General features: G+C 38.2%; 2 protein-coding genes and 1 pseudogene across 2 annotated transcripts; 1 reads left to right on the forward strand and 2 right to left on the reverse strand.

Moving 5' to 3' along the window:
- LOC145784699 (uncharacterized) overlaps window positions 1–1,159 on the reverse strand; it is a 2,942-nt pseudogene extending 1,783 nt beyond the window's left edge.
- Window positions 1,160–28,722: 27,563 nt separating this feature from the next.
- Window positions 28,723–33,333, forward strand: LOC145784178 (tubulin gamma-1 chain). Its single transcript, XM_082595943.1, has 3 exons — window positions 28,723–29,526; window positions 29,783–30,059; window positions 31,933–33,333. Exons 1-3 carry the CDS (start codon window positions 28,733–28,735, stop codon window positions 32,212–32,214), a joined length of 1,353 nt encoding a protein of 450 aa, XP_082452069.1. The 5' UTR covers window positions 28,723–28,732; the 3' UTR covers window positions 32,215–33,333.
- Window positions 33,334–36,296: 2,963 nt separating this feature from the next.
- LOC145784701 (uncharacterized) lies at window positions 36,297–57,690 on the reverse strand. Its single transcript, XM_082596563.1, has 11 exons — window positions 55,457–57,690; window positions 49,251–50,289; window positions 48,873–49,128; window positions 48,437–48,717; window positions 47,824–48,027; window positions 42,698–42,775; window positions 41,953–42,126; window positions 40,953–41,079; window positions 39,959–40,080; window positions 38,634–38,867; window positions 36,297–38,273 (listed from the first exon to the last, which is right to left on the reverse strand). The coding sequence occupies exons 1-11, from the start codon at window positions 57,688–57,690 to the stop codon at window positions 38,214–38,216; spliced, it is 4,809 nt and encodes a 1,602-aa protein (XP_082452689.1). The 3' UTR covers window positions 36,297–38,213.
- Window positions 57,691–72,089: the final 14,399 nt, after the last annotated feature.

A 72,089-nucleotide genomic window follows, 5' to 3' on the forward strand; every position in this document is an offset into this window, starting at 1 on the left:
TTGTTGCCATTGTGCAAAAGTACAGCCTTGATACTTTTTGACGGTACCCGATCAGTTGGTCGACAGGACAATTGGTCGACAGACAATTGGTCGACAGGACGTTAGGTCGACAGAACGATTCATTTTAGGGTTAGGGTTAGTTAACCTAACTCTAACCCTAACCTTAAAATGAATCGTTCTGTCGACCTAACGTCCTGTCGACCAACTGTCTTGTCGACCAATTGTCCTGTCGACCAAATGTCTGTCGACCAATCGACCATGCACCTTTTTGACGAACTGTCAATGAAGAAACGCCAGTCACTCGGGTTACAGGGAATTTCAATTGATTTAAATAGTCCACTAACATTATTGCAATAGCAAATTCCATCTTGCAATGTGAAAAAGCTGGAAAAGCTTTGGTGATGTTTGCGTTGTTCAGTAACTTGGGCAGTATCATCCAGCAAGTTCCATTGCTTAAGTCGAGATGTCAACAACTCCGCATTAGATTTGGTCAGACCAAGATCACTGATCAAATCATTCAGATCTTTCTGATTAGGGTAATATGGCTCTCCCTCTTCCAACTGAGGAGATCGAATAAATTTATCAATGGCAACATCTTCTTCCTCAGTGGTGGACTCATCACCTGAGAGTTGCTCGTTTCTTGGGGTGGGGGGATTAGGCACTGGCAGTTCATCTGAATGTGGCACCGAAGGTATTGAGGAAGGAATATTTGGGTAAGCAATAGGAGGAGCGTTTTTCCAGCTCTGCGTCGGGATGGATTAACCATACAAAAATAGCAGTCATCTGTGTGGTTCGTTGGCTCCCGCCATACCCTTGGAAGAGCAAACTTTATCGCCCTTTTCTCCCCTCGATACCAACCTAAAAACAAATAACCAATTCTTAATTTGCTGTAACCATAAACATACAAATAGATCAATTTCAATATAATTAAGATTAGCCTAAATAATATGATCGATGAAACCATACCTTCCAAAATCTGTTTGCAGTAATCGCAAGAAAAATGTGATGCCCAAGGTCTGTCTTGGTCTCCAACAGGCATTCCAAAATAAGCATTGTAGGCTTCACACATCTTAACGGAAGCCAAAACTGAGTGCTTCTTCGCTTTTGTCTTGATAAATTGTCTACAATTGAAACAAAACGCATCAGCAGAATGTTTGCAGCCTCTCTAGGCATTTTGAAAGCACTCTAATGGGGTCCAATTAAAGAAAACGTTACAAAATTATCAATTGCAAATCATAAAATATTCTACACAACACCTCAAAAATCAATCCTGCTAACAGAAGTATCTATAAAATGGCAAGTATTGCAGAGTATAGTAACATTTAAAAGTGGTTAACATCCATCTTGGATGCTCTTTAGCCATATCTTTGATATCTTATCTCAAAAATATTGCGATTTTAAAATTTCATTCTTTAAACCACAAAAGCAAAGTTTATATGAAGTGAAGTTGATTTTCGACACTTAGGAGAAGGTCGGGTTAGTTGACTCATTTTTTACTTAAATGCATCTAACTCCAAACAGTTTCTTTCTACCAAGCTGCAAACTACAGCAAATATAAAGAAAGCTTCACTATAACTTCAGGACTTGTTTCAGTGCAATAATGAGCTTTCAGGTATAATTTTCAAATGCTTCAAAACTGTTACCGAATTGAGTCAACTAACCTGATGATGTGGGTTAATTGACTTACCCTGTGGGATAGTTGACTCACGCTGAATAGGTATATAGTAAATGGACATTTATGCGAAATGCATGTATTAGCATTAAAGGAATTGTGTGTAGCACCTAGTTAATGTTTAACAAACGAAATCAGCTGTTGTGTTTGTACAATTGAGATAATTCCAGCTGGTGCATCCATATAGTATTACACTTGATGGGGATGTTTTCCTGCCGGACAGAAGTTGAAACTACCCCTTAGTAGCAAACAAAACACAGTAGTAATTAACAAACGAACACTACAATTGGTTGCAATTCAAAACAAATCTACTGATATGTAGACCTACTGTCCCGGTCTTGGGTTGCTCACCGAAAGCAAGTCAACCCTTGTATTCTGTCAGAAGCAACCTACTGTAGGTTTGGGGTATCGAAATAAAGCAAAATCCCGAAAGCGGACTTTGCTGTTTCGTGCCACACTGGCTACTGCACTGGTCAAACGAAGTCTATGTACAGTGTTGACAAAAAAAATAAGCTGATGTGTCTGTGCAATCAAGGTGTGCCCAGCTGGAACATTCGTTGGACGCGTGAGAGTTCATCCCAGCAGGGCAGCAGAAGTAGCAACCAGAGCAAACACATTGCACCCATTTTTCTTTGGATTTACTGTTTGCCCAAGTGTCTTCACAAATGCAGCATATATAATCTTGGTCATATACGCAATCACTGATGTCGCTGTCGGCATCTAGCAGCATCATGCTGTCACAACCAGACTCTTCTGAAGAACTCGGAAGCAGAGTTATCTTTACTTTGTTTCGTCTTTTCTTTGTCTTTACATTGTTTTTTCTTGTTTTTTGGGGTGGGCATTCTTTTGATTCTGATTTCCTTTTTCTTTTGCTTCTTTCTCAAGTCTACATTTTTCTGCAGTGTTTGTTAAGATTAGTGATCTGCCCTTTTTCCTTTTTCTCTTTTGTTTTCTTTCTGGAGCTTTTGGCAACGGTAAGATGTCACTAGGAGACTTGTAGGCCACAACACGAACAAGCGACTTCAGTGTCTCGACTTCTTTAGATCTTGGCGCTGAGGCAGAAGAGTTGCAATCGCCAACATGCTCATTTTCGGGACAAGAAGATGCTAACACTCCCCTTGTAGCAATTTCTAAAAAAACATCTGGTGCCACCTCCTCACATGCATCACTTAATTTTATGGCTCTTCCAGGCACTGGTTCTTCTGTCGGCTCTGTGGGACTTGAATTCAATTCCGTTGCCGAAGCTACTGGTGGTCGATCTGTAATCGCAGATGGAGCAAAATCGTCATCGGTGAAAACATCTGGGTTGAGTGGGCAGATTCCAGTGCTTCGAAAGCCAGATTTAATATTTCTTGTAGTGAATGCAAGCTCAAACGCTTGTTTCACCAGTTGTGCAATGCCATAAATAGAAAATGTTGTCCCAGGGTTTTCCCTCATCCAGTTGTCTAGAGCTGAATTATAATACCTTTTAAATGGCCCATAGACTGTGCGGTCTAGGGGTTGCAGCTTGTGCGACATGTGAGGATGGATGGTCACCATCACGATTCCGTGTTTTCTCCCCATCAACGAAGCCATAAGAGAAATATGTTTAGCATGGTTGTCCATGATCAGAAGGACAGGATTGTCAATACTACATTTGGTGAAATGGATGAAGTGTTCAAGATATTTTATAAAGGTTTCTTCGTTTATCCACCCACTTTTTGCAGCACATCCAGCAGAACCCAGTGGTGCCCCTGCTAGCATGGATTCCTTTACAAAGCGAGCCCTGGGAAACATTAAGTAAGGTGGGACTGTGTTCCCAATTGCATTTATTGTGCCAATCATTGTAACGAGAGTTCCACGTTCAGCGGAAGTCACGGCACCAACTTGCTTAGCTCCTTTCAAGGCAATCACTTTGAGTGGAGTTTGCATGGTAAAACACCCTGTCTCATCCATATTGTATATGTTTTCTGGAGAAAAGTGATACCTCTCCATGACGTCAGAGATGCTTTTGAAGAAAATACCAACGGTGGTGCGATTGAATGATGTTGCTCTTCCAAGTGTTGTTGCTTCCGGTGTTTTTAATGCTAAATTATGGCGTTTCATAAACAACCACAACCACTCTCTTCCTGCCTTCTTGTTGTCGGACCAGTTTTTGGGAACGTTGACTTGGTAAGTTGACTCAGCAAATTCGTAAGCTAGCATTTTCACTTTATCCATGGACAGTCCGTGATGTTGCTTTACCAAATTAATGCAATGTACCGCCAAATCTTTTTCCATTTTATATGTATCCCATTTTTACATTCCCTGGTGACCCTTTGGAAGCTTTTTTCAAATACCGTTGAAACGTTGTTTGGTCGATTCCAAACTGCTTTGCAGCACTGCGCCCAGATGCACCAGCACGCATGGCGTTTGAAGCTTGTTCAAACACGTGTATTGGAATTTCTCCTCTTAGCTTTACGTATCTTTTTCCCCATAACTGAGCAGCAATATATTAGATTTACAGTATTATAATGTAGATTTTGTTTACTATGAAAGAAGTTCTCTGTAAGCTAAACATTCCAATCGGGTATTACAAATGAATACAAGCTATTCAGCCTTACAAAAATATGCCATTTTGTTCTGTTGCCTGCAGTAGGGTTAATTGACTCACTGAGTCAACTAGGACGATCGCCAATGAGTCAACGAACCTGTCAGTGCCTTAATCAGAAAAAATGTCTGCCTTTGATTTTCTGCTTTGAGAAGACCAACCAAAGTTATAGACAATTTGCAATCATAATTAAGGTATAACATTCCAAAAAAATCATTTCATACATTCATCGACAATAAGAGATACAACCTTACGTACTACCCCTATCAAATTTTCCTTTCTGTAGTCAAAAACATACTTTCTTGCATAACTTTTCAACCCTTGCATTCAGACATGTGAACCTTTCATGGCCGTCATTGAATGATCTGACCAATGAAACCACGGAATAACTTTCGCACCTTTACGCATGGCTTGTTAGAAACTGGCGGTGAGTCAACTAACCTGCTGAGTCAACTAACTCGACTTTCCCCCTACTGGTCCTAAGCAATTGAAAAAAATCGATTAGAACTTGCGAAAAAAAAAATTTTTTCTTACATTGTGATATATTTGTTTTGATGTTTGGATTGCTTTGAACCTGTCAATTAACTTCCAGAGTGTCGGGTGCTCCATGCCCAATTCGCATTTGATACGTCGATGAGCTGCCTTTGCATTGGTTCTGTCCTAAAGGGAATGAAAGATTACATTAAACCAGGTTGCACTTTTTATGATCAGGCTACGGTATGCTTTGTGTTGCATAAAATCGAAAGCGAGCGATCAATAGTCAATTATGTAGGCTAAAAACACCTTAATCTTAATGTTAAGCAACAGGAAGCAAGATTGTTAAAACTAACTTTGAAATCATTCATTTCATCCATTTCTGTATTGTAAGCTAATTCCTTTCAATATACATATGCCGCTGTGATTTTACAATTCTCTGAAAAAGGCTGTCTCCGAATAGGGATTTCTCCGAATCAGATTCTTCGAAACGGATTCTCCCAATAGTAGCAGACCGGTGCACAGGAGTGATCACGAATCAGAATTTTCTTGATTCCAAATAGCATAGCTTCATGATGAAATTTCTTACATCGACATTATTGCAATAGGCTGCTGATAATCCCAAAGATTGCACTTGTTTGTAAATAGCTTGGGTGAAATGAAACAAACAACCTCTAATTTCAACAGCAGGGAAAACATTTGTGATTGCCTTCTACACAGCCACTTTCAAATCCAAGATCACGTGTGACTGTGTAACTGCAGGCGGTGTGATGAATCCGGTCGCAAAAGCTTCAAATACAGCCACATAGGAACTTGGAAAAACTGTTCATTTTTTTTAACAAATGTGTGAATTGTGTACAATTGTTGAAAAGGGGTATTGGTTATTTTAAAAGTACCATCCATAAACCACGTTTTAGTTTGCGCTAAAATTTTCAGTTGCAATTTGGAGGCAAAGACTATGCTCCTACCAGCTTCAGGGATGCTACAGGTATCTTCAAATATGAAGTCATGCGCACATTCAAGTAATCCAATTCGAAGTACTCAGTTTTTGGTTCTTAGAGGCAGTGCTGTTACCAAAACTTCTTCTCATATCGGGACATGTTGTCTATCGGAGGTGGTTCTTCTAAGTCCAAAGGATTTGAAATTTCTTTTTGAATTTTTTCTCATATAATTTTTGTCGCTAATTCAATTGGTTTATCGGTTGCTTTTCGTTTTGCAGCTAATGTTATTGCGCTGACCTTCTCAGCACCGTGTTTTGGTGGATGGTTGTGGCAGGCTGATGCACGTTCAAACTTGCTGCTTTTTTGTACCACTGTTGCAGATCATGTTATATTACTGCTTCTGACTGAACAGCACCACTGCTTTGTGGAAGCAGTTTCTCTCTTCAAAAGTTCAATGTATCACTGAATCCAAATGAATCAAACAATTTATCTTTACCTCATTTAGATCCTCCCTGAATCACATTGTACATCACTTGTTCACATTCAAGTACTCCCTCATAGTCAGGATTCGAGTAAGATAAAGATGACTCGTCCGAATAGGATGCGCCTACACGCATTTTAGTGTGAAGAGATGATCTTTTAGCATGTATGCAAATTTAGCATGCAAATTGTATTTCAAATGCAGTACCACCTTTTCGAATGAGGAGGTTACGGTTCCTTGTCTATAGCCTTCCTATGAGGTTATTAACACAGCAAAAGACCTCGAAAGTTAAAATACAAAGGTCAAGAATCAGAAGTTTCTGTCAAGTAGCCAATGAGAGAGGCTGAAGTTTTGTTCAGTATTGTATTAAAGTTAGAGAATTTTATACTGAGGCTAAAGACATGAACCGAAACATAAACCATGTTTAACATTGCGCTATGCAGACTACCACCACCTATTTTTCAGATTGACGCAAATCCTGAATTCCAAACACCAGCCTTAGGTGTGCATGAAATCAGTTTATCGTTTACCTCTGACTCGTTTCCTGTTGTGGCAACCAAACTGGAAGTTGCATCGAAACCTTGGAAAGTTTGTTCATCTGCAGTTTGTAATGAGGTGATAATCGTGTACAGCAAACTTGTATCCTCTGTCTGAGAAGACAAACATAAGAAAGTATACTTTTCTGCAAACAACATAATAGAGCTTATCCAAACTCCCGGGATCCATAAAACTATGGGATGGCCAACTACACTGCGTAGTGCGTACAACAGTGGTACTAGATTTTTTACAACTCTACCAAAACTCTACCTAAGGAAAAGCGGACAATCATTCATTGTGACGTCTGAATAACAAATTAAATATAATTTTTTGAAAAAGGAAAGGGAGTAAAAAAAGAAAACTAAAGGCAATGGTAAAGAAAAATATGCGATATTATGGTAAATAAATTAAAGCGAATGCAAAAAGCAATAGGCATGTTCGATAGGAAGCAGCAATTGAGCGTAGGCTAATTGTGAAGATGGAAAAAATGCAATAAACATGAAAAGTGCGTCACAAGCAATACTAACGATAATTTTTTAATTTAAATTTGTTGTGATGTCTACATTTTGATATGATTTCATCTCTCTTGTTGATACAAATTGATTGATCAGTAGTTGCAATTAAAACTTTTTCAGTAAGGCACAAACCACATCTTCTTGATCCGCAGCGGTATGGTTTCGAATGGGCAATAATTTTCCAGTTGATTTTGTATTCTTGATTATTACATTTCAATGACCAAATTAATTTGGAAAGTTCAGTTTCATTTTTGTATTTTATATTATTGAAAGACTTTGTGTGGTTACGGAATCTAGTTTTAAACTGTCCCTCTGTTAATCCGTAATATTTCTTTTGAACGTCAGGTTGATGGAGAACTGTAGCTTCGTAGACTATGCATTATGCAAGACAATTACCATTCAATGGGCAATCGTCTTTTTTTCGGCAATTGCATGTTTTTGCTGCTGGTGTATCCGGGTTGTTTAGAATTTTGCAGTTGTGGCTTTGGATCAGGTCTGATGTGTTCTTCATGCAAGAATAACTGAGTTTAATGGTATTACGGTTAAAAAGTTTGAAATATTTGTGATGAGATGTGAAGTGTTTATTAACAAGAGTTTATTAACAAGAGATTATTAACAATGTTTTCCAACATTGGTTTTTACATTGGTACTAAAGGGAGGACTAAACCAGATGACGTTTCTTTTTCTTTGTTTTTTCTCCAGAGAAATAGCTTCGTACTTCAATGAGAAGTCATATCCACTTTTCTTCAATGCATTGTCGTAAATGGTCTTACACTTGTCAAACTCTTTTTTATCAGAAGACAGACTGCTTATCTGCTTGTTAATCATCTGTGGAAATTGTTTTGTGATTAAAGAAGGATGGTTAGATTTGACATTCATGTACAGAGGATTGTTGTTTTCTTTCCTGTATGGCCAATGTTTGTTGAGATTTAGATCAAACGTTACGTCCAGAAAATCTGTGCAAGAAAGATTGGTATCAACTGTGATGCTGAGACCATTCATTTTAAAGACTTTAATGAGATTTTTTCTTAATACATCCAATTGTCTGCCGTTAGAGTTGTACACTATTGCAAGACCATCATCTCGGTATAGTCCAACGTTTGTGCTGCCAAAAATACTGGTAAGCTTGCTCAGCAAGTAACTTCCCACTAATTCACAAATTTCAGCACCATTATAGCTTCCCATAGTACCGTCAAATATGCCTTTATTTTTAGATTTAACCCAAGGACCATTAGAATCAAACAAGAGAGAAATCCTTGCTTTCGAGATCGTGTCCTCTTGGTGAAGGGTAATTTTTGTGTGAAGTTTAGCAAACTCGATGGAATTTTTCGATAAGGCAGGAGTAATTGAAGGATAAAAAACAACGATGTCGAACTGGATGAACTTTGCTTTATGCTTATTGTTTGCAGCTTTAAACCAATCAATGACCATGGACGAATTACGCCACTGGTTTATATTAGTACAGGCAATTAATGAGCTATTGATAGAGTCCAAGTATTTCTTGCTAATGATGCCCAGTTCACATTTAGCTGGATTGATTAGTCTGCATTTTATGTTGTTTTGAAAATTGGCTTGATGATCTTTCATAGTAATAAAGGCCGTTTTTGAAGCAAGAACTTCCATTTTATCGTCCAAATTTAAAGATTGAGCCGTTTCTTTTGCACTTATTAATCAAATTAATATCAGAATCTGAAGCTTTTTCGTATGATCTGGTTATATTTTCCTGAAGGAGTTTGTCATATTGTGTCTTTGGCATTCTGTATAAGTTAGTCGACTTGTCAGCAAAAGCAATTACTTCTTGTGACGATTGAATAGATGACATGTCCTCTTTCATTTTGTCTAGAAACGGATTATTAATTTTTTTGAACTCAACGGATTTCACTAACGAGTGCAAATCACTTTCAAATGCTCGTAAATGTTCATTCGTAGGCGGAGAATTTTTTGATTTAAACCCAAATGATGTCTTCACATTGTCGGATGCAATACTTAAATCACTAGTTGAATTATTAAAAGAATTTCTGCTGAGGTCTTGCTCAAAAAAGAAAGCCTTCTACCTAAGTCTACGTATAAAGCTTTCAACCTTTTCAACCATACATTTTAAGTAGCCTACCGCACCGTATGTCTGCTTACTTGGTAGTGGTATGTTCTTCAGTGAGTATCCGAGGCTTAACTTTTCCATAGTTGGAATATTTGCAATGCAAGCGAGAGTGCTCAACACGAAGGTCGTGGAGCAACCTTCTGATACCGTGATTCTGATATTCTTGTGCTATTCTTCTGATTCCGTAATTCTGATACATACATTACATACAGGGATTATTGCGCGAGGGGCTTTCTACTACAGTCTGGATATCGGTGATGGTGATCGGCGACAATGCACATAAGATACTGTTTTTGTTCATCGTCACACGTGTGTAATGTGTTGTATTCCGTGATCAACGCCACTCCGTGCTTGGCAATGTCATTCACAACCTTTATTTCACTCACAATTGCTCTCGCTCTTTGATATGCGTCATTGGTTTCCCAGTTATCTGGGTCTATCTCCAAAAATGATGAAGACAAATTCAGACCCTTAAAAAATCGGTTTGTATTTGATGTAACAAAATCTTCCAAATTTTTGTCTGCAATTTCTTTGTGGCCAATTACAGCTTTTTTACTAGGCCCTACTCCTTCATCACATGTCTTTATTGCAGTCACCATCTTTCGTTTAGTGTCTGATGATACAGAATTATCAAAGAATACTAACGCGATTAGCTCCTTTCCCAGGTACCACAAATGACGCAACATCTTGTTAACTGCGGCCTTCGCCATCTCTGCATTAATATCCTTGTACTGACTGGGTGTTGCAGCGATGTGTTTCAATACTACCAGTTCCAACACAGGATGTCGTTTGGGCGCGTGTGTGTATATTGCTTGAACAGAAATTGGGCAAAGACTTGTTGTATTTGGCCTGCCGTCATCATATTCACAAGATAGTTCTCGAGGCAATATTTTCATGCGCGATGGGTCCCTCGACTGGTCCGGACATTCTACTCTTCAAGCGTTTCCAAATGAAATGGTCATTTATTGCTAAAGATGATGTAAAATGTGTGAGAACTGACGACGAAGCTTTAAAGCATGTGACAGACGTAGCAAATGCCATAGTAACCTTCGCTAATGAGCAATTATTAATACAACAACATCGTGACGACTACAGAGAGCTCCATGTGTTGACCATCATATTCTTGAGTGGAGTTCCTCTTTGTGTCATCAAAATCATGGCTCCTGGTGCCTTTCATCGTGCCAGGAGGATAGTGAAAGCCATCTATCACTTAGCGCACAAAGAACAGTGACCCTACTGGTGTATAACGTGGTTTCAGTTGCGCAGAGTTGCCAATCCCGTAGTTATAGATATCCCCGTCAGAAAAAATACAGCACAGAATTTTCATTGATTAAGGACTGTTAACCACTTCCCATCGGTATTAGCGCGCCGCGATCGTGACGCGGTAACGGCATTTTTTTCTTTTTTTTTTCTCGCGTTTCTGCATTTTGTACTGTCTTGTATAAAAGCAAACATTGCCATTGATTGACATTTAATTTTACATCGAAATAAAAGAAAACTTGGTAAAATGAAAGCAGCAGTGGTGTCTTATATGAAAGCAAATATTGTCAGTGATTGACATTTGATTTTACATCGAAATAAAAGAACACTTTGAAAAGTAAAAGTAGCAGTGGTGTCTTGTATAAAAGCAAACATTGGCATTCAATTTTACATTGAAATAAAAGAACAGTTTGAGAAAATAAAGAAAACTTCGAAAACGAAATCAATAATTGATTTTGGTGTGGTAGTTTTTGAAGCATGGTACAGGGCAAAGCGGTACATCGCACTTGTCACATCGAAACCTCACTTCTCTTCTCTGACCATTTTTTGCGCATACAATACACCGTTTATAATTTTTATTAGACTGTGTAGGCGGGTTGAACTCCAAAAAATGTCCATCTTTAGCTCTGAGACGGTTAGGGGTGGGAAAAGATCGTTTTCGGCCAGCTCTTGGATACTCTGCAATTTCTGCTGATTCCAGCATCTCACGAGCTAGCATGACTTTGAAGTTAGGCAAAGTCAATCGTCAGTGCTCTTGATGGAGCTTTTTGAATAGCAGAAATGAATTCACCAATGCTATGTCCACCATGTAAAAAAACAACTTCTTGTACCACTTTGTGTGCTTTCTTACAGAGCGGCAGGTTGCTGAAAGCTGATCTGAACGATCAACTCCCCCCATCCATTGATTGTAAGAAATCACACAAGTGGGTTTTACGATGGGATCTCCATTGATGCTGGTTTTACCTGTTGGACATAGCTCTGATGAATGTCATGTAGAGAGCATTTTGACGTCCTTTTTGTCCTTCCACACCATTGCCATCACACCATTTGCCGTCTTGAACACGTGCTCCCCTCTTTTTAATTTTTTTCCCGGAAGATTGGTTGGCATGTGCTTCCGGTTCAGCCGAACTGTACCAACTGTGTGGGTTTTGTTTTGCAGCAATGTGCAAAATAACTGTGGACTGCTGTACCAGTTGTCGATATAAAGGTAATAACCTTTTCCAAGTAAATCATGGCATAAATCCATGACCACTTTTGTACTTGCTGGTACAGCACTGTCTCGATCCTGGCCACTGTATAGTTTGAAGTTCCAGGTGTATCCACACATACCCCTACTTGATTCACACAGTCGGTACAGTTTTAGTCCAAACCGTGCCCTCTTTGAAGGATTGTATTGCTTGAACTTTAGCCTTCCATGAAACTTCAGCATAGATTCATCCACAGAGATGTGCTTCTGTGGACAATAAACTTCCTGAAAGTTGTGGAGAAATTCATCCAGCAGAGGTCTTATTTTGAAGAGACGATCGGTTCCAGCATCAAGATCATTGTTGTGGAAATGGAGGTTTCGCATGATCTTGATGAACCTATCCCTCGGCATGGTTTTCTTGAATAATGGCACATCGAGCATGCCATTCGTGCTCCAGTACATCTGCATTTCTGGCAGACTCACCACTCCCATCATGATTGAAGTAGCTAAAAAAACTTTCAGCTCTTCTGCTGTGGTGGCGTAGAAAGGCGTGTCATGTCGTCGTGAACTGGTGGCTTCAGGATGCTGTGTGGCATACAAATTCGTCTCTCTTTCAATGTTTCCAAGCGTTTCGGAAGTCACAAAACGTTGAAAAATGTCCAGGGGCGAGGTTGTTTCATCTAGGTCCACTAGAATGCCACTAGTGCCCACAAAAGGAAAACTTTGGGGATCAAGCTCATTTTGGGTCCAATTCCAAGTCAAATTTTGTGCCACACTCTGACTTGGTGACCTGGAAGGAGTTTGATCTTCATCAGTTTGATCCTCATCACTTTCGCTGTCGCTTGAGTTCAGGGAGAATGTGTCGATTAAATCTTCCAATTCAGCAACATCTCCATCTTCGGAACCGGACTCACCAGACGATGCAGAGCCAAGAATTTGTTGAAGACCAACTTCAGCATCAACCGTAGACAATCTTCTCGCAGCCATTTTTCAAATCAATAACGTATTATGTAAAGCTTATATATATCACTGAAAGACAAGAAACAAAAACACATAAAATACAAAGCTTGTCATCTGAAATGTTCTTTGAATGTCTGTACCGGTACTAAAACTGCAAATATCTGCCTGAAAAATCGCAAGCATTACGAAAAGATCAGTGGAAAAATACTTCCGTTTTACAACAAAAGAAAATTCGCGTTGCCACCTCTTACAGCTAAAGCAACCACTGGAATACCTTCAATTCGCTCATGCTGAAACAGAAAAACAAACCGAACTGAACTGGAATGAACAGTAGCTCAGAAAGCTTGCGTCATAGGCAACTTTCTGACAAACAAAATTTCGCTATAGCATTGATTTATGACAGCTGAAACCATTGCCTGAAGATAATAGAACCAATAGGTGATTCCCCTTTCAGCTGCTAGCAATGAGCGTCGATAAGCGCTATCCGATGTCAAACCACGAAAAATTTGCGTCATTTGACGTTCCCCGTAAGATTGGCACGGAAAAATCACGCGTCGTTTGACGCTATCCGCATGGAAGTGGTTAATACGCAATTTAAATCGAAATTAGAAAGGAAATTGTTTAAATTTGGCATTGAAAAAGTTTATAAAAGCTGTTCTTGGTTTTGTTTATTGCGGAATGGCCCGTTTCGGTGAGTCCGATTCGGTGAGTTCGATCCCTATTCGGTGATTTTTTCAATTTTTTTTTTAAATTATTGGGTACCGTAGCCTAATTATCGGAAAAACCTAGAACATCACACAACTCAGGCGAAAGAGAATTTGAAAAAAGAAAACTAATCGGGAAAAAATAATGGTTTGCGAAAATGAGAGAATTAAAAGTTGAGTTACTTTTATACTTGTGATGAAAGGAAAAGCGAGATGTTTAATTTTGCATCTAGTTTTCTTTTTTCAATTTTGTCTTTCGCCTTAGTTGTGTGATGTTCTAGGCGTTACCTTAATTATCATTGCCGTTTTAGGGTTAGGGGTTAAAGGTTAAAAATCACCGAATTGGACTCACGGAATAGTAGCAGACCCTGTTTATTGAATGATATATAATTATATAGAGCTCTTTCAATGTTCACAGAAGCAATCTTTTTTGTTCATATTGATATTTTTTGATGCTAACGCATCCTTCATTCCTGGCATTATTCTGGTATTTTCATTGTTTTGGTAAAAGCATTTAACCTTTTCGATTATATTTTCTGGAAGTGATTTTCCCTTTTGAGGTAATCACTAATCAATGGTAAGGAACATATCGCCGCTTGAATTCAAAACTGACTTAAGTCCATTTTTAGCATTTTGAGATAATTGCAAATAACTGCATTTGCCTGTACAACTGAACAAATTTCTTTGACATGGATGTGCACACAGAGACTTACTATTTACCAGTGATAGGCAATATGTTGGTCCACAAAAATCACCGAAAAATTTGCCACTAGGTGGTGCCATCAATTTTTTTTTGTATGTTGTTGGACTTAAGTCTTTCTTGCTCAGAAATATTTTTGATTCATTTTTATGTAAATGGACATAAGTCTTATTTATCCTTAAGGTTAAGATACCTACATGCTGAAAAACACGAATGAAATGTTTAATACCAGTGCAGCATCATTCATTTTCATTTGATGAATCACTTTTAGAGGTAAAGTATCATAGCATACAGCAAAATAACATAATTTTTACTCAAACTTTTATGTTCAAAATTTCTTTATCACAAATTTAATTATTCAATCACACTGACACAAACTCTTCCAAAAAACTCTTTTTCTTCTTAGCAAACTCTCACACTAACTGTGAATTTGCAACATTTTCCCAAAAGAGAGTAAAACTGCTGTGTAGTTGACTAGTTGTGCTGAATTATCTTTCTATGTTCAATTAACATGTTGCCATTTCATACAGACTACAGTTAGTGCAATTCAACCTGTAGTCAGTAGTCACTGTAATTGAATTTAATGTACCGTACTTAAACAACTACCACTGTTAACTCAACTATTGCACATAGTAACTTAATTTGTTTATTAAATCCACTGCACTTCATTAAATACCTCTATTGCCAACTCATTACAATTCACCAGCACAATCTCCTTATTAAATTTCCTCAATTTTTTTCATACTTGCTAAATTCAATGCGCTTTCATTCACTTCGCTTATTAACTGGCACAACTTATATATACCACCATACTGCATAATGACATTGACAAGTTCACTGGACATAACAGAATGATGCGTTATCAATATGCATAACTTTATGCATAACTTCTTTAATCATCAATATGCATAAAGTCTTTAAATCAAAAGTGTCTGCAAAGAAGCGCTATCACTTATTTCTGAGCCTAGTTTATGAAATTATACTTCAATACTGGCTTTGTTGGGAGTGACCGGAAGATTTCGAAAGAAGTCGTGATGTTGAATTGGAATTAAGCCTTTAAAGCAGAGTTTTTTCAAATCATTCTTCTTATCCATTGAAGTGCCAGGAAAAGATTTATATAACCTTGGCATAGTGGTAGTGCTCAGCTTCGTCTTTCTGGATTTTCGAACAATTAAGTCTAGTTTTCTGAATGTGCTTTCACTGTAGCTGTATTTTATAAAAAATGTTGTTGGCTCTGCTTTGGTGATTTTTAGTTGCATAATTTTGGACCAGTAGATTCTTTCTCCATTGCCATCATTGACATTGGCTTTCATCATTTTCGAAGACTGAGTGAAATCCTTGCTTTTGAAATCAATCACATCACTATGTTGCAGACATTCAACAATTGGTTGATGCTTTTTGAAGGCAGTCATAATCAAAGTTTCCCATTGTGCAGTAGTGTAAATGGTCATTTTGCTTGCAGCACGTTCTATGATTGAATGGGCTGTATCATTTTCGTTTTGGCTATGCCCAGATACCAAAAAGTTCAAGGTGATTTCATCAAAGCCATAAATCTCGAGAGCAATAGCCAGCATGATATAAACCATACGGTTACTGTTCTGGCCACAGCATCGATCACAAAACAAGTGAATTTTCTTTGCACCATTGGTGTTTGCTTTTGATAAAAAACTTAGAAGACATGATGCTACTTCACAAGAACCTTTTCTTGCATGACATTCGTTCCACAAAAAGCAAGTAGTTTGCATAGAGTTCAAATTAGTCACAGTAAAGTTGTAATTTTTCAACCTTAAACTGTAATAAAATGAAGATGCTTTTCCATGAGGTGAAAGCAATGTTTTCTGGAAATCGAATCCTGCAGTAAGAACAGATGCATCGTTAGAAGCTTCCTTCTTCATTTTTTCTTTATGCTCTCTTGCAAGTTGCTTTTCAGCAAGGTGTTTTTGTTGATCAGCCTTCATTTGATCGGTAACAAGATGTTCTGGAGTATTATCAAAAGTAACACAGCTATCACATTGATCCTTCTTCGGTTTGTGAAATTTCAGATTGAATTGTTGGGTTAATACTTGGTAGTACGTGGAATAGTTTTCTGGTTGAAACTTACGTTCACTGCACCATTCAACATACATTCTATGCATCTCTGCAATATTTAAGTGTTCTGGCAAGTATTCACAATTTGATTCTTTTCTGATGTAATGGGATTCAACAGTTTTGAACATCAGAATATGCTGCTTTATAGTGTTGATTCTGCTTTCTTCTATCTTGTTGTGATCTGATGTTTGACCACGCAAGTCTCCTTCAATAGCTCCACTCTTTGATGTTTTCTGGATAACTGTTCTCACCATCTTTTCTGAAATATCAAGTGTATTAAGAAAGAAACTTTGACATACTGGTACTGATGTACTTGTGCCTGAGCTGTTGGGTTTAATCAAGGAGTAGGTTCTTGTGAACTGTCGGTTACGTCTCTTTCCTTTCGGGTTCTTACGCTTCCTTTCTCTCTTTTTTTTTGACACATTAATTAATTTACTTAAAAATGTGCGTTTTATGCCTATATTAGATAATTCCCAAAATTCGTTATGGATTAGCTTTCTTTCTTCTTCTGTAATGTTTTCTGCACATTTCTTTTTACAGATTCCAGAGCATGGTTGCTTTACTGCTCTAGCAGATTTCACGAAATTTTGACCACATTTTGATTTATAACTGTATTGCTCTCCTGCTTGTCTCTTCTTTTTTAAAACGTTCTTCTCCCACTCTGCTTCATTCCGTTTGCGCTTTCTTTTCTCCAATGGAGTCGGAGGTCTTCCTTCAACTCCATACTTCAAATCACCCTTTGAAACAGCACTTTCATTCCAAAGTATTGCACTTCCCTTGCAGTGTACATCTTCATCAAAACATTCCCACAAATATGCATCACTTAGCACTTCTGTAATAAAATATCGCCTTTCAAAAGACTGAACTTGTACGCCGTGAACTGTACCACAATCTCTTTCATCTATCATAGCTTTAAATAAATGTTGTCCACTTTCACAAAGAAACACTTCCTCTTCTTCTGTGTTGACATTGGCAGTAACTTCCACATCAGTAACAGCATGATTATGGGGCTTTGAAGGTGGCACAAAAGCAGGATCCATATCTGAATCATCATCAATATCGCTTGTTTTTGGAAGAATAAATTTTTGTTGTTGATCACCAAGTCTTTGTTCTGTTATAGCATTTTCTTTGTTGATGGATGTAACATCATTATCTATCAGAAATTTTACCCTCAGTGTGTTACTATATACACTCAACACAATTCCTTTGAGGAGAGACTTTTCTTTGTACAATAAGCCATCTGTATACTTTGGTCCTACATCACTTTTGTTGAATAAATCAGCTTGAACAAATATGCAATCATTTGCTTTTATTTTATCTGTGCTTGACATCCAACTTCTCGTACCTGCACCTTTTGAGCTTTCTGCTATTTCCATTTTCACTGCCCTAAGTTATTATCTTACCATACTCTAAAATACTACAACCTATTTAAAAACAACACATTATTATATTTGCAATCATCAACATAATTCAGGTATAGGCTGCTGTAAATACCATGACCATAGGTAGGGGTAGGTTATAAGTAGAAATGATTGTCAAAAAATGTTAAAGATGTTACAAACAAATGACTGATTCATTCCTGTATCATACTGTCATGAAAGAACGTTTTCCCTGCTAGGAGGTATAGCCAACAACCTTTTCTGATGCTGTATTGGTATAAAATATCTATTACCTAAGAGATCATGGCAAGACTGTGTGGTTTCTGTTCGTATGTTACGTACAGGTGTACAATCTGAAAGTTACTTAAATCCCCGAACGCATAGATACAATGTGCATACGACTGTTCAATTAAACCGTACTTGCCATGCTGCCAGTTGAAGTGCAGGCCAACTGCTGTAGTTTTGTTGCAAGGCAAAGTGATTGTTATTATGATGTTGATACAATGCAAGCTTAACTAGTTGCCAGTAATTGGTAATGGACTTACAACCAAAATTACACTGATAGTTTTTGGACATAAGTCCACAAAAATATCTTAAGTCCAAATGTTTTATAAAAAAATTTATCTTATGTCCATGCATGGACATAAGTCTATAAATTATTAAAACTTGGAAAAATGTGTGGACATAAGCCTACAGTATCTCTGGTTTTAAGGCAGGTACAGCTTAGCAAATTGCTCATAACATGGGCTTATGTCCAATTAGCAAAAAAATGCAAAAAAGTCAAAATCATGAAAAGTGGACTTAAGTCAGTCTTGAATTAAAGCGGCGATATGCCTCTTCAAGTTTCAAGCGCTTAAGCTACTTTGACTATTCTCTTAGTAACAGAAAATTCCTCCATATTTTTTTCTTGACCAGTTGCTTAGTGCCGTTGTGAGGACTTGTATTTTTTCTGCTCTCGTACTGTCACTGTTGTTAATTTATTTTTTCAATTTTGAGATAACGTTCTCAAAAAATCTTATTTTCAATTTTTCATTTTGTCTTCATCTTTAGTGTCAGGTTGGTCTTGCTGTAGGTCTACATCACTGACATTAAAAACGTTGGATATCTTTGCACGAAAGGTGTCATGAATTTGGTTTAATTTTCTTTTTCCATAAAAAATTTTACTGCTTGAAGGCATACTATGCAACTTTACAGGTGATTCCTCAACGCTCTGTAAACTTTCAGTGGGCTCGCTGAAAGATTCGTTTGCTTTAACAGTAGATGCAATGTCATATACTGTATTTCATTGTCAGTCGAATTTGAAGCTTCTTCACTTAATGATACATGTTGAAAGAGAGTTTATTGAAGTCTTGTGACTGCAATTGTTGCAATGAAGACTGTTTATGCTCGCCAGTGAGCCGCAATCACAGTTTTGATGCTGTTAATCCAGCACTCGAGAAGGATGTTTCTGAGGATGAAGAAGTGGCAGGAGTGGCTAAATACTTCCGTGCAAGATCAAACAACAGCGGGAACTTTTCTTTATTTTTGTTCCACCATTCAATAGCATCGCTGTTAGGTACTTTTGTCTTATGGTACGATCACATTTCCTCGGCAGCTGAAAGCTGATCGTTGTCATCGCTACTTGATGCTGAAGTATTTGTTGCTTAAACACCGGAGCTCAATCATCCATTCCATTGGATTGCTGCATTGTTGTGGAACTTTTTACACTAGATGTAGCGGAAATTAAATAATAAAATTTAGAGCCACTTGGTCATATCTTCATGCTTGTGCCACTGAAATTTACTTTCGAAACAATCTGGTGATTTTAATTGAATCAAAGATTGTGTTTTCAATGGTTTAGCATTGTCATCATTACCGGTAGCTGAAATGTTTGAACTCTGTGACTGAGCACGCGACATGGGAGACTTACAGAAAAATTTAGTTTTACTATCATTCAATTAAATAGTTCCTATTAAGTCAAGCCATCTATCGTTTTAGGTACGTAAATTATTGTAGGTAAAAAAATGCCCATTACTGACAGGTCAACCCAGTCAGCTTCTAGGGTAGAAACTAGCTTCGTAGGGTTAAGGTAGGACACCTATGTAATAAAAATTATTTACATACTAAGAAACGAAAAATAAGCTATCTCTGCACCGACTTGGAAAGTCATTCAAACCTTAAAAGATACCTTGTCACTTGCCAATAAACAGTTTGCTTAGCCCAGACGCTGCACTGGCATGACATTCGCTATGTAAGTTTGGAATCTCAAAGAAGATCCTACCATACCAGAAGTACAGAATTTGTCACATGTGGAGTCGTAGACATAGCCAAAGCACACATTTCACTAGGAACAATCGAAAATTAACAGTTTGGAAGTATCTATATTATACCTTGATCTTTGTTTTGATTGGCGATTGCCAGTTCCATTTATGTCAATCCACCCATGCTTTCTCCGGAAGTAGGATACTAAGGATAGCAAACTTCCAGTTGAATTGCAATGTTTGCAAATAGCTTTTTTTGGCAATACTTTTGTTTTTTTTTGCTCTACAATGACCTTTGAAGCATGATGTAGACTGAATTCCAACGAGTTAAAAGTGTTCTCCACTGTTGTGAAGGGAAGGTTGTCAGTAGCTATCATTTCCACTAACAATCTGTCAATTTTTTTTTGCCCGAGAGTCATCAGCTTTTCATTTTTTACCTTGTCAAAGAGCTCTACCAAAGTTTTTTGGCTCATTTGATCATGTGTCCTCTTTTTAGAAAGTTTCTGCGATGAAGCTTTTTTATATTCGTCTTCATGCTTGTTTTGGAGATGCCAAAAAAATACTCAAACTTTATTCCAATTGCTATTCATCGAACTAATATTGCTTATGCCATCCATTTAAAACAATGATTTATGTTTTAACTGCCTTTAAATACTGAATTAAACGTACCTAAGAACTAAGTATTGATATGTATTCTCTCAATGTTCACACAGCAAAGCCGGTCTAAATCATAGCCACGTGCTGTGCCTATTTCTGACACCAGAAACGCATTTATTATGTTTCTTGCTACCCAGTATCCACGACAGGAGTTCCTGCTAGGATTCGCACAAAGATTTGTGTCGCCGCCATTAGCCCGATAAACAGAAATACAAATACAGCAATTGGAGCGCAAAGTATAACCAGGCAGCACCAATTAAATAGGCAGCTAGAAGAACGTCCTTCCACGTGCACAAACCAAGACATTCAAAAGTATATCGATGCTACTTGCAAAAATGGATTGTGTGCAGTCGCGTGCCGTGCATGTAATGAAAACAAAAGACTGTAAATGAGAGAGTGTAAATGCTCTCTTTACAAGCACATCTGAGCAACTTGTGTTTTTTCTAAAGGCATGTATGACTGCCTGACTGGTTTTGAGTGTGCTTTTGCTGGTCGATGTTTATTTGCGAAAAATAGCCGATACAATGTCGGCTACCTCTGATATCGGCTGATATATATCAGTTGACCGATATATCGGTTGAGCTCTAACTTCACATTGATGAAGTTAAAAGTTCAAGACATGAAATTTCAACGGTAGAAGAATCATCATGAGTCCGATAAGTCCACAAATGTATCTGCACAACAAATGAAATTGCCATCAACAGGGTACACATAAATGTAACTTTTAATGGTCATAGCAAAATATGAAAACAGTCCAATTCACTTACTTGCAATAGATCAAGCGATGTGTTTTGCTGTTTATGCATGGAAAGCTTTTTTCTTTTTATCTGTTTTCAAGACAAGCTCATTGCCAACCCCACACAGGGATATCATTGGCCACTAGAGTTTTTAAAATACTTTCAACAATCAGCACTCATGATTATGTATCAAATATCATGTTAATCGAACGAAAATGTACCAGTAAATAATACTGAGCTCTATGAGCCTACAAAACGATGCTTAATCCTATCCATTAATTAAATCAAAAATATTTCTGAAACTTGTGGGCTGGATTTGGTCACTTCTGTCATCACTGTCATCATCCACTGGGTCTATGTTCAATCGTTTCTGTCGTTATTGCGGTTGGCCACAGTCATCAGTCCTAGAAGTTACAAGCATTGCCAAAAGGTCCTTGAAATTTGCAAGAAAGGCGTTCTTGCATGCACTGAATTTGAGATGAACAATCTCAAAGCATTTTTTGTACCATTTATACGCCTTCCTTACCACTTATACACTAGGGTGGAGTGAAAAAGTTTTATTTATTTGATTATCAAAAAAGAGGGTGTCTAAAAAGCTGGCTTACTTGTTTTTTGTAGGGGAACTTTTCAATACGTTAAGTTCGAAACCCTCTGTGCTGTATGATAGTGAAAAGTTGAAACCATGTAGAAATATTATGTCTTATCTGACTTGATATTGCACAAGGCGATTTGTCTTTTTTCTCTGTGAACCCATAGTTTTGGTTGTCCAAACCAAAAACTGATTTGAAACTGACTGCATTTTGTTTGCTTTCAACTTCGCAACTGAGGTTATTTTCTACTGATAATAATTATGAGTCACTAGTAAGGTGTGTTTACCATGTCTCTTCTTTCAAGATTGAGTTCTGTTTCCTGCCCCACAACACACATGCTTACTGATAAACATATGTTATCAACATTGCACCTACCGTACCATTAATTGAGCACTATTAAAATGCAAAAAAAAAAACTATGAAAAACTCTCTTTGGAAATTTCCGTATTCTTTCATGAAGGTCATTTCCAAGGAATTTATCAACCAGTATTTGAAGCCGTCTGTCTGCTCTTTGGTAACATGTTGTTTGCCAGGTGGCTTGTAACTGACCACTTTTTGTCATTTATATTATTATTATTATTTATTTGCATCAGGCACTAAAGAGACAGGCCCATATTCATAAACACAACACAAGTCACAGAACACACAAGGTTACATATATAAACAAAACTTATGCGTACATAGTCACGTTATAGTGAGACGCATAGTCAGAAGAAGCATAACACTCTGAGGTAAAAACTGCAACTAACCACTTGTTAGATGAGACCTGACAGCGGTTGACAAAATTAAATATACGATTTCGGAATAGGGCATGAAACGTAGGAATATGATGGTACGTCTGAATACTACTAATGCTAACACGCCTCGGTAATTTATGCAATGTTCGAAATGCATTATTGTAAGCCACACGCAGTTTATTCATACTTGAAGATAAGTATCTGGCCCACAGTTGACTGGAGTACATAGGTAAACAAAACGTGCGAAATAGTACATTCATTACAGCGGAAGAGCAGTTAGAAAAGCGTGAACGTAGCATGTTCGCTGTACAATATGAAGCTCTAACTTGGCGCTTAATGTCATCGTCATCAGACAAAAACTTGTTTATAACAATGCCTAGATACTTGACAGTGTCAACAAATTTGATGTAAGAGGTTCCCAATTTGAATTTGGGCTGCAGGTTTAGCTTTAGGTAAGTAGTATCAAACATCATGCCAACAGTTTTATCAGAATTAAATAAAATATCATGTGAACCTGCATATGAATTACACTCATTAACCAATGTTTGCAACCCATTCAAACCAGGTGCAAAGCAGCACAGGTCATCAACAAACATTAAATGATTTAGACATGAACTGCCAACATAGCAACCTATTTCGAATTTGTTTAGATTACTGCTCAGTTCATCAATATACACAGTGAAGAGGTATGGACTGAGTACACCTCCTTGTCTCACTCCGTTAGATACGGTAAATGAGTCAGAAAAAGCACAACCCCACCTCACAATCATTGATTGCTGGCTATACCAAAACGCTATTAGACGAACAAATATTGCAGGCACATTCCTAGCAATTAGTTTACAGAACAATACAGAATGGTTTACACGGTCGAATGCTTTGGAAGCATCAAGATATACCGCAAACATAGGGCTACCATGACTGACATAGAGGGAAATAGCCTGCTTAAGCATGTGTACACACATGTCAGACGTCAGTGCTGTGTTTCGATTTAAAGCCAAATTGGTTGTCAGTAGTGTATAGAAAATGCTCAATGTGATACAAAATAAAATGTTTAAACAACTTAGAAATGACACTAGCAATGGCTATTGGTCTAAAGTTTCCAGTGTCACTATCAGATCTGCTATTTTTAACAATAGGTACCAACACAGTCTAACAGGCAACTGTTTGGTACAAACCCATGAAAAAGTCACATATTAAAAAATAAAATTATGTACAAAGCAGTAACTGGGTGAGAGTGAATAATATGCTCAGCAAAAATATTATCTGGGCCAGCAGAGTATCAATGGTACACAAATACCTGCTGCTATCAGCATAATTGGACGAATTGATAACATAGGAATGAACAAAATTTTTGGGTTGACTACTGGACTCAACAGAGTTGAGCAGTGTTCTCTTGGACTTTTTGAAGACTATCAATATTTTTGAAGACTATCAATAAGTCCATAATCTTGGCTGATCCATGCAAAGCTCTGCTTTAAGGAATGAAGTAAAAAAAAATCATTTCTAACATCCTTTTAAAGAAATAAACTTTTCTTAAAATTGCTCTTTAATTTTGTCTCGCATTGCTGATTAGGGTTAACATGAAATTATAATCAACATGAAAATACTTTTTTTTCCTTCAAAAAATCTGATGTCGTTATTAAATGGTGCGAAAACTACAGATCATATATCTGGCTTGATTTACTATGATTCGCTTTAGTAGCATTAACAATTTTTTTTTAAATCCTCATAATTCTTCATCAATTCAGGCACAAATTGATGTTTAATTTTTGGAAAATTTCTATGTTATCCAAACAATTGAGCCATTGCTGCATGGAACATTGTGTGCAAAACGTGCTGGCAACTTATAAATTGGATTTTACAGCCAACGTTTTTAAACAATATTTGCTACTACTACTCCATGATTTTTCGTTCTTGTTTTTGGTATTGGTAAAGAGTAGAAGGATTGGTTGAACATCGACAAATGTCGATCCGGCTTGATGGCGGCACTTCCCGTGCTTCCATCCTGGATGTTGGCCACTGTGCAGTTGTAAACCAACTCCACTCCTTACCAGTATTAAGGCTTTTCTTATCAACAATGATTATTCCATACATTGCATAATTATCAGTAACCTATTTTATTGCTTGAGAGGTAGAGTCACCTAAGTTTTTATCCTTTGAAGGTTTTGCATTCATTTTTACTTTTGTATTACTTAAATCTCGTTCTCCACAATGTGTTTTTCATCAAAATGTAAGGACCAGTCTTCGAACTGGAATTTTTTTAATTTGCTTGTGCACTTTGACAGCTTTTCTGAATGTTTTCAAACGAACAGCTGATTGTTATCTGTAGTTATGCATTTTATATTGTTTGTGACCTAATGAATGTATGTTGTTCGTGACACAATTTGTTATGTAGTGTAAAAGTGCTCATGCTCTCTGACTTACACAATCAACATGTTATCGGGCCCTAAATACTTGGCGATTGAATTTCTTGATTTGTGTCTGGGCTTATTTAAAGTTTGAGAGGAATGATGACATTTTTTATCGGTTAATACAAAAGTTCATCCATTGATGATGCAAGCGAGTGTTTAATATGACAAGTGCTTCGAAATCTCACAACTCAAATGCTCACTCCTTTATTTTTCACAATTTTTGACGTAAAGTGACTAGGCCTGCTGTTTGTAACTCATGTAAAGTTTTTTGCATGATTATATCTTGAAGTATTGCATATATGTATGTATAAGTACAGATGGATCCTGTTACTTGTATAGTGGATAATCACATAAGGCGTGGACTGAATGCATGGAAATGTTTTGGCATATAGCCTATTTAATTAACCGGATTCGGATTCATCTTGAAATGTAATTGATCAACTGGTGCTTGTTAATTGTATACAGTTAAGTGTTTTTGAGTGCAATGCCTATTTAAAATAGGAATTAAAATAATAGTTTAATGCTTTTCCAAATTAGCTGTACTGTGTTATAATTGTACAAGTTATCAACAAATATTTTTAAAGCATGCACAGTTTCACACTATATACCGTACTGAACCAGATTTTCAATCACTGTCACTCATAGCATAGTGTTCCATTAAAATATAAATTAGCTGCCCAGTACCCTGTCTTGAAAAGGTGTTGCTATAAAGCTGACTTGGTGGCATAATGAATGAGCTCAGTGATTAGGGGGAAAACTTGATTTAGAAGACTCGATTACATACAGTTGTGTAGCTACTGCATAGTGCTACAATGAACAGCTTGTGTTTACCAAAGCGTTGTTATGAAGGCGATCTATTTTAACACGTCTTTAAAACTTTGAAGCAAAGATCTTCACAAAATATTTTATCCAGATGAAGACTACATTGAACTGTGCATTTTCTGGCATTTATGCAAACAAGAAATTTTTACTTTGACAATAAAAAAGAAGCTGTTTAAATGAAAAAATTATAAACTTTGAAACCAAAGTCTTATTTCATACCAAGACTATTTGAGAATGTACGGAGTGCTGCTTCCATTTGTCAAGAAGACTGTACTTGGATGGATTCTACGTAGCAAGCAGTGTATTACAGATGATTAATCATGACTTGATCTTACATGAGGAAAAAAGCAAATCCTTGGATAAAAGAAGCTGAAAGAATTCATGTTTACTTCTGCAATAATTATATGAAAACGTTTCAGATAATGACATAGGCGTCATTTCAGGGGTGCGAAGGGTGCTTGAGCACCCCAAAATGAAAATCTGAGGTAACAACATAAATGCGAGAGCACCCCTGGGCCCTGGTTTGCATACAAAATACACCGATTCAAATGGAAACTTGTATTGCTAAATAACGTTTTTTTTTTCTTTCTTGAAAGTCGTTTCACCAAAGCGCAATATTTTCAGTGTTTTACATTTGTGTGTGGCACGCAGCGCCACACATATCAAGGGCAGACATGATTGTACTATTGCGTAACAATTAAGCACAAACACGCGCACTGCATCAAAAAGTGCCGTTCGAGAGAAAACAATTTGTCTGGCTCGAAGAAAATGGCAGACTTGCTACGAGAGCTGCTAGAGAATCCCACAATGAAAGAAGCCGATGTTACGAAAGTAAGCCAATTTTATGATGGTGATTGGGAACGCAAGGATTTGCTGCGTGAACGCAAACAGTGGTTCGCTTGTTGCAAACGTGACGGTGATGTTGTGACAGTGAATACGCTACGTCAGAAATTCATTGCACAGCCGTCAATGGTCGATATAATGCCAAATATATATGCAGCTTTGGTAACTTACATTGTTATGCCGACTTCTTCCTGTGAAGCCGAACGTTCCTTTTCGTTATTACGACGCTTGAAGACCTACCTTCGCAGCACTCAAACGCAACAACGACTGAACAATTTGGCCGTTATAGGTAGTCATCGCGAATTGGCGGAGAAATTAAACATGGAAGAACTTGTCACGGAGTTTGTTTCCAAGACAACGACACGCAGAAACAAATTTGGATGTGATTAATTTATAGCAAGCCGCATTATAAGGCCGGAATGGCCCGATTCGGTGAGTCCGATTCGGTGAGTCCGATTCGGTGAGTCCGATCCCTTAACGGGGGATTTTTTCAATTTTTTTTTTTAATTATTGGGTACCGTGGCCTAATTATCATTGCCGTTTTAGGGTTAGAGGTTAGGAACTCACCGAATCAGACTCACCGAATCGGACTCACCGAATAGTAGCAGACCCTTATAAGGCAGACGTGAACAAATTAAAGTCGAATATATTTCAATATTCAATGTAAGATCACTTTTGCCTTGCATGTAAAACTTGTTTTCATTTCTATCTGATCGTTCGACATACCGCTGCAGTCTATTCGATTACACATACGACAAAATTATCTTCTTTTATGTTGATTCGACGTTTTATGACGTAGGCTAAACATGGTTAAATTTACTATTAGATTGAGTTATTTGTTTTAACATTTTCCATCGGTCAAGTTTTCAATTGATTAGCCTATATTGACAATTTTCATGTAATAACTTAGAGCACCCCTAATTTCGACAAATTTTTACAAAAAATTACGCCAATGGATAATGACACTTTCGACAAATCAAATCGTGTCACTCAAATTGTGTCACTTTTGCATCACAGTCGAATTTCTTGTGCAGCTGCAGCACTGCTGTTTATTTTCATAAGCTACATGTCGCATTGTCAACATCAGTCAGTTGCATCACTAACAGTCCATGGCACGACTGTCCACAACGAGGACTCAATGATCATGAAAGCTTTTTTTGAGAAGAGAAATCTTGAAGCTTATCATTGTAATGACAAATGAACAGCAGTGAACTGTTATCATCGTGTTTAATGTCATCTGCACTCCAGTGACATTGGATGTTTATCAATGACGTGCGAACTTCAGCATTAACATGTTAAACTTGTATAATATCAAGTTCCCAACCTGCTATGTCAGATGCTAATATGAACGTGTTCTTTCCATTCGTCTATTGTTGATGCCATTGATGTCAAAATTTCTTGCATGATTATGACAAACGTAAATATTTTCATTGTGATGATCACTGTGCTTTGCATTTCACGTTTTCTTTTTTTTTTTAACGCTGTTCATGCCAAAAGTAACAACACTGTAAGATCTTATCGTAAAGTTTCTCTAAATTTTCAAATCAAACTTAAAATGTCAAGCAGCAAGGCAAGGAACATTATTTGGTGGTGGAAAAGGGTTAGATAAATGTTCAAGAAATATTTTAGTCCAGCTGAACAGCGGAATGTCCAGCTGAACAGCGAACTGACTATGCATAGCGCATGTATACGAGTAGTATAGTGTCTAACTGTTAGATTGTCGTAATAGTAGTTCATTGCTGATTTTGCTATGTTTGAAACTGCATTGTGTACTGTTTGTGGAGGCATTTTCTGAATTAGAATTGACAACATTTTCCAAAACAGGGGAATGCAAAAATTCAGCTGCATCACGCGAGAAAGATTTGTTGGTACAGCAACATCTGTACTGTACGTGTGCCTTCTTGAAGGCTGCAATGTGCTTCAAGTCAAACTAATTTTTTGCATTCCTGCTGACGTGTACTATGCTTAATAATTGCATGAACGTTGAATTGTTGATTGGTGGTCTTTGCATTGTGATTTCGCCTTGGTATCCTAGTAACAAAGCTGTCGTTTGCACTTCTGTTATGTAATGACATACGTAGGATAAAAGCTAAATTGCATTTCTTTTTAGGCGTCGTAGGAAAGAGTTAAAATGCCACGTGAAATAGTTACTTTACAAATAGGCCAATGTGGTAACCAGATTGGCTTTGAATATTGGAAGCAACTTTGCCAAGAGCATGGTATTCGAGCAGACGGAATCCTGCAGGACTTCGCCACAGATGGAACTGATCGGAAAGACGTGTTCTTCTACCAAGCTGACGATGATCATTACATTCCAAGAGCTGTTCTTGTGGATCTCGAGCCTCGTGTCGTGAACTCGATTAAGAATTCTGAATATGCTAATTTGTACAATCCTGAAAACATCTACTTATCGGAACATGGCGGTGGAGCGGGTAACAACTGGGCTGCAGGTTTCCATGCTGGTGAGAAGATCCATGAAGAGCTTTTTGACATCATTGATAGAGAGGCTGATGGCTCAGATAACCTTGAAGGCTTTATGCTTTGCCACTCAACCGCTGGTGGGACTGGATCCGGCTTGGGATCTTACATGCTTGAAAGATTGAACGATAGATATCCCAAAAAGCTGATACAAACATACAGTGTCTTCCCCAACCAAGATGAGGTTTCTGATGTCGTCGTCCAACCTTACAACACTATGTTGACGTTGAAACGATTGGCCCTGCACGCCGATGCGACGGTGGTATTGGACAACACAGCGTTGAACAACATTGCAACAGAGAGACTACATATCCAAAACCCGTCATTTTCCCAGATCAACAAGATGGTATCAACCATAATGTCTGCAAGTACCGCAACGCTCCGGTATCCTGGTTACATGAACAATGATTTGATTGGGTTGGTTGCTTCACTTATTCCGACACCAAGGTATGGCCCTCATCATTGCAATAAAAGGCTTCGCATGATCGTATATGGTTGTATAAAGCAGTGCACTTTTTCAATTTTTCGTGCGTCATAATGTGATAAAAAATAAATGGTAGATAATGTAAATCCGGTGTGAAGGAAGGTAGAGCACAGAGTTCTTTAACTCAACAAAAGTTATGAAAAAAAAGAGCGGAATGTATGTAAAACCACTTTGCATCACTGCCGAAGAACCTTTGTCCTATCGCTTGTATTTGTGCAGGTTGCATTTTCTGATGACCGGGTACACTCCCTTGGTGAGCGACCAATCACTGACCTCCGTGCGAAAGACGACTGTTCTTGATGTTATGAGAAGGTTGTTGCAGCCTAAAAACATGATGGTGTTCACCGGGCGGGAGAGGATGAACCAACACTGTTACATCTCAATACTCAACATCATCCAGGGGGAAATTGATCCAACACAAGTTCATAAAAGTCTTCAGCGCATTCGAGAGAGGAAACTGGCGCAGTTCATTCCATGGGGACCTGCAAGCATTCAGGTATTGACTTTATGTTTTTGCTCAATGTAAATAAGTATTTTTTGTTTTTACTGTATCAGGGGTCTGCAAACTTGCATTGCTGCCGACCCAAAGGCAAGTACGCTTGACCAGATTGGTTCGCGGGCCACAACTGCGTTACACATTTGATATGACATCAGCTTTATGAATGACCAATAAATGACCACACTTTACATCATCTATCTCTCTGGCAGCCTAGCTATCCAAACAGAAAATATCTGTATGATGCAATATCGTGTAAGAAGATAATAAGCAATCACAATAGAGAGTGCGCTAGCAAGCTGAAAGTCTTATATTGAAAGTAGGGGTGTTCAATTTCGATTATTTGAATATTCGAAATTCAATTTATTTTCGATTTCCGAATTTCGATTTCGAATATCACAACTATTCACCAAACTGCAAAATGTCATTTTATTGAAAGAAACGACATGAAAATTCGATAGAAAACGCGAAAAAGGGCCATAAAAATTTGCGAAAAAAAACACAAAATAACGTTTACAGCTCCACCAGGCCCATGTTGGTGTTATCGACATGATTCTGCTGATCAAGCTGATCGACATGGTCAGTGGTCACCCGTCAGCCGGGATCTCAGCTTCGTGACGGTCAGGCCAGCTTTTGAAAACGATCGCTCCGCTGGAGCCGAGGTCGCTGGGATCCCAAACACTTCAAGTTCATTTTCACAGCGAGCGATTCACTGCCGCGACATTTCACTGCAGAGGTTTCGACTCGAAAGCGACATCGAGTATGTTTGCAAGCGCATAAAGCTAAACGCACGCTCCGTCTACGTAGCAAATTATGTTGTTTTTGGGTGCATTCAACATCTGATGACATTGAATCGACACAAAATGGTAAATTTTTGCTATGTCCCAGGAAGCAAAAATCAGTCATTTTTACATTGATTCAACGTCTGCAGACATTAAATTAATGTAAAAATGACAGATTTTGTTGTCTGGTGTGGGATTGTAGCATCGCAACTCGTTCTAGTGATTATTTATTGCGAAGCTGTTGCGGTTTGCATTCAAAAAGTGTTTTCCTGCTGCCGATTGCTAGTTCATCTATTGTTTTATGTATCAATACAGCATAAAAAGTTGCGCCCACACAGAAATATGCGCAGGCCCGTAGCCAACCGGGGGACAGGGGGGCCTCACCCCCCTGAAAAAAAATTCGCCCCCCCCCCCCCCTTGGCAAAATCTCAACATTCTCGGGCAACAGCTACAATTATAATGATTTTGCCCATTTAAATTTTTTCTGCCCCCCCTAAAAAAAGTTGCCCCCCTTGCTCTGCGGTCTGGCTACGACCCTGACCCACGACTTAGGCGCCTATGGATTCGGTAAAAAATGGATAAAACTGCGACAAAGCTCAGCCTACACTTTCTGCTATTGCACAACCTAGCTATCTTCATTCTTGAGAGAAATTTGTGCAATTTGGCATTAAAAATGCCAACCTGGCATCCCTGGTGCAGGACTGGCCGTTGGACCAGCGAGAGCGTGTGATAGTCACGTGATCGACGATGCGCAATCGTTGAAGTCTTTTTTCGCTTGCAAAATGCGACAAGACAGATTTCGCGCCACTCGCGTTACTTTCAACCGCGTTCAGCCGAAAGGGCGGCTATAATTTCGAATATGTCCGATACGAAAAACGAATTTCGAATATCACCTTAATCGAAATCGAATCGAATTGAAAATCGAAATTGAACACCCCTAATTGAAAGTTATGTCAAGTATTATAATATGTACAGTTGACTGTACACTTCTGCCATGTGATCAATCCGTTTTGACAAATACACCTCTAGCTCATCTTTTACAAACCTCTTGAAGAATTGACCAATTTCTTTGTATGTTATGTTTTCGTCAGGTTGCTCTGTCTCGTAAATCGCCGTACATTCCATCCTCGCATAGAGTAAGTGGCCTTATGTTGGCCAATCACACGAGCATCAGCGCCTTGTTCAAGCGGGCCTCACGTCAGTTCGACAAGCTACGAAAGCGAGAGGCGTTTCTGGAGCAGTTCAGAAAAGAGGAAATGTTCAAAGAGAACTTAGACGAGATGGACGCATCTCGCGAAATCGTGCAGCAGCTCATCGACGAGTACGAAGCTGCTGCCACCCCCGAGTATCTAACGTGGGGGGATAAAGCTTAGAATCCTTGAGCGGATTTCAATGGAAAACAAACTGTTCCTTTTGATTACGGCTTACCCAAAAGTAGCTCTAGGAAGAGATATGACCATTGGCGCAAGATTTGTGTTCGTGGAGAGAGGTCTACGCAGATGCTTTATACATTTGTTTGAAACAAACTCTTTGTGAAATGTCGTTTACATTTTACTGCTCACACCCTGCATGTGGGAATGGACAAATAATTTAGTTTGAGGCTGCTTTCTTGTTAGATTCTTTAAAACAATTGTCTGTTAGTACATTTAACATTTTCTGCTTGTGATCTTATACCCTGCAGTTTATATTTTATTTTTGATGGTGATGGTCGGCCGACCAATTCAGCTGCTTCTTAAATTTATTAGGAAATGCTGCTTCACCTGCAAACTGTTACACAAACTTCAATACTTTGCGCTTGTGTGTGAAGGAAGTATACAACTGTCACTGTAACCCCTTAGAAGCAAAATTATCACCTGGGCTTGTGGCTGATGTTGCAGAACCTTGTGTTCTACAGCTTTATTTTTTCACAATATTCATTGTTGCGTGCTTTTGTGTGCTGAGTAGTTTTGTCGTAGACGTCGTTGCCACAGTTTTGTTTACGCATTAGTTAGTCGCTAGATAACAGGGGCGGCGAGTCTGCTTTTGGTCACGGATCGTGAAAGCTGGGAGCATTACCAAAACATTTTAATTTGAAAGCATCACATTTGTGTTTTGGTCATTGTGCAAAAACATATGGCGGAAAGGTAGAGCCACCGCTCACTGGTGCTGACCAGCGATGGTTACGTCGCTAAGTTCGCTGTTGTGATTTCGTGCCCAAAACAATGTTTTCTCAAAGCAGTGTCCAGTAAAAATTGTCCCAAAGTCTGAAAAGAAATCGTCTGCTTGTGTATGCTGACGCAGATGTCAGAGCTTGCCAGCCAGTTGACCTCTTCAACACCAAACCATCTAGTATGCTCCATATTGAGTCATTACAATAATTAGTCAATGGCGTAGTTTTTGTGCTTCTAAGTTTAGTGGCCTTGTTTTTCTATGATGATTGTTTTGTTGGCGCTTGCTGGTATTTTTTATAAATTTTTGACTAGTACTTTTTTCAATAAAACAAACCAACAAACAGCAAATTGTTTGCCTTTCATCTCTGTAGGCACTTTAACATAGGACAGTTTTCCATGCGAACCAGCTATCACCATTGCGCCGCGGCGCATTGTTTAAGAAAGGTAGGTCAATTGATTACAGTCATTAAGATCTTTCTTGCACTCAGTTCAGTTGCAGAAGAAAAAAGAACATTAGCAGAGGGTGGGAATCGAACCCACGCAATCGAAATGACTATTTCCTTGCCCTAACCTTAACCCATTGGGCCACGCTGCTTGTGGCGATACATTCACTTAATTTTCTTTGTATCAAAACTCTCGAGTAGATCGGTCAGAATATCACGTGCTGAGTCGCATGATTGAAGTCAGCTGATTCGCAAGGAAAACTGTCCTATGTCAAAGCACTTACCTTTCATCTCGGGTAAGAAACAATTTGCAGCGTATAAAAATAGCTACACTTAATTTCTGTTTATCCTGGGAGCAAAACAGAGTCTATCTGACTGAGGGTGAAAGATGATTCGCTATTTTGGGAATTTTGTGTCAAACAGCCCAATACTAAACTCATTAGCACACATGGTTGGAGGTCAGGAGTTTATGTAAGTTAATAGTGTTGATTTCGTGTCAAGATTACATTTTAAAAATCTTTTAAAATATTTTTGCTATTGAATTTGTCATCGTTTAATTCCCCCAGTGTGTCTTAATCGTCACATTTTTGTCGGTCCCGGCAGAAGTTGTTATAGCCTAGTTTTGAACTTGCTTCGCATTGCTGCATCGTCAAGTGCATAATTCGTCGCAGTTTTCTGATCCCCTTTAGGTGATGAATTAAGCGAATTCTACTGTAGCCTACTTCAATCTACGAGGTTTAGTTTTCCCAGTGGCAATTAAGGTTCGAATCTGGGCAGAAAAGGTGAGCAGGGCTGTGTTTAGCCTAACCTAAGTAGTGTAGGCACCTACTTCCAGCTCCAATGTTCGGTCTTCGGAATCTCATTTTTTCGTGCTAGTCCAATTTTAAGGTAAGGATTACTAATCAGCCTACTTAGCATTGCTCAATCGATATGTTTTTGGTAGTCGACAGGCTACGTCCAGTTGATTAGATGCCAGAAGTTTGCATAAAATCGAATCGTCAAAACTGATTGGCCTAGGCTACGGTATATGCTTTTTGTATTGGCAAAAAAAAATTATCTTTGCGAACGCTCAAAACTGGATTTGCTTTAGTGATTACGAAAACTCAGTACATTGGGGATGCCAGCGTAACCACACTACGTAACCTACTTAAGTTAAACAAAAGATTATTCGAAATTTAGGCCGGCTTACCCCTTCCGACAAAATGCAATCAACGCGTCACGGATCGCAGATTTACCGTATTGTGTTTGAAACTAAGCTTCACCCTAAGAGCGGTATCGGCGGGGGAAGTTTTTTGCTCCTGGCAAGATTGCCTTCAACCAGGAAGAGAAGTCATTCAAATCTTACTTCTCCAGGTAACCCGGATGGGGGTTGTTTATTTAAATCGGGCGCCACTGCCCACTTTAGCAGATTACGATCACCGATGATTTAACTAAATACATTTTTCGATCGGAAGGCCTACTGGGCAACTTCTCAAAAAATATTTTGGTTAAGCGTCGGACTTTTCAAACTAAGAATACGCAAAATCAAATAACGATGGTCCAGCTCTCTCGGTGTGCATTTGGACAACGACTTCAAAAACAGCTCTCAATTGAGCGACACCTGGTCAAACTCGGTGACCCTGTCTGCGTCAGTGGTTGAAAGCCTCTACAAGTATGCGACACTGCCAGAAATAACCTACCAAAGGCTTCGTCAGTCCTAGGATCAGGGAGTCGAACCGTTTGATTTTTCCGGTTCGGGTCCGGTTCTGGTTCAAAGATTGTTTCAAAATTTGGTTCAGTTCCGGTTCAGGTTCGAAGAAACTTAAAACCGGTTTTATAAGTTCCGGTTCGGGTCCGATAAAATTAGGCCTGGGCCTACTATTGCCCAACTACTAACTAGACCAGTTGGGCGTAAAAACCGCAAGGTTGGCAACACTGATCTCAACACTGCTTTGCTCAATTTACTTGCCTTTGTTGTTTGTTGCACAAGTTACAATCAAACTATATTGTCAATGATGTCACAGAACAGAAGTTGTTTACCTCAAAATTTCCTCTCCAAAGCATGGATGATAGTGGATCGTGTGTTACGGAATAGGCTATAATTCATCCGTACAATGTGGCCTCCAAGATAACAACATGTTACGTACAACTTCACTTACCACAATGCGAACAATGACGTAATGCTGGAGTGAACCGCTTTTTTCAACCGGTTCGGGTTCGGTTAGGGTTTAAGCTAACTCAAATTTTCGGTTCAGTTCCGGTTAAGGTTCAGACAAAATCGCACCAAAACCGGTTTACAAAAATCCGGTTCGACTCCCTGCCTAGGATAGAGCGCAAGCCATCAACTCCAATCACAAAATATTGAAAGCCGCAACCGCTTCAAGCGATTGATTGGTGCAAGTGATTCCACGACAAAAAGGTAAAACTCTCAATACCAAAAGTTAGGCTGCTTTAAAGCATCGAAAGATGCATAAAGTTTAGTTCTTTGCGATAATGAATACCGGTACTAAAATTTCTTTTAAAGCTTGGTTAGGTTTTGAATCTTTATCCTCGAACTGACAAAGCCTTGATTGGTTATTCCTGGTAGTTTTGCATACTTGTAGAGAATTGTGACGCGGGGCCGGTTACCGTGATTGACAGAATGAAGTTTCCGATTGTTGGAATGTTGTTGCCGGGGAATTATTCCATCCATTAGGCGCCGCTGAGTGGAGAGCAGTCCTTAACGTGCGTTGCTCTTCGTTTACGAAGTTACGCGCTAACCAACTGAGCCATCGGGGCAGAGCTTGATTCCGTAATTAAATCACGTCAGAACCCGATGACAAGCGGTATGTTTAGGAATTCTACATCACAGCTACACAATTCTTGATTTCGTATTCTGAAACGCTGACTCAACAACCACACCGTTTATTAATCAACAGATACAGCAGACAATAGTTGAAAGCATGCTGCTCAGTTACAAAAAGATCTTCAAATGTTCAAGGTTCCATTATGTGCTGGGAGGAAGTGAGCCAAGCTTTTTGATTGAAACACAACGAATTGACAACAAAGTAATTAGGTTCAACAATGTTGTTGAAGCTTTGGTAAAGAGTTTGATTTGTTGAACCATAGAGAAACAAAACAAAGTAACCTTAGCGGGTTTAACATAATGCATTACACACAAAAAATATAACATAATAACTTAAACGTTTTCGACACGTACGTGTGTCCTCATCAAGAATTACTTAAATCTGCAATATACATAAAATGAAAAGTGTAAGATAAATTTGACTTTAGTGCAAAGTCAAAATTATCTTATAATTTTTATTTTACTTGAAGGACCTTCTGATGATCCCCCTTTTAGGTGAAACAGGCTGTTAAGGGTTTAGAGCAGTGATTCCAAACCTTTTTGACCTTGCAGCACCCTATCAAAGAGATAAATAGTTTGCGGCTCCCTGGCAAAACTGGATCAATTTTATGAGGTTTCTGTATTTCAAATAACTGCATGAAATAACAGAGAATGAGTTGTACAGTATATGGCGCGTATATAAATGTATTTATTCAAAAGTCAGTGTGAAATTTGGGCTTGACTATATCTGGGGGCACATTCGATAAAGCCACCCGCATTTCTTCCTTGACTATAAGCAGTCGTGCTCGTTTTTTAGTTTTTATTTTCGTTAATACGGAAAATCTACTCTCACATTAGCTATGACGTGGAAAACTGCAGCAAAAGCACAATAGCATTCTTTCCAACGCAACGATGTTCATTTCGAATTTTTATCCAGAACTCGTCAAATTTTTATCCAACAAAAGTTTTCAATTTTATAATGGTTCGCAAACAATCGTGCAATTTTATAATCGTGCTGGGTCACACAATCCGATAACCATCACTGCAATTTGACTCTGTGCGCCGTGAAACGCAAAATAAAATCATGAAACCTGGCAATAATGATGCGTTTCAAACGTTTTTATGGAAAGAACAGCAACGAGTCAAAATCTCTTTCACGCTGTATTTCCTGGGCGAGAAAACAAAGGCTTACCACGGATTAGAGTTAAAATAAATAAATAAATTTAACAAGTTAACAGGTTAAAATAAAGAATGGGCCGCAGTATTGCACTATTTCAATATCTCGCGCCACCCTTGAGCATTGCAATTGGCACCCCAGGGTGCCGCAGCACCCGGTTGGAATTTGGGAACCACTGGTTTAGAGAGTAATAACTATATTTGATTCAGTTTTCATTTTATGTATATTGCAGATTTAAGTAATTCCTGATGAGGACAAACGTACGTGTCGAAAACGTTTAAGTTATTATGTTATATATCTTTGTGCGAAATACATTATGTTAAACCCGCTAAGGTTACTTTGTTGTTAATCTAAATCACTTTGTTATTGATCCTCGGTCTATGATACAGTAAAATTAGTTCCACACCAAAGTTCACAAAAAAAATTGAAAACGCCTTTGTACAATGTAATTGCGGCTGGAAAGCAAATCAAGCTTCGACGTTGAGTTGTCATAAAAGATAACGTAGCTGGCGACTTTTTAACTTCTCTGTTGTCAGCTTTCACCAGCAAAACGTGACAATAAAGTTGACAATATTCATTTGAAATCTTGGACAGTACTTTTTCTGATACAAATTACAAAATCTTACAATCTCATCTTCTCTTATTCAGGAAGATTCAAGTTTGTTTCTTGAGGCTACAAGGGCAGCAGGAGATCAGATCCTCACTTCAAAACATCATCATTTCAATGTACAAAACGATCGCAAAGGGATGACGCCCTTCCAGAAATTTTACGAAAACGTTCAATCTTCACGAGTCCAGATTAAAAGAGAAGGATGGTTGGGCATCCGCCTTCATCTTCAGCGTATTCATTCACAGCATCCTAAAGAAGTCAGTTGGTTGTTGAAAATAAAAGGAATTTTTGCTCATATTTTACACAAGCTTGCGTAACGTCGCCAACCACCAAGCGAAATCAGACGCAGTAGTAAACAGCAGGTTGTGTGTGGTACAAGCTGATTGTCATGTTCTATTTTGTCACTTGCAGTACCCTATAGTGTTAGGCTTTTTAGTGATGTTGAAGAATAACAAGAGAAGTTAACTTTTATTATTATTGCAGCAAAACAAACGGGAGTTGACAGCCTAAACACATCGAAGAGCAATATAGCGAGCATTCTTTAATGGAAATGAGCTGCTTAGTGCAAAAGAAAAAAACACGAAACATTTGCGGGTGGCAGACACAAACCTCTTGATTCAAAGGGTCCTCGAGCAATGTAGGATCCGTAAAATCTCCGGAGCTCTCAGGAAGAATTTCAGTCTTTTCACCTCCTTCCTCCTTTATCTCATCAACAACAATCACGCGTTCCTCGGATAACTTTTCACGTTTCGAATCATTTTCGGATCTTTTCGCCTCGTCATCTCGGGCTGTGTCATCAGTCTTGCTGGTCTTTGAAATTGTACTTTTCATCTCCCTTTCAAACTGAAAAGAAGTTTAATTTTGTTGACTACCCACTGAGTTGACGAGTCTTTATTGAGCTATTCACATAAACAGTATTTTTCTATTCGTTAAAGATGTCATAAAAACCATTTGTTTTATTAAGCGAAACTACAAAACTCATCTCAAAAGCAAATTGTAGAGTGATAGTTGGTGAAGAGAACACAAAGTGTTTTGAACATAAAAAAACGAAGACCCAGTGACCATCCAGCTCCACGATAAGGTGTGTTGGAATGAACGTCATCACGGTCATATTTACTATCTCGCTTGACCAAAACAGAAGATAATTTCAGGATCTTGCACTCGGCTTCATAGCAGAGTGGTGACTCAGTGGCAAGGGTGGGCAACCTACGACCCGCGCTGTTTTTCTCTGGTCGGCTGGATGATACAATTTATGCGCATTGGCCTATTTACAATTTTCTGCGCTTTTGTGCTAATTTGTGTTTTGGCTGTGTCGCTATATTACGTAGCCCAATTTTTTTCAGCAAATTTAAGTGTAAGTTTTCCTTAGATTAAGACCACAGAAACGCGCTCGTGGCATTCTTTGACTATGGTTAAACACGCACGTCTGGTATGAGAATAGGATTCACATTGAACAAATACGAGTTCAAATTCTTGAGGTTAAGTTCGCCTACTCTTGTTACGGCATAAGCGTCGTTGCGGCCCGCCTTCACATTATCACTAAGTACTTCATTTGGCCGCGCATGTAATTAGGTTGGCCACCCCTGCTCAAAAGCATGCGGATTTATCATGACAGGATCCGTAAGCACGGCAAGAGTCAAGGACGGATCCAGTATGTTGTCTTGGGGGGTTTCAACAAAACATAGCGATGTGAAAATCTCCATTAATCTAACCTTACCAACCAACATAATGAATAAATTTACTTTACTGTATTTCAGAAAGGGGGCGATCGCCGCCCTGGATCCGCCACTGCCAAGAGCCAACCGGTGACAACTGCGCAAATTCTCAATAGGATGAATAAGGTTTGCGTCACGACGGTGGAAGACGTCCGAAGTTGCATTAACATACAAAGCAATTAAAATTAATTTCAACAAAGTCAGGTGGTTTTTACTCACGCTTTCGTATCTGCATTTATAATATCCACTCATCCACCACTCCAGAATGTGGCTGACAGCCTCTTCCACTGTCGACTTGAGTTTTGACTTGATTGCTGATATTATTGTTTGGCATTTCCGGTCTACAAATACAAGTATTTGGTCTACCACTGTCCAATGCTGTATGTTTAGACAAGCATTAGAAACGTTGCAAGAGTATGCAAATTACCACATTCTTACATTCTGCGCAGACGACACGCTAAACCAACGGTTCTCAAACGGGAGTGAGCGGAACCCAAGGGGGCCGCAAAGCGTTTTCAGGGGATCCGTGAAAGTTTGCAGTATGATTGATAAATTTCGACATTTAAAAAATGATTGCGCTTTTTTGAGTGTTACAGTGATTCTCAAGCTGTGCGTTGTGACGCTATGGTGCGTCGCTTGAAATGTCAAAAGGCGTAGCACAAAGGTTCGGTTTCCCAACTACTAGAAAATTCATATCCTGTAAAAAAAGTTATATAAATGTTTTTAAGTGGCTATGTACGTTCAACTTAAATCTTTGTAGACAGAAGATAGTTGATGAATGCTTGACTTAGAAACGTTAGTCAGTGGTCTATCAGCAGCAGCACTCACAGTTTTGCCATGACTGTGACTACAAAATATTGATTACAAATGAAGGGTGAATTTTTTTCGCAAAATTATATTAATTTTTGATAAGTTTATCGAAAAAAATTAAATCAGTACATAAACTGATGATTTTTCATCCTGTGTGCCAACAAATAGCTCATAACATAACTTCGTCAATGTCAACAATCGTCATAAGTGCGTCGTGAGTTCTGAAAATTCTTCTTGTGTGTTGCTTCGAAACTTATGAAACATTTGTTTCCATCAAGAAACCAAAATTGCTGAAAAAATATTTTTAGGGGTCCGCCAAGACAAAAAGTTTGAGAACCACTGTGCTAAACAATTGTTTCCAGTATTTAATCGACCATGTAAGTTTCCGCTACAGCAAATCTACCTGTGTTGTCGTACACAGGAAAGTTAAACTGCTTCAATAAGAAGCGGTCAATGGTGTTCTTGGTGCCATATAGAGCCTCCCAACCTTCGAGATGAGAGAATGATTTTTCCTCTGTTTTGTAATCGTGCTGCAAGTAAACGTGAGGTATTCAATGAAAAGAAAGTGATAACTTACAATGAATAATGCTTATTGGATAAAATCGAAGGTTCTGTCAATTTGTGAGATCATACACTGTTACAGTACTTTGTTGAAGAAACAAAATATGACATTAGTTTGTATCATAAAACAAACCACACGGAACATATCGTTAACTACACGCGACCATACGATTGGTGGAACAATATTAATTTGGTTGTTTCAAGCAAGTATGGAAGATAACATTAGCATATTGTATTGATGATTTTAATGGGATACCGGTATTAAAAACAGATGTAGTGTGATTAGAGATGAACTGATCCAACGAAGAAGTTCCTCAGCTAATGGATAGCAAGTTTCAGAGGTTTGTTTTTGTTTGTCGTATCCAGGCTTACGCCCGGTGGTTGAAGATTTAGATTAAGTGAACGGGAAGGCAAGGAAGCCAATCTTCGTGTCCCCCTTCAGGCATGCCTTTAAGTGTCCTGCCAAAGACACAGTCGCATGCTCTTGAGCGGTGTCGAACCGGCGCACTTTCGAACGTCGTTCCAGGGCTTTTATCACTCGGCAATGCAGCCGAATTTCAGAGGTTGTGACCATAGATACAGGCGCAAACAGTGAGACGACAGTGTAACCAAAGCAATCTATGGATAACTGAGTCACTTGAAAACACCACCGTTCAAACAGGAATGAAATCGTTTATGTGTTCACAAACAGAACACACGGATAGTTGAACTACCGCTGACTGCTCTTTTTTCTGTTACGAAGTCTGCTGTATATCATGTGAGGTGTCGAGAAGGTGAAAATAAGTTCAAACTTAATCCGGTAGTACGCACACGAAGTACCATTCACACTCCATAGTACTCACTTTCATCAGGCAACATTGCCACAGCCACATGCGGACAAGGCCATTCACATCGCCACAAAACTGCGGATACAGCTGTTCTAATTGCTTTGTGATGTCACGCACAGCTCCACTATCTTGTTCTTTAAACGGTTTGGAGCTTGATAATTTTTTGGAACAATTTTCGAACACTTCTTTCTGTGAAAAAGTACAATTCATACAATGTGTTATGCCAAAGTAACAAACTCAGCTTTCTAGGTACAAAAAGAAACTACGATGGCAGTGATATGTATCAGTCTATTACAAAGAAAGCAGCTGCACAAGGCGATTTAACGCTAGCACACTTAAAACCACCTAAGACATTATATTCGTACGTATGGAATGGAAAGAACTACAGTAACACATTTTGAAACCCTGAAGTTAATTCTGCTTAATGATGTGAAGAAGAAGCGTTCTTCCCGGCCGTCAGCACAAGGCTGAGCACTCACTAGTACAGCGAGCAGCAGTTGCGTTTCGCTAGCCATAACGGTGTAGCTTCCACGCTAGCCATTCAGACCTCCAATAAACGATAAGTTTCTGGGCAGCCGATTTGTAGCAAGAATTGACAGCGATAGACACGTGTTTCGCCCATGAGGCTGATAGGCGAAAACACGTGTCTATCGCTGTCAATTCTTGCTACAAATCGGCTGCCCAGAAACTTATCTGCTTAATGATTGTGGGCAAAAATATAAAGTTCTTAGTATTATAGTAATAACAACGTTTAACTGACCTGAAATCTTTGAAAAGCTCCAAATGACGTGACAGCCCAATCCTTTCCCCGCTCAGATAATTTTCTCTTTAAATTCACCTTAGTTGGAAACAAACAGCGCTGTCAGGTTATTGCAAGAGGAATTTTAGAAAACACTGTGCATGTTAAATCTTGTTTTAGATAGAAAAATCTCCAATTCCTTAGATATCGCGCAGAATGAAGTGAGTTGCCAACAAAGCTTCTCGTACTCGCATGAGTTTTGAGGATCTTTTTATGAGCCTATAATACTAATCTGCTGAAAAGAAAGAAAATGAAAGCTACTGTATTACCTAAAAAAATTGAAAACATTTGACCTGACAATGGAATATTTATTTCAAACATCAGTCTGAAGCCAAGTTTGGAGCATTTTAAAAACTTCAAGATATGGCCATTTGTTAACTTCAGTGTGAAGTTATCGATTTATGACATCTAGACGCATACCTATTACCTAACCCTCTGGTTAAATCGGCGAAAAAATAAACATCTTCTTTTGACTGTGCCACATGCAGAACATTCTTTACCTTACCTGTTACCTTGACTCCTACTGAACAAAACATTAATGGAAGAAATGGTGCGAAAAAAATCATCAACGCTATTGGTTGGCTACCGCCACAAATCACATGTTTAAGCAATAGATTGGAAAGCTGGTATTATAGCCACGCAAATCCAGGACCAACACAAGCTCGAGGGTAAATGATTGAAAGAAACTGAATACCAACATTGCAGTTGGTCATTCACTGCATGTGTGCACACTACACAACCTCGTGTCAAAGTCAGATTGGGAAGATAAGCACAAAACTTTGTGCTTAAAGAAGAACTGCCACCAACTCACAACGGTAAGATTTATTTGCTGCTTCTGGGTGGGTGGTGGATTGGATGTGAACTTGCTACTTGGTCGGCAAACATTCAAAATAAGGCGATTTTCATTTGTTCTACATATACAAGCACATTGTAATTTGAAAATGCAGCGCATATATAGAAGCGGAACCTACATGAAAAGTAGTTTTGAATGCCAAGTTTGCTCTTTAAAGCTTAACCACCAATGTATAATGCAGACTACTTCAGTGACTGCGAATGTTACTGTTATAAACGTGACGAAAAATCGTTCATCGAACAAAAAGTGCGGCAAGACAAACAACACGTTGGTATTAAAAACGTCAACACTGTTGTCGACGAACTATTCAAGAGTTTAATACTTAGCTTAATATTTTACTGAACTGAATTCCAAAACGAATGGGTCAAGACAAGTGGTTTCAAGTGCAATGATAATAATGAAAGGTTTAGTTTACAAATAAATTGCAACAGAGTTTACAGCATCAAATTCAGTAAGCTCATGGTTCATTTTGAAAATAATTTAGTTATCACAATAAAAGTCGGCTAGCTTCATTCATGGGCCTAAACATGAACGTATCAAACGAAATACATATAAAAATACCTGATAATATGTCTAAAACATTAACTCAGCAATATATTTTACATGACGTCCATATACTTGTTTTTGAAAATACTTGTCTTTCACTGATAGAAAAGGCAATGTCTCAGCAACAACACAGTGATAAGTATCCTTCCTTCTCAGTGTAAACCTTCTTCACCACTCCAGGGGCCTAAGGGCTCTGCCTTTTACCACTCTTGGGCAGTGGCAGCGACTCGGTCTAGATGTTTGGGCAGGTGTCAAACAGCCACTGAATTAATTCGTCATCCAATTCACGCACACCATTTGGCGCAGTTGCAGATGGTGTGGTCTGTGATTTGTTCCTCCTTACCACACTCACAGATCGCGAATGGAGCCATCCTCCATTGGTGCATGTTGGAGCGGGATAGTCTGACGCCAGTGCACACCGCACAAGCAGATGAGCCACATCCAGGCCTTCCCTGGAAAAAGCATTCTGGTTGTATGGGGACCAGTGTCGGAGATGAAACTTTGGAGTCTTGGACTGCATCTAGATATTCAGGGTTTCGACAGCAAGAAAAGGTTTTACCATCAGTGTTGATCTTGAGCTAACGTTTTGCTTCCCGGTTGTTTAAGTGGAAAGCTGTGGTCATTGTTTTGATTTCGCTGAGCTTCAATCTCCATCTCTGGAGGTATACCAAAAGTGTCGACAAGTCCTGGCTTAGAGTACCTTCTAATATTTTCCAGTGATGCAACAGGTGTAAAATGACTAAGTCATCGGCATAGGCGTACTTTGCTGATACCGTGTTTGGCAAGTCGTGGGTGTAGATGATAAACAGAAGGGGAGCCAGGACAGATCCCAGAGGGAGACCATTTTTAAGGCATCATTACCTGATTAGTTTACCACTTCCGGTAGTGAGGGTAAAGCTTCTGTACGAGCTCCATGATCATGTGGACCATGTACATTTTTGCCTACTGATGGGGCAGCATTCTCATCCTAGCCGCAGCAATGTTTTATTTTTTGGATGTCAACTTAGTTCTTTAGAATTTGGTGAGACAAACTTTATAAAGCTCAAGTGGTCTTAACACAAACCTACATGATTTCTTCTCTTCTCAAACTGGCCATGCAGAATGACTGCCACCCCTACCATGCTTTTTATTAATATCACCAACTCCCTAATTACCATGTGTTTCATATGCAGTACTTACTTATCAGATAAATTTCATTACCAAATTCTAATACAAAAGTTTGGGTAGCCAGAAAAAATTTTTGTCGTCAAACTAAATTTTCTATAGAAGTATTACCGGCAACATAGAAGGAACCTAGCTTGTTATATAGACCAGACAGGGGGTAAAGGGCGTGATTTTAAGGGCCCCGGAGTTTGAAAAAAAACGGTACTCTTTTGTCATAGTACTGTATTGATTCTATTTACATTGAATTTATTTATTTCTTTCTTCTTGACGCTTTTTTCAGTTCTTTCATATCTTCTCCTGACTGTTTTAGAGGTTTTGCTTTGGTGGTCCAAGATTGCATTTGGTTTCTGGCCCAAAACATCCTTTTAGCGACCCTGATAAGATCGCTTCAGCTGTTTTGCTATAATACGATATAAAACACACCACCAGCTACAGTCATAGATTTGCTTGTTGCAACTGCCAAACAAACAAACAGAAATGGGCAACTGAAAACCAGTTGATGTAAGTATGACTAACACCAAACAGTTTTCTAAATTAAATTTAACTTTGCATAGAGCCACGATACAACAAAAACGACTTTTCATGATACGACGATCATCAGACAACAAATATATTTGCATATTACTAATTTCCTGTTGACTTCTGCGTTAAAAGTCAACAGGAAATTAGTAATATTCTTCTTTGAGAACAAACTATAGCATTAGAACAAGAGGTCGACAGGCAAGAACTCTTCTTCATCAGTTCGAACAAGACACTGGAGTACAGAAACATGAACTGGCAAATTTGATGATGGTCAGAGATGTTTGAAGAACCTATGTTGATGTTGTCCAGGTACGCCGGAATAGATGATAATGATGATATTTGCATGATATAAATTGACATTTACTGAAGAAAGATACAAAGTTTTTCCCATTGTTGTTATAGTTTTGCCCATACTTGCCTAGTTAAATGGTAAAATGATTTTCACTTGAATCTAAGATGTAATAGCAATATAACAAAAAAACTGCAAGAGAATTCGTATAATTTATATTTCAAACAAACAATAAAAGCTATTAACACTACAAAAAGTGCTCAATGCCAAGCAGAGCACATTACACCAAATTTAGTTTCTATTCTCTAACAACCTCTTCAGCCTGTTTCACCCTTGATTGGGATCATCAGAAGGTCCTTACTCAAATAGAATATAGATTCTATCTTAATTATGATTCTATTTGAGTAAGGACCTTCTGATTATCCCAAACAAGGGTGAAACAAGCTGTAGAGGTTGTTAAAGAATAGTAACTAAATTTAATGTGATTCATATTTCATGTAAACAAGATACAGTAGAAACCACGACCACGACCCAACCCAAATTGTCCACGACCCAACGATAGGTCTGTAAGCATTTCTTAGTTACCACAGTACCATTCCATACGTGAAGTGGTAATCTTTATAACAGTGCTAAGACAAGGAAACCGACAACCATTATATTCCCAGAAACTAACTTCTTCTTCACCTTGACCCCTTTAGATTTGCACAGTAGAAGGCACCTATATTAACACTTCCTTGTTGATCACGGCGAGATTCCTACCTTTTACGTACACTCGAGTATGCTAATATCGACTTCAGCTATATCTTCAGTTTATTTATATCGATACTCTTTTTTGATCTTCCAAAGCATTTTGTTCATTCATAGTGACAGTTGTAGAGACGTAGGTAAGCCTACTTACAGTTTAATAACGTTATCATCTTATATCAACACTTTTTCTTCTTGAGGTGTCAATAAAGGCAAATTTTATTGTATAAAAATCTGTTCACGTCTATTGTCAGTTGTGAGATCAAATAGGAGAGCGCTGAACACTGGTACACTACAACGTATGAAAGGACATCAGATCGACATCAATCCAAAGCACAGAACTGTGACTTCGGCAAGACACGTAGATACACTTGAAAAAAGACACAATGGTTGATCAAGTGTTTAGCCACCGAGTATAAGTCTGGATGTGACGAAGCGTCACATTCTCACATACTGCACATGCACAGTGCACAATACATGTCTTTCATCTCGCTAAAAACAGCTAAAAGGTTGAAACAAAATAGCTTTTCGGTCAGCAGTACGTATATATCATCCAAAGAGATGACTTCCAGTTCCACTTAAATTAGAAAGACCTTTTTAATGGCCAAGCCTTGTATTCTTCAGGAGTATGTCATATATAATCATTATTTCCTTTAGACAAAAGCACTTGCATATTTCCATACGGTAATCTGCCCATCATTATATTACTCAGCAAACAAAGCCCTTCTTCATCATACTTTTTCACCTTGACACCTTGATTCCTGCAGGAACTCCATCACCCTACTCACCATGCAATTATGCATCAGCTGAAAATGAGTGATAAAAGAAGATGCTTAAAGCAGAAGCATCTTTCTGTCATACAAACATAAGAGACTAAGCAAATGGAGAATAAAACTAGATAAAGTTCTTGGCATTTGAATAAATGCTCAGTGCGATCACATTACAAAAAACCTACTGCAGAAACCTTACTTGAATATTAGATTTGGAATTTTCCAAAAAGATATCCTTCAAAATAAAGATGGCTTCTTCTTTTGAGCAACATGTATTTCTTCTGTCGAGTTTGGCAAAATGTAGCCTGGACTGATAGATAACATGATCAATCTTCCTTGAGTCATAATGTTGCATGGCATACATTAAGTTGAGTTGTTGAGCAGCAAAGTTCTTGAGATATCGCTGAAAAAGTATAAATTAATCAAAAGCTAGAATAAACACTTCATTCCGATTACAGAAATAACTAGCACCTCTTTCACTGGATACCAGCTAAGCAATCTTATGCTGATTTTCATTCTTGAAGCAATTATACATTTCAAAATAAAATTTTTTTGTACCGTACCATATTCTTGTTACTGGCATTTCTATGTAAGCAATTTTGTATAATGCTATTGGTGCTTTTTGACTACATGTTAGCAGTTGATTTTGCACATTCCAAATTCTTTCCATGAAAGCAAAAGTGCCTTACGATTTCATATTGTTTTTAACTCGTGTATACTGTATAGTCTTTTAAACCAAGTCCTGTAGTTGTTTAGACTGTTTGGTAACTGTTTGCATTAAATCATACAAGAAGTTTCTCAAGAAAGCTTACCCTGTACGAAGACAGTTCACTCTTTCGTGATGATTTTTCTAACTCTTTGATGGTTTCTTGCTCCAAATGAATAGGACATTTCTTCGAAGCTCCAAAAACTTTGAAATTGTTGGTTTGATTTGGATTTCGCGCAGTGGAACTATTTGTTCTTCTCAAAGTCTCTTTTTTGCTGCTTGAAAGCTTCTGGATCTCTGATGATTGGCTTAATCTTAAAGACTTCTTAGAACTTGATGCTTTCAAAGATTTATCATCATTGCTGCTTCTTGTCTCTTTTGTAGGACCTGCTTAGTTTTAAACATTAATTCAATTTTGATTGTACATAAAGTATTGCATAAAATGCTAAATCACTTTAAGCAAATATATTTTAGAAATACTTTTAAAAGTTTAAAATGTCTTGTTAATGATTGAAGCCCAAGTAAAACATTTTAATGAGCACCTTTAATTGGGCTCCTTCCTTTAGCTTTAGTCCTGGAGTAAAAAGTTGTCCTTCTATCACTGCTACCGGTAGTTTGTCGCGAGGCTGGACTGTCAGTTTCATGCTTCCTCTTAATATCCCTACATGGTGACCGGGATCGACCAGTGAAATGGTCATAAAACTGCCTGGGTCGAGAGGTCCGATCATGGCTTCTTCTACGTTTCCGCACAAGACTATTATCTCGAGGACTAAATGATCTTCTTTGATGTGGTGGTGGCTAAAAAGTACACAAAATCTCCTTGTCTTTACACTGCTGAAAAATGATTACAAATGATCACATGCATAGATCTAATGCTAAACCAATACACTAAAGCAGAAAGAAAATAACTAGTCAGGAACCTTGCGCCGATGAGAATTTCCAGAAGAATCATCAGAATCTTTGACATCCAAACCAGACTTTTCCAGATATTCTATGTAGCTTGGACGACTGTTTCCTGATTGAGCTCGACCAATGAACTCTTGTACTTCAGCATTCCATCGAGGGTTGACCAAGTCACTTTTTCCGAATGCAGTGCTGCCAACGCCAGAATCCACAATGCTTGTTTCTGCAAACAAACTGGTTGATGGGTCGTGCATACCAGCTTGTGTTATAGGTTGATAGACTCTATTGACAACAGTGCGACTCAATGACTGAACAGATGGTTCTTGGCTAAGACCAGTGACTGGTTCAGGATTACTGCAAGTTATGATTAAATTGTGGACATTTTGTTTTGAAGCTAATGGCAACACACTCGGATCATCTTCAACATTTCTGATTTGAAGAACACTGTGAGACACTACTTTATCAGGAAGAGACTTGTTTGATATTAATACAGGAATATTGGTATCATTTATGGCCAATGGTGGAGTTGCATGGTGTTGGGAAGATAAACGGTCATCACCCATATGATCCTTTTTAGCCAAAGAATGGTGACTTTTAGGGATTATCTCAGTATATTCTTCCTGAGCAACATTGATTAGCTCACGAAACTTTCCCAAAAATAAAAACAGTTGTCTTGATTCATATTTATCTTTAGGGATGCAGCTGATTGCAAGACGATCTCCATCTTGGAGATGTTCCAGAAAGTCCATAGGCATTGCTGCCAAATCTGAAGATGTCATCTTAGGACAAACACACTCCATGTAAACTTTGAATGCTTGTGTTGGAAGAATGTGCTTTGAAAACCAATCAACGAAGTCCTTTTCCCAAAATTCTCTTTCATTTGGTGGAATTTGTTTTCTAATTGTAATGGAACCATCATTGCTAAAACTGTTGATACTTCTTGAAAGCGATTGTCTTTTGACATTGCGAGAATCAAATGTCTGTTTGGTGAAAGCGTTGTTTGAGGCACCCAGACTCTCATGCGTTTGATCTTTGGTCAGCTCAAAAGGATCATACCTAAAAGAAAATAGCACAAATATTTGACTTAACAACGCAAAAACATCTTCGCCATGGATCCTAACCTTCACTTGCTCTCAAGTGAATTAAAGACTTGATGCAAAAGGAAAGTTTCATTTTTTAATTTAAAAAGGTAACTCTCCTTATGGTCTTTTTGAAGTTTAGAACACGAAAAAATATTAATCCTTAGATGCAGGAACCTCCGCACATACACCAATACTAGGGTGGTCCAAAAAAAACTTTTTTTGTAAATGTTAATGTCTCACCCTAAAATATTGTTACCATTGATGAGAAAATGATATATGTGAATTTTCATAAAGATTGGTTGATATTTAGAGGTTGCTACCGGGGTTCAAAGTTTTGTCGTTTACCCCCATTTTAACGTTTTGAGAGGATGTGATACAGATATGATATGATACGGTACAGTAAAAAAATATGGTACAGTGCCATGGTATATTGCAAGAAAAATACAGTTTAATAATTACTCTATAGTCTGTTTATAAACTCATGTACGTCTGTATTACGAATTATACTAACTGGTCTACATATACAAAATGTGCAACTTTGCATACTTGTGTTTAAAATTCAGAGACTAAATTTGACAATCAATAACAACTTTAGAAGACAGTAAATAAACTACATGTACATGATGTAAACTAATATACATAGTACATACATAGTTATTAACCTCTAAACCAGGGGTTCTCAACCGTGGCCCTCGGCCCCCCAAGGGGGCCACAAAGCGTTCTCAGGGGAGCCACGATAAAAGGCTTCATTAATGAATTATAACATGTATTGACAGAAACGTAGAATTGTGACACAAAAAACACTCATGTAGGTGTTAGTAACGTAAAGCTAGCTAAAAGCATGTTTTTTCATCGTATGTTCTATCTCACTGCATGTTGCATCATCTTTTGTGATTGTAACGTAACAATTAAGGATACGCTTGATTTACTGGCGTAGTCTATTACGAAAAAGAAAGCATTAAATCATTTAATCACTCGTTAACTGTTTTTATTGATTTCGTTTCGTTGTTCTTTAAACAAATACATTTTTATTTCACTCAAGGGGGCCATGGTCTTTTAGAGCCACAGTCTGGGGGGCCATGACTCAGAAAAGGTTGAGAACCACTGTCTAAACTAAACCCTTGACAGCCTGTTTCACCCTAAAAGGGTAATCATCAGAAGGTCCTCCTTTTAGGTTAAAACAGGCTGTCAAGGGTTTAGAGAGTAATAACTATATATATTTGATTTATTTGGCTTTTTGCTTGGCATTGAGCATTTTTTGCAGTATTAATAGTTTTTATTGTTTAGTACATACATATAGGAATTATTGCGCGAGGGTCTTTCTACTACAGTCTGGATATCGGTGATCAGCGACGACGCGCAAAAGATACTGTTTTTGTTCTTCGTCACATGTGTGTAATGTGTTGTATTCCGTGATCAACGCCACTCCACACTCGGCAATGTCATTTACAACCTTCATTTCACTCACAATTGCTCTCGCTCTTTGATACGCGTCATTGGTCTTCCAGTTATCTGGGTCTATCTCCAAAAATGATGAAGACAAATTCAGGGCCTTAAAATCGGTTTGTATTTGATGTAGCAAAAACTTTCAAACTTTTGTCTGCAATTTCTTTGTGGCCAATTACAGCTTTTTTACTAGGCTGTACTCCTTCGTCACATGTCTTTATTGGAGTCATCATCTTCCGTTTAGTGTCTGATGATAAAGAATTATCAAAGAATGCCAACGCGATAAGCTCCTCTCCCAGGTACCACAAATGACGCAACATCTTGTTCACTGCGGCCTTTGCCATCTTTGAATGAATATCCTTGTACTGATCGAGTTGTTGAGAAATGCGAGATCCTGAGATAGTGCAAGAATCGGCGATGGGGCGAGAAACCAAGCTTTCACGTACACTCTCACAACAAACACACAGATATTGCGCAAAGCGACATCCTCCCTTTTAGTCAACGTGTACTGTTTTCGGTACATCCCAACTTTGAGTGCATAGATGGCTTTCGCCATCCACCTGGCACGATGAAGGGCACCAGGAGCCATGATTTTGATGCCACGAAGAGGAACTCTACCCAAGAATATGATGGTCAACTCAAGGAGCTCTGTAGTCGTCACAATGTTGCTGTATTAACAATTTTCATTAGCGAAGGTTCTTATGGCATCTGCTACGTCTGTCACATGCTTTAAAGCCTCGTCGTCAGTTCACGCACATTGTACATCATCTTTAGCAATGAATGACCATTTCATTTGAAAACGCTTGAAGAGTAGAATGTCCGGACCAGTCGAACGACCCATCACACATAAAAATATCGCCTCGAGAACTATCTCGTGAATATGATGACGGCAGGCCAAATACAACAAGTCTTTGGTTTTCAAATAAAATGGTCATTCATTGATTTTGTTACATCAAATACAAACAGATTTTTTAAGGCTCTGAATTTGTCTTCATCATTTTTGGAGATAGATCCAGATAACTGGGAAACCAATGACGCGTATCAAAGAGCGAGAGCAATTGTGAGTGAAATGAAGGTTGTAAGTGACATTGCCGAGCGTGGAGTGGCGTTGATCACGGAATACAACACATTACACACATGTGACGAAGAACAAAAACAGTATCTTTTGCGTGTCGTCGCCGATCACCGTCACTCCGTCAGCGATATCCAGACTGTAGTAGAAAGACCCTCGCGCAATAATTCCTGTATGTATGTACTACGTATATTAGTTTACATCATGTACATTTGTACATGTAGTTTATTTGTTGTATTCTAAAGTTGTTAATGAATGTCCAATTTAGTCTCTGAATTTTAAACACAAGTATACAAAGTCGCAGCGGTGACGCGCTCGCTTTCCAATTATGCAATCCTGGTTTGACTCCCGGCTTATACTGGTTGTTGACAAACACCGCCCACGCCCACCTCTACCAAGGGTGTAATATATTGAGTGGGCGTAGTTGCTGAAGTAAAGGCGGCCGAGAGAAAGGAACTGGCCACCCTACTCTCGTTAGTGCCGAAGGCTTAGTATAATGAGAACCTCATCCCTCGATGCTTGTATTCAAGTATGGGACTCACCTTTACCTTATACAAAGTCGCACATTTCGTACATGTACACCAGTATATAATTCGTAATACAGACACATGAGTTTATAAACAGACTATAGAGTAATTATTAAACTGTATTTTTCTTGCAATATACCATGGCACTGTACTGTATTTTTTACTGTACCGTATCATATCATATCCTCTCGAAACGTTAAAATGGGGGCAAACGACAAAACTTTGAACCCCGGTAGCAACCTCTAAATATCAACCAATCTTTATAAAAATTCACATATGTCATTTTCTCATCAATGGTAACAATATTTTAGGGTGAGACATTAACATTTACAAAAAAAGTTTTTTTTGGACCACCCTAACCAATACAGAAACTGGGCTTGTGAGGTCCGTTTGTTATAAATGCTTGAATTTTGGATCTCACAACAGTTTTCTGGGCAATACAGCATCTAAATTTTGCACACATTGTAAAAGTAACCCACTGATAACTACAACCCTACAAAGTCCCCCAAGTCTTGAAGCACCACAACACAACCACCAAGAATCAATGGTTGATTGGTTACAGAATTGAATGACAGGCTACTAAAAGCAATACACTTCTGTGCAAGATATACAGTTATATACGTTGCATAAGGGCTCTTGTAGCAAGGGATGTGCCGATTACAAAATTTTTGACGATGCCGGTTCTTAAATATTTGCCGATGCCGATTCTTTGGTTAAATGATTAAAGCTGCTTTTATTTGGCGCTCTACATGTCTACAAGTGGTTGCGATTTTGTTACAAGTTGCTGCCTTTGAAATGTCTAAAAGCGTTCACTTTGTCGCCTGCTCTAGACAGCGCGATTTTTTACGGTAGTTCTTCACTTCTTGTGCGCTACAAAGTGGTGATAGACACGCGTTTTATTTGTCGTGGAAATCATTTAAAAGAGAAAAATTGCCATCGCTCACAGAGTGCAAAATCAACGTAGCTTAATACAGTGTGCAAAATATTAGGCTGTGCGGTTTGCAGTATTTTTCTCGCAGAATTCAAGAAGGTGCCAGAAACAAGAAGAGAAAAAGACTAGAGTGTAAAAGAAAATGAACGCAGTGGTATTGAATATACAAAAACCTTTAAAAAAGTAACACACCGGCCTTGCATTCAAAGTGCATCAAGAGGCGAAAAAAGAAAAACATAGAGTTTACAAAATGGCGGACAATCGTCATAATTTAGACTAACGCTCTCCGAATGCTCGTTGACGCTGATGTTCTTTAATTGGCATTTTCACGCGCTCACGCTACTTTTGCTTAGGAAACTTTGATAAAGAATCGGAAAGAATCGACAATTTTTTTCGATGCCGATTCCGATTTTCCAAAAATTGCTGATACCTGCTGATTCCGATTAATCGGCACATCCTTACTTGTAGCATTATATCATACATTGGCATAGGCGTACTATACTGCTATATTATATATATATATATATAAAATTCCTTTTTCCCAGTGCTTTTTCTACAATTCGACTGATTACAAAAGTAATGACAGCTCAGATAAAGCACTTAGGAAAGAAATCCTATGAATTGAATTAGCGCTTGAAGCAATATCCCACTTAACCGAACAAAAATACAACTACGGTACACCATAAAGTGTTCAATCATGAAAATATTAACTGATTCAACATACATTGAAAAATTCATGGGAAATACTTGTGACACAAGTCTTGTGCCAAATTCAACACAACAAGTAATCCGGGTCTACAAGGTTTAGTTACTAAAAACTATGGATCTGGATAAAGAACTGCTGTAACCTACTGTTTATATCATCCAGCAAGATTTTCTCTCAAAACTAAATGATACTGGAAATCCATCACAATGAAATTGCAAAAGATTAACCAGAAGGTAGTTACTTAGTAAATGTGACTTATATAGTGCTGGAATTGTAACCTTAATACAACTGCACCAGACCTATTTGACCAATTCCTGCATTTAAACGTTACAAAAATATAAAAAATTGAATCACAGTTGTTGTAATGTAGTACCAGAAAAATGTTTTTTTTTAATATCATCAGAGAACCAAGTTGTCTTCTTTTTGCAAACCACCAGATGTTTTAATTGTAATACTTACATGTCTAAAGAGGATTGATTTGATTTGCGCACGACTTCACGTTTATCAGAAAGTTGGTTTGTTGATGCGGACACAGCAGTTTTTCCATGCACATCACCAGATGCATGCTGCTTGGCTTGATGTTTAGAAGAATATTTCACAGGAGCCTTGACAGCATGAAGGGCAAAAGCTAACTTTTTTGCATTGTGTTCATAAAGTTTCGGATTATTCTTAACATTGATAGATGTGTTGGTTGCAGCTTCCCACGCTCCAGAAAAATCTGACACACTCACTTTATCAACATTTTTATGTGTTGAATGAGACGAATCAGAAGATACATGCTGCTTGAAAGCATTTGATTCATCTTTATAGGATTTCACTTTGTCAAACTGATCACGATGGAAATATTTATGTTCCTTTTCATTACGTACAGAAAATTGGCCATGATGGTCAACGATTTTACGTTTTTCAAACCGTCTATGTGAATACGCATCTTCCTCTTTGCTGTCCTTTATCCTATCATCATGTGAAAATTTTCGACCTTCAAATAGAAAATTGTGTTTGCCTTTGTCATCACACAGCTTCTCATGAAGAGTTTTTGAATTTTTATGAAAATTTCTGTCAAACTCGTGAGTTGTATTTCGTTCATCAATAGATTGAGATTCTTTTGCAAACTTAGTTCCATATTCAGCCTTAAACGTGTTCCTGTTTGTCAAAAAGTGATCTTCTGTTTGCATTCGATCACTGTGTGCTCTATCAAACTGCCTTGTATCTCTTTTGAAGTATTTATCTCTACTTACAGCATTGACATTTTCATTGTCATGATATGAAGATAAAGTTCTAGAATCAGAACTTTTAACAAATTGATGCCTGACTGGAATCTCTTCTGGAAAGGGTTTTTTATATGACACATGTTCAACACTTCCTAAGTCAGTGCCATGCACAGAGTGTTCTTTTCCTTCATTGCTTGAAAATGCTGCTTCTGAAGCTCTTCTGTAATCTATTTTTTCCTCAGAAAAAGTCTTGTGATAGTCACTTGTTTTTGATCGTTTTATGTAAGGACTGTTAGTAGGAGATTCCTTTGTTGCATTTTCTCTATGATAACGCAAAAACTGTTGCTTGGAAGAGTTCAAATTATTATTTTGATCACGATTTGAACTTGTTTTTGGCATATGCTTTAAAGGTCTTTGATGCTCTGTCGTTGCATGATTTTGTTTATCCAACACTGATGTTGTCACATGGCTGCTGTATCTAGAATCATGTTCAAACTTGGTTGAAAAATCATGGGTTTTAGCATTAGACTTGCTTTGATAGTCTGAATAAGCAAGATTTTCTGCATCGTATGATGACTTTCTTGAATGTCTTCTTTCCTTTTTAGCAAAGACATTGTCTGAACGTTGATGTTCCAGTTCTTGTGCTTTAGAAGATTTGTTGGTGGCATAGTCATTTGTCTCATCATCTAATAGTTCTCCTACCCATGAATATGATGTCTCATCTTCTTTCTGAACTTCTAAACCTTGATTGTGAGTTGAGCTCAACAAATCATACTTTTGCTCTGAATGTGAGCTAAAGTTTGTTGAACCATGATAGGGCAACAGTGAATTTACTGATCCAGAACTTAGTAATGATCCTTCCAGCCTGTCATCATAAGCCTGATTAAAAGTTGGCAATTTTTCAGATCGAATCATGACAGTTTCATGATGACCTACTTCAGCTGCTTCGCTTGTTCGCTGTGCAGCATTAGAATTCACATTCTCTCTTAATTTAACTCTTCGTTCATCAGGATAAGTGTATCTAGCAGCATTTTCTAAAGCCGGTGAAACCATACTTCTGCTTTCAGTTGTGGAGCTACCTTTTGACTTATTGGGAGGTGGAATTGTGCCAACTGGCTTAATTTGGTTACTTGCTGACCGAGAAAAACCTTTGGATACAACAGATTCTTTATGTTGTGATGATCTTTCTTGTGCAAATGTTTCTTGCTCAGATTGTTGATGCAAATCGGATTTAGAACTTTTAAGGTACTTTTCCATTTGTAATAGATCCTGTTGGTTTTTTACCAATAATTTTTCAACAATATCATCATTCCTTCTACCATGTGATTTTTCAGATCGATCCTTTTTTGGGTCTGTTCTAGAACTTCTAGACCGTTCATCATTCGAGCGATGATAGGAGGGTTTGTATCCACTATATTTTTTATTTCCACTGGAATGTGTTTGGCCTGATTTTGAAGATTGATTTTTATGCCATGAATGCATCTTCACTTAAAAACATTCCGGGAAAAACTAAAAAAACAAACATAAGACAAAGGTTGCTTTAGATACTATTTCTTAAAAAGATACATGTTTTAAGCTACACAGCACATAATTATGAGGTATTTCTTGCACAAAACAACATCATACAGTTTTGCATAAACAATCAAATACAAAAATGTCAAAACACAAGCTCTTGTAATATATGTATAACATTTTACACACATGACAAACAGGCCAAATCAGGTAAGTCCATCACAATAGGTAAGTCTGAATTACTGTCAGTGATGACAATGCTGCAATAATACTCCTTTTGTGCCTTTTCTGAAACAGTTTTTTCCAGATATTTTGTATGAAGTAAACATTTTCGATCTTCTTTTGAAAGCGAAATAAGATCAGCTTCATAAAACTTCCTGAATTATTCCAGTCTGCTACTATTCAGAGAATCCGATTTGGCGACAGCCTTTTTTGTGAAGATTTCTAAAATCTCACAGCGACATCTGTTTATTCAAAGCAATTAGCTGATAATAGAGGTTAATCAAATAACGTTTCAGCAAAAAAAAGTTGTCAAATGGTGTTTCATGATTAACAATAGTGCATTGTATCACCAAATGAAATCTCAGCAAAAATAGATATTGCTACAGCTTATACTTGCAAGCTATCAGCTAATCTACATCTACTTCACTTAAGGATGGGCAATTCAGAATACCGAATCCAGAAGGATTCGGATTCTAAACTATCCGAATCCAAAATGGCAATAAAACCGGGTAATAAGATTCGGTTTTAAAGATATGCATAAGTCTTGTGCAAGCTGTCAGCTTGAGACAATGAACTAAAAAAAGTGTGGTTTACTCACTTTTTTCTTTGCACTGACACCATCCCCACTTTCAAAAACATTTTGCATGTGGTAGTGAACGCACAGCGCATGCATCTCTGCGTCACTCGCTTGCATGAGCAATCAAAGAAACTAAGCGCATAATTTTCTTCACGCTTTGTACACATGCACATTGCACAATGCTTTGACAGTTAGGCGCCGGTCAAATAGGCGCGCACACTGTAGCGTCAGGATATTTAGGTGCGGAGCACTGTGGCGCCCGTTCATTTAGGGGAGCAAGTCTTTTAGGCGTAGACAGTAAGGCGCCCGTCAAATAAGCGTGCACACTGTGGCGTCAGGATATTTAGGTGCGGAGCACTGTGGTGCCCGTTCATTTAGGTGCTATTCCTAGTAAAGTCTGCAGATAGTATCAGCTTGGCAGGTAGGGCAATGCTTTTCACACAAAATGTTGTATTTAACAGAAAAATATGTTGTTTTGTTAATGCGGGTGCGTTTATTTGTTGTTAGTCATGGCTTCAGTGAGTGAAGCTGCTTTATCCGGCAATGCTTTTCACACAAAATGTTATATTGAACAGAAAAATATACTGTTTTTTTAATTTGCGTGTTTGGCATTTATTTGCTGTTTGTCCACGTTTGCGTCGGCGAAAGCTTCATCAATAAATTATTCAAGTTTCCGAACACGACTGAATTCACTTTTAGTTATATGTACTGTATAAGTCAAATAATAACTAAACTAAACATCAGTAAAAATATACTGTAGCCTATATTCAAGCGGGGTCTGCTACTATTCGGTGAGTCCGATTCGGTGAGAGCCTTTTTCGGTGAGAGCCTTTTTCGGTGAGAGCCCTATTCGGTGATTTTTTTGAATTTTTTTTTGAAAATTATTGGGTACCGTAGCCTAATTAAAACCCCAAACCCCCTAACCTCAAACCCAAAAACCAAAACCCCAAACCCCCAAAAAACCCCAAAACTCCCAAAACCCCCAAAACCCCAAAAAAAAACCAAAAACCCCCAAAAAACCCAAAAAAAAACAAAAACCCAAAACCCTCAAACCCACAAAAACCCAAACCCCCAAAAACCCTAACCCCCAAAAACCCAAACCCCCAAAAACCCCAACCCCAAAAAACCCCAACCCTTAAAAACCCCAATCCCCAAAAACCCAAACCCCCAAAAACCCAAACCCTCAAAAACCCCAACCCCCAAAAACCCAAACCCCAAAAACCCCCAAACCTCAAACCCCTAACGGAATGATAATTAGGCTACGGCGCGCAATAATTTAAAAAAAAAATCACCGAATAGGGCTCTCACCGAAAAAGGCTCTCACCGAATAGGGAACTCACCGAATCGGACTCACCGAATCGGGCCATTCCGATTCAAGCGGGTAGTAGGCTTGAGTGAAGAGTAACTTAGTTTTCCATCAAAACCCCGACTAGGTTTTGCCAAAGCTGAGCTGATACAATTTGCAGACTTTACTAGGAATAGCACCTAAATGAACGGTCGCCACAGTGCTCCGCACCTAAATATCTTGATGCCACAGTGTGTGCGCCTATTTGACCAGCGTCTAACTGTCTGCACCTAAAAGACGTGGACCCCTTTTTATCAATCCACATGCGACTGCGTATTAGGGTGGCTCATTTTCCTTGATGTTCTTTAAAATTTTTGTCAGTTTGGAATAATGTTCCATTTTGCTCACTGATATTTGTAAACCAAAAATTTTTGTTGGGTTTTGACCTTTGACCCTGGTTCACCCAAGGAGAAATTCTGAATTTTTCTGAAAAATTAGTAAATTTCGAAGTGGTTTAGAAGTATCTCAAGAGAGGATTTCTCAAAATTTGACCACGTGATTTTGACGTCACTTCCTCTGTTAACTTCCACGTGGAACATCTTAACCTTACTCCAAGTCTGAGAGTCACTATTAGTGCATGCTTTTAGTGTCATTTTAGTTGATTTTACAGCCTTTTCGCAGTCAGTGAATCTATAACGTCGTAGACCAACAAAAAAATTTGGCATAAAAGATGAGAGTCATTTTAGAGTATTTCAGGGCCCCTGATTCCGAAAATGCACTTAGTTTTTTCGAATTGCCTCTAGTTTTCGAGATATTCGACAATGAAAATATGTTTGAAATCGTTTCTCAAAAGCATTCAATTAGCAAATTACTCATTTTCAGCCCTGTTTACCATTATGATGTCATAATTGCACTTGTCTAGTTCAATTGGTTCATATTGTACGAAAGCTCAAAACGCAAGCAAAGGTTGAAATGAACTGTGTTTAACATAAGGGAGACATAAATATTCAATGAAAACAGTTGTGAATCAGTAGGCCTACATCACAAGAAAAATATCCCGAAAGTCATGTGTTTATGAATGCAGCTTTATATTGAAAAGGTAGGCCTACTGAAATGGATACTTATACAAATGAAGTTTTATTCCAAGCCTTTGCTAAGGCCAAGTCTTTGCTGCAAGAAGTTTTTTTCTGGTCTATAGGCTAAATAAATGGCATATAGGCTAATAAAATATGCCTTTGACAAGTAGGATGCTGTACAAACAACCCAGATATATTTTGCTGCATGAAGCAATGCAGAGGACCAACACATTTTGCGATAGATACAGCGCTATATAAAAACAAGCATTATTATTATTACTTTGACATGAAGCTGGGTGATCAAGATAAGTCCTGGGTTCCTCCTAAAGTATACAAACATTGCACTCAAACCCGTTTCTGGGCTCAAGGCTAAGAAGTTCAGAGTGCCATGACATAAAGAGAGCTGTGGAATCACCATGAAAATTGATACTTCTGCACGGTGAGGATGTTCGAAGGAAGTTGGAACATCATGTTTACATGGAGTGTGCAAGGCAGTCATTGCATGGACGTTGCTATTTCTGTTTTTTGTTTGCCCTCTCTATAGTTTCAAATGGTGATTTGCTTGAAACAATAGGAAAACGGGCATGACTGAGAGTAACTTCAATACCTGCAGTAATGTTTTGGAGCAAGGTCAAGTTTTTTTCTCAAAACCATTTCTACCACCTACTGTAGTAGTTAAAGATTTAGTTATCAAAAGTGGTAGCTGCAATCTTGGCTCCTCATCTCGATCAACATGGCATTCTTGACTCCAAGGCCAAGATTACGTTCTTCCGCAGCAAGGATAAATGCAGCTACTTTACTGAAGAACATAACTTTGTATTCTGTAATTATATAAATGGCCTTCGTACCTTGATGGGTGTTGCTCAGTAGGCCAATCATAATAAAAAGTTGCGTTTGTTCATCGATAGCTTTGTTTTGTTTATTTGTCTAGCTTGTTAAGCAAAACAATGTATGCATTTTGTTTGTACTTAGTAGCTTACTTAGTAAGTCTGAGACTGTTGAAATCAACAAATATATTAATGCAAAACGCAAGTTATATATTCTACATCTTGTATCCTCAGGCTTACTTCGCATCATATTTTGATTGTTACTAGGCCAGTAAACGTTAAATAGCTGTTTGTTTGGGTTGTAATCAACGTGATTGGTTCCAAATAGCGTTTATACAACTCAGAAATGTGCCTGGGATTACTTCCAGTTTTATCTATGTAGTAAACGACACGACGTTAAATCTATAGGGGCTCAAAATTGCGAAAAAAATGTTTTTGCTGTAACTCAGAAACTAAAGCCAATTCGAGAAAACTTAGTGCATTTTTAGAATCAGGGGCCTCGAAATACCTTAAAATGACTCTCACATGTCTTTATATAAAAAAGTTTTGTTGGCCTGTGAAAATCGATAAACATCGTCAAAATCATGTCTGAAATGTGGTAGAATTCGACATTTTGAGAGTAATGCATGTGTCAGTGTTCATGGAATAGCTAATTAAACTACTTTGCTTGCTACAAGTTTGTGTTACTGCCTCTTATTGTGTCCATTAAGATACTAGAGTGCATTAGAAGATAGCGAGTGAGCAGTTTCAGGGATAAGCAAAAATTCGATATTTTGAAAAAATTCAAACCAGGTGAACCAGGGTCAAACGTTAATATTTTTTTGTAAAATTTGGTGTAGGAGATACATTTACCAAAAGGAACAATATTCCAAACTGACGAAAAATTTAAAAGAAAAAAAAATTTTTTTGGAGATTTTGCGCCAGCCTACTGCGTATGCAACTCTGCGATAGTTTGACTGGTGGCGTAACCACATTGAGCAGATGCTTTTGCTAAAGGAGTTGGCTCAGAAATATCTCAGCATACCAGCCACATCAGCATCTTCCGAGCGATGCTTTTCCAGTGCGGGCTTGACGGCAACTAAGTTGCACTCCCATTTAACATTGCTAAATGGGGAAATAGAATACCAAACTAAAAAATTCTGGTGAAATTTAGAGGTCTTTGGTGCCAAGCTTTTTGACCTTGGAACCAGACAACTTTGTGGTAAAATCTGGTGAAATTTTCCGCAATCAATTTTTTTTAAAAACTTTTTAGCGAATAATCTCTGCTCGTATAGAAAACGTTTTGCAAGAGGTTTGAGCGATGACAGTGTCTAATGTCTTAAAACCTATTTGTATCTTGGGCGAAATTGCGTTATTTAGGGTGTTTTAAATATCTGGTGAAATTTTAATTATTTTTTAGTGCCAAGCAGCTTCCAGCATCTGGCAACGCTGCTCCCGTTTGACTAACACTCATTTACAATGCCTTAATGCAGCGTGGTCCAACTACAGACCCGCAGATAGAATTTTTGCAGCCCGCGAGCTTTCACAGTAGTGATTTAATTTGTATTATGTTACAGAAAGTAATTTCAATCAGAACAAGTATAGCATTTCAGGCCTCGAAATTCGTTTTTGTTGACGGCGGACAAACGTGTCCGGTCTGAGCAGCTATCTCGGCGGACAAATTAAGTCTCACGGCGGACACACCAGTTTTAGCGTCGATCATCACGCTTAATCATTTTATCTTGATAATTCTTTGTCATTTGAGAACTATAGCTACGGTTTAGAAGGCTTTTTAAAATTTCAGAGAAGTCACTCTGAAAGGCTTTCATTTGACCAACGACATGCGCTTGAAGAGTCAAAGCGTCGTGCAGCTGCTTGATACGCCGCATAACTAATTAAACTCCACCAAATTAAATTCCACCAAACCAAACGAGGTTGTGTGGCTTCTTGCGTCACAATGCTCTGGCACGAGTCGGAGAACTTCTACACTAACGCTCCTATTTTGTACTGTGCAAAGTTTCACTAGGCTTTTTTCTTTAGGTTTATTTTTGCGTGTGAACTTTTCCTGGGCCTTTCTTTCTTACTGTGATACCAAAACTTAGACTACTCGTATAATCTAATTTTGTAACCAACCTTGCCTTATCAATATTACTCGATCAAAGCCAGACATTGTGACGTAAGACTTGAACTAAGTTGCTCGTGATTAGTGTGAAGCATTCATCTTTGTTACGCTGATTCAATGTCATCAATTGTTGAAGCAACGTAAAAATCGAAAGTTTTCCTGCTTAAATACAAGCTAAGGGATACAGTATTCACATTTTCCAGATGCGTAGGAAATTATATTCTCGCAACAATTGTTCGACGTTCGTGCTATGCAATGACGATTTGTATCGCTAGTTCCTGTGTTATTTCTCGGCGGACAAATATGACCGATCTAGATGGTACTTCCCTCGGACATCACATTGCCGTGTCCGTCGTGAATTTCGACCCTGCATTTGGATAAAAAGTGTCAAAAATTTAATTCAAAGTTGTACATGGCAGGGCCTATACTGTTTCAACCTATCAGGTCTCGTCAGTAGAACTGGACTTCTTAACCACTTACAGACAGAATTATGTTACAACTGGTGTGTCCGCTGTGAGACTTAATTTGTCAGCCAAGATAGCTGCTCAGACTGGACACGTTTGTCCGCTGTCAACAAAATCGAATTTCGAGGCCTGCAACCTATTTCGTCCCCTGAAAATATCAAGTGAAATTTTGAAATGTTTACGGCAACTCCGATCAGCGACTTTGGCTATGTTGTATCTTTCTCAATATTTTCAGGGTACGAAGTGTTCAGTGAACGAAATAGGTTGCACCCTTGTTCACATGTTACGGTAACGAATTTGAAATTACTTTAAAAAATGAAACAAAGACATATTATAACTATATAATGCGATAAAATAATGTGATAATGAGCTTTAAGAGTTTTCAATCTTGATATTTAAAACTGTGTGATTGTTGCATGCGAAATAGCAATGACAACAAACAAAAGAACATTTTTTAAAAATAAAACGTCATTATTAATAACATTATTCTTTACATTGAGATCTTTATTTGACTTCACCAATGATCCAAAACATTGTGTAATGTGATAAAAATAATAATTAAAAAAGGTTGAGAGTAGGCCTACTGTACTACACCAAATTGACAAATTCAAGTTTGTTACAGAGCTTTCACTTCACTAATGAGGTTTCGTCAGTATATAATCAGATAGCAAGTTATTATTATTATTTGCATCAGACAAGAATGTCCATTTAAGGCATATTGTACAGTTGTACACAAACAGTAGCAGCGCAAAAGTACCGTGTTTATCCGTGTATAAGTCGCAAAATTTTGCACCAAATCTTGCCCAAAAAGGTTGGGGTGCGACTTATACACAAGGTTCTGAACTTTTGACAAACACATGCTACAAATCGCGCGTTTGTATTTTGCGTGCGAGTGTTGCGAGCATCACATTAACATGCTCACTGCACAGCATGCATGTGAATTTTAACGCAAGCAAACACGAGGCGACATGAAAGTACGGTGTTTTGTTTTTCAATAATATTTGCTAAAAAAAATTTGTACCAATATTTAAGCCAAATTTTGGGGAGCGACTTATACACAAATGCGACTTATTACGGATAAATACGGTGGCTAGAACGGATGCAACCTAATTCGTACCATGAACAATTTGTACCGTCAGTTCGTACCTTAGAAAGATCGAGAAAAAATTATAAAAGTCGAAGTTGCTGATTGCAGTTTCCGCAAACATTTTAAAATTTTCCGCAAACAAAAACTCTTAGGATCATTACCAGAAATTTTAAAATGTTTGCGGAAACTGCGGAAAAACGGAAACTGCGATCAGCGACTTCGGCTTTGTTCTACTTTTTTCTCTCGATCTTTTCAGTTTGTTTGTTTGCAGAAACACCTTAACCCTTTTAAAATGTTTGCAGGAACTCCGATCAACCCTAACCCTCCTTTTATAATGTTTACAAAAACTGCGATCAGCGACTTCGGCAAACTCTTAGAATCATTACCAGAAACAGGGTTGGAAAAAATCATAATTTTTTTTTTAAAAATCAAAAAAATCGGATCTTTTTGATTTAAATCGGATTTTTTTGATTTAAATCAGATTTTTTTTATATAAAAAAGCGTCGAGTCTACTTGGGGGAAGAGATCGTTTTAGTAAGATAGCAGAATTATTTTTTAACCCCTTGATTGATTGAAAGGCTTTGCTTTGCAAGTGTTTAATCATTTTTATTATCATATTGTAGGCTTGCCTGTCTATTGCACATATTTTTCAGTAGGTGTGATATGTTGCTTTATACTAAATCATAATGTGCAATTGTGCATATCGAGATTGAGGTACGTCTCAGACTGTCATCTCACTAACACTAAGATCTTTCCTTACGTTTGAGCACACATCACTTTTCTTTTTCGCTCAACTGCATAGCATAGCCTACAACCAGACTTTTTGCAAAGAAAGTTTAATTGTGTAATATATGTTACCGACGTACCATACCAAAACAATAAAAGTTCAGATGACACAAAATTGCAGTTTATTTTGCATTGAGAAGTTTGTACATAAATACAAGCTCGCCAGCTTTTGCAGTGCCCAATCAATTTCGAACTTATGATTGAACCAGACCAAAAATGGAAAAAACTTGCTCAAAAACTATGTTTAGTGAACAACACTGTTTGTGAACTGCCAAGTAAACTAAGTTGCCTTTCAAAACATGCATAGCCTATAGCCTTAAGTATTTAATTATAACTTTTGTATTACAGAGAATCAGTGAAACGTTTGTTGATGTATATATTTATTTTTATTTTAGCAAATAAAAAATCATTTGATTTTTTTAATTGATTTTTTGATTTTTATTGTTTGATTTAAATCAATGATTTAAATCATTTGATTTAAATCAACCAACCCTGACCAGAAATTATAAAATATTTGCGGAAACTGCGGAAAAACGGAAACTGCGATCACGATCAGCGATGTTCTATTTTTTTCTCTCGATCTTTTCGGTTTGTTTGTTTGCAGATACCGATTCAATTCAATTTATTTTTCTTTGTCAGAAAGCAACAGCAATGATAAAGTTACCAACAGTTTACGGGAATAAAACCAACAAAAGGAAACGGATACCAAAAGGAAAAGGTTACCTAACAGATACTACGAATCCGATACCCTAACCCTTTTAAAATGTTTGCGAAAACTGCGATCAGCGGCTTCGGCTTTTTTTAATTTTTTCTCTCGATCTTTTCAAGGTACGAACTGACGGTACGAGTTGTTCATGGTACGAATTAGGTTGCACCCGGCTAGAACAGATTTCAGCATAATCAGTTAATCACAAGTTGATACAATACATTGTGATTGGTACCAGTACATAATTAAAATTAAAAATACATAAAATTAAATTTTTTTTAAATTTTAATTAAAATTAAAAAAAAGGCAGTGGCTATTTGACCGGCACCGGTCTTTGAATCTGAAACACTATTTGACCGGTCATGACGTCACTATAAAGGCACTTCTTTCTTTTTCTCTTTCAAAGCAAAAGACGAGAAAAGTGCCTATATAAGTTCTAAATTTGACTATTATGTTCAACTGATTGGGTGGCGCGTGGGATACGTCTCCGGTTGGTGTTCCAGAGGGAATAAGTTCGATACTACGCGGATTGCGGAAGCGTCTTTTTTTTAAAGTTTTAACTAAATTTTGACCCGAAGTGACTCAATCGTTAGGCTGCTGCATTTTTGTGGTCAATTTTAATTTTCTGTTTGTCATAAGAGGATGTGACCGTGTTTGCCGAACGACGCATTACATTTTTGCGTCGATTGGCAAACACGTTCACATCCTCTTATGACGAACGGAAAATTATCCAGAGAAATTCTCAAATTCAAGAAAATTAAAAAACTCTGACTTTATTACTCATAATTCGTCGTTCGGTCACGCATTACATTTTTGCGTCGTTTGGCAAACACGTTCACATCCTCTTATGACGAACGGAAAATTATCCAGAGAAATTCTCAAATTCAAGAAAATTAAAAAACTCTGACTTTATTACTCATAGTTGAAAAGACATAAAAAATTGGGCTGTAGGCTTCTGAAATTAAAAATTGACCACAAAAGTGCAGCAGCCTAACAATTGAGTCACTTCGGGTCAAAATTTAGTTACAACTTAAAAATATAAAAAAAACGCTTCCGTGTAGTATCGAACTCATTCCCTCTGGAACACTAACCGTATCCCACGCGCCACTCAATCAGTTGAACATAATAGTCAAATTTAGAACTTATATAGGCATTACATTTTTAAAATGCTATATTTATCCTGTTTTTCATTACAACTCTGAAACCTGGAATATTTCAACACAAATGAAAACCAGACAATATAAATTTCTCGGCCATGTAGTAAGAAAGCAAAAACTGGAGCATCTCTCTTTAACTGGTAAAATTTTTGGAAAGCGGGCACCTGGCAGACAAAGACAAACACATCTGGAACAATTTAACGACAAGACAGAAACAATCATCCATGCAACATACAATAGGAACATTTGGTCTAATTATTCATCTGAGGCCGTCGATGCCTGGTTCAGGCAAGGCAATTGAAGAAGAAGAAGATAGGCACTCTTCTTGTCTTTTGCTTTGAAAGAGAAAAACAAAGAAGTGCCTATAGTGACGTCATGACCGGTCAAATAGTGTTTCAGATTCATAGACCGGCGCCGGACAAATAGCCACAGCCTAAAAAAAATACATAATTAGATGGCATGCAAAGCATGGATGGATCCAAGGGGGGGGGGGGGGGGGGGGGGTGCGCACACCCCCAAAAAATTTCAAACTGCTATTATTTTAATAAACTAATGGTATTAAGATCTACTGGTATTAGCCTATATACTTTATATTCTGATAGATCATAGCATTTTATATCAGCATGTAACGAATTGATGCTGAGTAGATTATGGAATGTGTACGGTACCAATTTAAATAATCATGTGTTTTGTACTGCTCATGTTTTTAAACTTTAGAATATTTCCCAAAGTTTCATCACGTTCTTGAATTTTGTTAGCCTATACCATTGGGTGCCAGATGTTTCGTCCTTGAGATCTTCCGTCCCGACGTTTCGGCCCTACAGACATCGGCTACTTTGGGGGAAAGTGCGAGATTGAGAGTGGAAAAACACCGCCGAAAGATCTCAGGGACGAAACATCTGACAAGCGTGTGAGATTGAGAGTGGCAAAACACCGCAACCAAAACGAAGTTTTATTCGAAGTCGGCATGTAAGCCTAAGTTAGTTGTAGCTGTATTTTAGACTGTAACTAACCCGAGCGACCGCACGAACGCCCCGACCACGCGACGGTGCCTTTGTCATTTCATGACAAGACGAATCGCAGACCAGAAGGCAGACTCAACGAATCGCAGTCAAAATACTGTTATAACGATCACGACACGATCTTCATCTAGGTCACCCGGTCTCGACACCTTGGCCGCGACTGACCCGAACGGCCTCTCCGCGGCTTTGCTGAAATAAAGACGATTGCCCTATCTTCGCCCGCTCCGGACCGGGCACAAACAAATCGTCGCTTGTCGGAAGGATTCCGACTTAGAGGCGTTCAGCCGTAAGCCCGCGGACAGTAGCTTTGCGCCGCTGACCGATCGGCCAAGCGCATGTAAGTTACCAAATGTCCGAATTTGCGGTTCCTCTCGTACTGAGCAGAGTACTTTGCTGTAGCGGCGATCCTCGGTCTGGAAACGAGCGTTCATCAGTAGGGTAAAACTAACCTGTCTCACGACGGTCTAAACCCAGCTTACGTTACCTATTGGTGGGTGAACAATCCAACGCTTAAGGGTCGAAACGTCCGGGCGAAAGATCTCAGGGACAAAACATCTAGCAAGCTAGGGCCGAAACGTCGGGACGAAAGATCTCAGGGACGAAACATCTGGCAAGCATACCATTACTGTTTTTATGACTGTTTTTTCATGCTTGTTTTTAAGACTTGATTTTTCATGCACACTTTCTCCGTTTTCAGGTCTTTATTAATATTAAACAAAAACATCTGTATTAACAACATGAATGCTTATCAGGGGTGCAACGTAATTTGTACCATGAACAATTCGTACCGCCAGTTCGTACCTTGAAAAGATCGAGAGAAAAAATTAAAAAAGCCGAAGTCGCTGATTGCATTTTCCACAAACAGTATAAAAGGGTTAGGGTATCAGAGTATCGGTTAGGTAAGATCGAGTGAAAAAAATAAAACATCGCTGATCGCAGTTTCCGTTATCCGCAGTTTCTGCAAACATTTAAAAATTTCTGGTAATGATCCTAAGAGTTTGCCAATGTCGCTGATCGCAGCTTCCGCAAACATTCAAAAAGGGTTAGGGTTGATCGGATTTTTTGCAAACATTTTAAAAGGGTTAGGATGTTTCCGCAAACAAACAAACTGAAAAGATCGAGAGAAAAAAATAGAACAAAGCCGAAGTCGCTGATCGCAGTTTCCATTTTTCCGCAAACATTTAACAATTTCCGGTAATGAAATTAAGAGTTTGCCGAAGTCGCTGATTGCAGTTTCCACAAACATTTTAAAAGGGTTAGGGTTGATCGGAGCTTCTGCAAACATTTTAAAATTTCTGGTAATGATCCTAAGAATTGGTGTTTATTTCCGGAAAATTTTAAAATGTTTGCGGAAACTGCAATCAGCGACTTCGGCTTTTTTTAATTTTTTTCTCGATCTTTTCAAGGTACGAACTGACGGTACGAATTGTTCATGGTATGAATTAGGTTGCATCCGCTTATCAGTAGGCTATGCCAAATACAGCACAGACACATTTTGACAGTGCCACACTGATGGACCTCCGTGAATGAAAATAGATTTCAGCGGCACCCCCTCAAAAATTAGAGGCTGGATCCATCCCTGATGCAAAGCATATCACTGTAGTGCAGGGATGGCCAAATAATTTTGGCCATGATCCACTACCTGCAAATCTGAGAACTTAGTGATCCACAATGAGCTGAAGACGACACCCAGCGGCGGGGGGTCTGGGGGGCCTCCCCCAGAAAATTTTGAAAAATTACTTTAAATTCGGTGCATTCTGAGAGCATTTTCAACAAAAATGTGGGTATAAATATTCCTGTAACATAGTGCTGTCCGGTGGCATAGCAAAAGGATAAGATCATGTTTTCTTAGGCATTTTTCGGTAATAAAGCTAAGTCTCTATGTTTTCTTGTGCTAATTCCTGGCTGAGATATTCGAATGTTTGGTATTGGCAAAACTCGCTCTTTTAATGCAGTTTCGTGTAAAATTAGGCAAACTTTGTTTTAGAGACATAGAAACTGAAAGCATCATTCTCAATATCGTGATTCGTGACGTCACACGCGTGCCAAAGGGGGGGGGTTGTAACCCCCAAAACCCCCCCTTGGCTACGCCACTGGCTGAAGATGTGCATTTTTCCTTTTGTATCATACAAAAAAGATGGAATTATTTGGGTACATCTAAAACAAGGCGTCAAGATACGATATATACAGACGAAATCGGTTAATAGTATACTGCTTAAACGTATCAATCGTTTATTTGAATCAAAAACTGAAATCCCAAACCAAATCTAATCTAATGTTAAGTAAAAACATCGGTTAAACGAATACCGCTTAAAAGAATAAGTCGGATAAAAGCATCAGGATTTGCTTCTACTTTGCATACTTCATTCATTTAATCGTATAATGGTGCCTGTTAGCGAAAAGAGAATGTCTCTTTTTTGCTTTGCATAATTGTCTGCAATGTTCAAAGGCGAAATGAAGCAGAGGTGAGACATACGCATGCGATCAAAACAAAGACAAGTCTGTAATCCCAGGCCATGATCTAATAGACATCGCACTACAAAAAAAACAATTTTCGCACAGCTGGGCTTCATTAAAACAGAAGAGCAGACAAAAGGAATAATCACACTTCCCAATAAAAAAGTTTAAATGCTTTTGATGTCATCCGTCGGCAACTGGCTTTCCAAGGAATGGACAAGGACAAATTATTTCGGCTTGAGAGGAAAGTGTTGGAAAGCATGTCCAAAAGTTTAAACCAGAAAACTTTGGAGAATTTTTTTTTAAATTGTTGAAAAAAGCAGCCTACTGTTGTGAAATGTAGTGCGTTATTTGATTTGTGCAGTTTCGTTCAGTTGAAGAACATGGCAAATTAATTATTTTACCAGACAGCGCAAAAGACTTGAAAAAAAAACCTTTGCGATTTCAAAACAAACAATGAGTGTGAGAGCCCTGTTTTTCTACCATACCACTATTTTCGTAGGCCACGTTCCATACTCAAAACTACACAGCTGGTACGGAGCTTAAAATAGCACGCTTGAATCAAAAACAGCAATGTCAAAGTTCGCGTTGTGACGTCACAT

The sequence above is a fragment of the Aplidium turbinatum genome, chromosome 15 (genome assembly GCF_918807975.1).
Source record: "Aplidium turbinatum chromosome 15, kaAplTurb1.1, whole genome shotgun sequence".
Taxonomy (NCBI): Eukaryota; Metazoa; Chordata; class Ascidiacea; order Aplousobranchia; family Polyclinidae; genus Aplidium; species Aplidium turbinatum.

Excerpts from the sequence above, each read along its gene's own strand:
- LOC145784701 (XM_082596563.1), bottom strand. The coding sequence starts at position 57,690 with ATGCATTCATGGCATAAAAATCAATCTTCAAAATCAGGCCAAACACAT. Across the intron at positions 50,290-55,456 it reads AATCAATCCTCTTTAGACAT|GTATGATCCTTTTGAGCTGA; the intron begins GTAAGTATTACA and ends ATTTTCTTTTAG. Across the intron at positions 38,274-38,633 it reads AGGACCCTTTGAATCAAGAG|GATGCTGTGAATGAATACGC; the intron begins GTTTGTGTCTGC and ends TGACTTCTTTAG.
- LOC145784178 (XM_082595943.1), top strand. The coding sequence starts at position 28,733 with ATGCCACGTGAAATAGTTACTTTACAAATAGGCCAATGTGGTAACCAG. Across the intron at positions 29,527-29,782 it reads TCACTTATTCCGACACCAAG|GTTGCATTTTCTGATGACCG; the intron begins GTATGGCCCTCA and ends GTATTTGTGCAG. Across the intron at positions 30,060-31,932 it reads GGGGACCTGCAAGCATTCAG|GTTGCTCTGTCTCGTAAATC; the intron begins GTATTGACTTTA and ends TGTTTTCGTCAG.